The sequence below is a fragment of the Malus domestica genome, chromosome 07, assembly GCF_042453785.1.
Source record: "Malus domestica chromosome 07, GDT2T_hap1".
NCBI lineage: Eukaryota > Viridiplantae > Streptophyta > Magnoliopsida > Rosales > Rosaceae > Malus > Malus domestica.
The window spans coordinates 28,686,121-28,747,300 of record NC_091667.1 but is presented as its reverse complement, the minus strand read 5'-3'; the positions used below and the strand labels follow the sequence as shown (position 1 = coordinate 28,747,300).

Here is a 61,180-nt window from a genome sequence, read left to right as displayed (position 1 = left end):
TACATCCTTATAACTAGGGTTTTGATCCCTTTTCTCGGACATATATGGATCTCTTAATGCTAATGTTGGATCTATCGAAAACAAGGAGTTCCAATCCGTTTCCAAGAGAAAGGAAGATCTCAGCCACGTCTCTATCACCATGGCTACATCCTCAAGTAAGTTTAATGCATTCATTGTCTATCGACAGAATGCATTATGCAGAAACTAGGGTTAATAACACTGCATACATACATTGCAGTACGTGGTTCAATTGCATTGTTGGATGTTCAATCTTTTTAAACATATAGATATATATATACACACACACACACACACACACACACACACACACACACACTCACAAGGACTACAAAACAGACACATATTTCATATTTGTCACTAGTATTATTCGTCTCTACTTATAAGTGAAGTGTTTTATGTTCGACTCTCATGAATGAGACGATTCAAATTCTCATCCTTAAATATCGTCATGTTAAAACACTACTACAAAATATAACTTTCATGACACTTGGTAAAAATTTTAATGACATTCTTTTACTAAAAATGTCATTAAAATGATATTATGATGCAACTTAAAAAAAAAAGGAAAAATGGGAAGAAAAAAAAAAACAAGTTATTGAAGAAGCTACGAAAGAAAAAGAAAAAAAAAAGGAGAAGTGAGTGAAACATAAACGTGGTGTTTATCGTTGTCACTCAGTATGAATTCCCCACTTTCTCACTAACCTCCCACAACTACACTGACTGCCAAATTCAGTTCTCCCTCTCCAGCATCCAAACGCATTCTCTCTCTCTCCCCTCTTGCCGCCAAGGTCCGTCCCCTCACTTATCTTTATCTTTCAGGTTTTCTTGTTCAATTGTTCGCACTTTCTTTTCATGAAACCCTAAATTAGTGTAGTGGATTTGATCTGTTCAAACATGGAGTAGAAAATGCACTCAAATTTACAAATTTAAATTGTGGAGTACGAAGGCACCTGTCAATTGTCAGAAATCAGTAGAAAATATGCGCTTATGTTTATCCCTCCCCCTCCTCCAAAGAAAGGTCCACCGATCTTTCAATCTCGGATTAATTTTATTTACTATCATAAGGTCTGTGCTTGCTTGCCATTCTCTTTTGCTACGTCTCTCTCTCTCTCTCTCTCTCTCTCTCTCTCTCTATATATATATATATATATATGTATACTTCAAATGGTAATGCATCATTCCATCAAGCAATAAGTCATTCAGGTTCGTGTTGTACTTCTCATTCGTTTCTCTTAATTTAGGGCCTCAGATGAATATGAGCAGATATTATAGATGACAAAAGTAAACTAACCAAATAAAAATTAGAGTGAACGAACATAAAAGTTATATTCTACATTAATCAGAATATCATGCTTGATTATATATATGTTTTTTGGATGGTGACTGAAATATGACCACAAATGAGTGTGTGGAATCAGTAACTAGCTTCAATTAGTCTGCTTTTTTGGGATTATTTTTCTTTTCGATTGTGGATTTTTTATCGTTATTGTTCAATTTATTGGAAGTCAGAAAAACTCATGTCTTGCTTTTGCAAGATATAATGAGTTTGATTAGTAGTGATTAACTTTGATTTTGATGCTATCAGTATGTTGGTTCTTTTATGATTGCATGTATTTCCCCTTATGGTCTTTCATTCATGTTTTATGGTTCTCCATCATGTGTTTTTGTATCAACTTTAGAGTGTAGACTCTAAACACGATAGCACCTCAATCCAGTAAGATTGGGTATTAAATATAATTGTGAGAAGACATTTATTGGATGAGTTCTTTGAAGTTATAAATCTATAGCCTTCAATTCTGAAATAAGTGGAAAATGAATTTAAGGATAGCAGTAGATTATTTAGTACATTTGATACATATTAATTATATGCATTCAGAATCCAAGATAACTGAAGAAGTGGAACCATACTATGGTCGCATCTTTCTAACTTACGTCATTTTTATGTAGCTTCTTCCTTGATTGGTTTAGTAGTTTTGTTTGTTTATTTGGGAGTTCGTGTTTGGTTGCTGAAGATTTGATGGATTTTTGCGTTCGTTTTTGGTTTGGTGGCAATCATTGTTGAATGGATATGGGGAACACATAGATGGTGACTATGATTCCCTCACAGCACTGATATTGTGGAAGCTGGTGTAAGTTAGTATGGAATGTTGTTTTGTTGTGTCGAATTTGTTCGTATGGGTATGAAGTTTCCTGTTTGATTATATTTTAGATTAGCCGAATGACAACTGAGACCGGGCAAATTGGCTCGTCGAAAAGCGGGGGAACGGTTTTTGTGAATGAGAACAATAGCCAAATTGGTATCTCACCTTTCTCTCTATGTTTCTAATAAATTCTTCAGTTGTTGCTTTGTGTTTTCTTCCTATTGTGTATAAAAACATAATTATGCATCCATGCCCTTTATTTTGGGTTCAAGTTGCTATATTGGTATCTCACTACTATTTGTTTATGCGTTATGCAGTTCATAATACGAAAGAAACAATTTTGAAGTGGTTCTCTTTTTTCTTTTCATTGAAATTCTTGGTTTCCTTTTCAGGTAATATGACATCACTAATAATGCCAGCAGCTACCTTGGGAGCAGTGGGTTATGGTTACATGAGGTGGAAGGTGTGCAGATTATGTTCTTTGTAAGTAATTTATAGTTCAGGTAAATTAATTTATAGCTAACGGTGATTTTTTTTCGAGTTATTATCGCCTTCTTATTACTTAATGACTAAAATTAGTTTTTGTCACATGATTCATTTGGTTGTGATTTGTTGCAGTTCAAAGAAAAAGCTACTTACACTCAATAGGAAATTGATGCATTAAGAATAGAGTGGGCTGAGTATGTTGATGACTTCATCCTAATAGATAAAACACTAGACTAGCTAGCTTGTGAAATTTTAAATTAAGTGGTTTTATTTTAGTAGGAAATCTCTACACATTTTATTAAATGTGTTGATTGTGAGATTGTTTTTTTGTAATACTTGGATTTACAAATTTATGAAGCAATACTAGTTTATTTAAGGTAAATATCTTGCTTTCTGGATGAATTATTTCAAATTAAAAATACATTATATATGTCATCAAACATATTTACGGACATGTATTAAACGGCTTATGACACACTTTTTGTGTCGTTGCTAATATTCAATGACACTGCAAATGGTTTCAGTGCTATAGTCCATCATGCTTTACATATGTCATAATTAGTATACCATGACGCTCATTCCTATATTTATGACATATATTCCGCGTCTTAAATTGAAATAGATGACACACTTTTTTAATTCAATGACGCTTGTTAGGCGTCTCTAGCAGCTATACATGACATTGTGAGTATGTCATGTTTAGTATACCATGTCGCTCATTCATTTATTTATGACACTTATTCCGCGTCTTACATGGTAATAGATGACACAAATTCTTAATTCAATGATGCTTTTTAGGCGTCCTTAAAAGTAATACATGACACTTTTTCAACGTCATAAAAATATCTTTAATGACACCTACAAAGATGACGCTAAAAGCTTGCATCATTAAACTTTTAACATGACGCATAAACTACGTCATGTATGTAAAAATTTGTAGTAGTGAAAAAAACACGTTCTGTTGGGCTAGGCCCGAAAGTCGAATTCCTCATTACTGGCCGTAGGCCCATCCCATATAGCAAGTCTGATGATTGAACCTTACAAATATATAGAGTTTAAGTTCTGCTCAAGTACTGATTAGTTAGGAAGTTAACATCGCGCAAACCAGTGTTTTGAACTCATTTCACATTGTATCTAGTGAATCCGAACCTTTAATTTTTTAAGCATCATTGGAAGAACCAAACTAATATACCATTGCTAGTTATATATGCATTCAATGTCCTTAATTTGTAGGGATTCCTACTTTTAGAAAATTTAGGGAAGGAGCCAAGCAAATTGACATCTAGAATATCACACAAAAAGTAGCTAAGGCTTCATTATATATTGATTTGATCAGTAAAACTAATTAGATAAGGATTGAAATTCAGAAAAGCACAAGGTGCTAGTTAATTAGTACATGGAAAGTTCTTACAAAACAAAGTACATCAAAGCTGAGATTAATAAGCTCATATCCATATATAATTTAACTTGGCCAACTTGACTAAGTGGGATAAAAATAACCCACCAAGTTAAGTTTCTGAATCAGTTATGGCTGCTCTGCTAGCTCTATCTGCCATGCTATATATGTACTATATATAACACCACCATCTTTATTTGATTTTCCATACATATATAGCTTCAAGGTAGAGATCATACATATATATTTGTGTTTGACCCTGCAACATAACAAGCATATTTCTGCGTCAGATGAATATCTAAGAAAAATTCTTCAAATAGTTATTGCTTTTATCACTTTGAAGCATCATATATTTGTGGTTATAAAAGGATGTGAAAAATAGAAATTTTTTCATGTGATGTGACACCTTCACATGGTGCTGATATTTGAGATTTTATTTAACTTATTATATAATAATATAGACACACCTGTTCTAATATGAGCAGACCAATAATACCATTCGACGCATATTAAAAGAAAGGACAATTCGTGTTACCTGCTATTAGGTGGCGAGTTCACATAATGCGTAGAGCAAATAATTAGTAATAAAGTGAACCTACAGAAATGAGACGTCAAACGTACATATTAATCATGGAGAATAAAAACTAATAATATTCATTATTAAGGGAAAATGATTTTCGCCGAATCCTTTTTCTGGAGATCTTAGGAATTTCGTAATCGTAACAGTTCATCGTATATCGTACTGTTAGAAAGCATTTCAAAATTTAAAATTAAATATAAATAATACTTAAAGAAAACTGATCACACGTTGTATGATAAACGATCATTATCACGGAATTTTTAGGATTTCTAAATAAAGGATCCGGCGAAGATAAGTAAAAAGCCCACAGATACAGATCATACCCTGCCACCAGTTTCCTCTTGAAACACTGTTTGCATTATTCCCATTTGCATCGTCCTCGCCACCATCTTTCTTAGACTAAAAATTAAATTAAAACAATATCATTAGTGTTTACTTCATAAAAAGCGAATAAGAATAAACAACCAAAACAAAACCCTAATTTTCGCACTTACAGTATGGTGCTGGTGGGATTCAGTTGTCCCAGTTCTTGGACTATAATTCTCTCGGCTGCCATAGTAGATTGATGAACTGAAGTTGCATGGCTCCACAGCTTCGTTTTGATACATATTGGAAGCTTTGCTGGTTTTGCTTTCACCCTTATTATCCGAAAAACATGGACTCCCATACTTCCCAGCTTGATCTCCTAAGCCCTGCCTTCTCTCCCTCCCGGCTCCCTAAAATCAAAATTTAAACCCCACAGGTTAACAAAAAAAATAAAATAAAAAAGCTGTAATTTGATAATGAATGTATGTCTCGCACCGAAAACATGACAATACCAAGGATTTGTTGGATAATCATTGTAGTTTTAAAAAACTAGATTTTAATCCCTAAATAAAATGAAATTTAGAAAAATGTCTTATACAAGATTAAAAATTGATTTTAATCCCTAGATTCTATTAAATGTTAACATATGTATTCAATGTTTCTCTTTTTTATTTATAATTTTATGGTTTCATAAATTAAATTTTATGAAAATATTATAAATTTTAATTCTCATTATTGTGAGTATCTTATATAAGAAAATATATTTTCGTAGAGATTTTTCGATACACTTATGTTTTTGCATATTTTTTTATGTGCCACTAATTCATTACAATATATTTAGGTACGAACATTTCGGTACACTGGGTTAGTATAATATGTTTAGGTATGGATATTTAGGTACACTAGTTTAGTATAATATATTTAGGTATCGACATTTCGGTACACTAGTTTAGTATCATATGGTTAGGTACGGAATTTTCGGTACACTTATATTTTTGCATATTTTCTTATGTGCCACTAATTTACTACAATATATTTAGGTACAGACATTTTCGGTACACTAAATTAGTAAAATATATTATGATACAGACGTTTAGATACACTAATTAGAGGAAGTTAAATAAAATTAATGAATTAAAATGTGTATAATAATAAATTTAAAATTTAATGTAATGATGTTAAATAAGATATCTATTAAATATTAAGACAAAAATATAATATAAATATAAATTTGAATTAAGTACACATTAAGGGACTAAAATCAATATCCAATCTCACACCAGGTTTTTATTAAATTTTAACATTCTTAAAGGATTAAAGTTCAAAAACCCTGGTAGTTTTTACAAAAGCAAATGAAAACCAAAATCTAAGTCAAATTTTGAAAACTCAAGAAATAGCTTTCAGTTTTGAAACAATTGCTAAACAAGTTTTGAGCTTTTAGAAAAGTGAAAGTGAAAATGAAACGATTATCAAATGATAATCTTAAATAAATAATAAGCATGTACCGTTGATGGGACTGGTGGGAAAAGAGAGCCAAATAATCCCGAGGAGGATGATGAAGAAGAAGATGAAGAGGAGTCCTTGGGACCAAAGAGATGGTCCAGATTCCTTGCTGATGGAGAAGAAGAGCCATGGCTTGCACCACTTCCCACTTTCTTGTTGTTCTCCATAGTAGTGATGAATTAGAAAACTGAAGCTAAAGTTGGTATGTTGCAAAAGCTGCTTTCAGCTTTGTAAACCAACGAACAGATTAAAACTCTCGCCTTTTGATAGTTGTTGATAGTTATCTCTTAACGGTCAAAGACTCGGAAGCAGAAATTGGATGAGGTTCCTAGAATACCGATCAGAATTCAGAAACCAACAACTTCAGAGATAAAATTGGAGGGAGGGCAGATAGGAAGCAGGAAAGGGCACGTGAAGATTTGCAGATGTGGAGAGACTGAAGGTGTCACTCGCTATTTATAAACCCAGAAGGAGAGAAAAAATAAATAGAAAACTAGATTTTAATCCTTAAATTAGATGAACATTATACAAGATTAAAAATTGATTTTAGTTCCTAGACTCTATTTAATGCCAACATATTAAATGTCTTACTTTTTTATTTATAATTTTATGGTGTTCATAAATTAAATTTTATGAAAATATTATAAATTTTAATTCTCATTATAGTAAGTATCTTATATAAGAAAAATTTTTCGTAAAGATTTTTTGATACACATGTTTTTGCATATTTTCTTATGTGCCAAATTTATTACAATATATTTAGGTATGACCATTTCGATACTCTAGGTTAGTATAATATGTTTAGGTACGGACATTTCAGTACACTAGTTTATTATAATATATTTAGGTACTGACATTTCGGTAGACTAGTTTAATATCATATATTTAGGTACGGAATTTTTTGGTACACTTATGTTTTTGCATATTTTCTTATGTGCCATTGATTCACTACAATATATTTAGATACAGACATTTTGGTACACTAATTTAGTAAAATATATTATGATATGGACGTTTAGGTACACTCATTAGAGAAAGTAAAATAAATATAATGAATTAAAATGTGTATAATAATAATAATAAATAATTTTAATTTTAATTTTAATTTTAATTTTAAAATATAAATATAATATAAATTTGAATTAAGTACACATTAGAGGACTAAAATCAATATCCAATCTAACACTAGGTTTTTATTGAATTTTAATCTTCCTCAAGGATTAAAGTTCAAAAACCCCAAAAATAAACTAGAGTTAGCTCTAAGGTTGGACTGTATTCAGTTTTTTATATTCAAAACACAATAATAATATAATACCTGTATCTAGCCATTTTAATTTACATTATAAGTGCATGAAATATTAAGTATGTAATATATATTGTATAATATGTAAATTAATAATGCTATATATTGGTGTAACACTTTTCAGTTTGCATGCATTATTATGCTATTCTTACCATCTACTTACACAATCTCTCTAAAAGAGATGATATCCGTATGCGTTGACGAATCCTATCTTTATTAGTAAAATGACACAAATAAATAGTAAGTATAACATTATTTATCAATGTTTCAATGCTAAACCCATCACTTGTCTCTGGTCCCCAAGTGCCCTTTATTGTATACACATCTCCCCTATTTTTTGACACATGGGTGCATCATTTCGACTGTAGAACTTCAACCCCAAGTGCACATCTTGCCAAATCTAAGCCCGTGTACATCTTTCTTTTGGTTCAACTGGGGCTTTCATAGGAGGATATGCCCGTTTACCTAAAATAGTTGACTCCTTAAAAAGTTTAGAACAAGACTAGATTATACCATATTGTGTGTGCCTGTCTTCTCTGATAACTTTTAAGGGAATCGGTACCAAATGCAATAAGATATGAGAACTTTTGAACCATTGTTTTTCTCGGTTGTAAGATTAGTTATAATTGAAATGTGTTAATAAAAAACACTACTAAACTTTTTATGTGTAAAAGTTCAATGTTGTGCTCAAGTTAGAAAAAAATGAAGTATTGGTGAGCCTAGTAGGATAATAAACACGGATCAAGAATAAGATGCATATCCTTTCTTATAAACAAAATGTCCCTTATACCGTCAAGATTCCTTAAGAAAACAAGTAAATACAAATAACTTATACATTTAAGGAAACTTGATCACTTTCTTTAAGGCTACAGTTCTCATTAATTCCAAGTTATTCTTAGGTGTGCTAAAGATGATTAAATTTTATTTTTAAATATACTTAGGATCAAAAGAATAACTCGTGATCAACATGGCAACTAGCAAAAGATATTCCACATGGTCAATCGGTGTAACGTTGTTATGAAAAATATCAACCTAAGGATTCCTCAGGCTTCTCATTTGTTCTTGCAAACATATGCTAATTACTTCGTTTAGTTAATTAATTGGATAAAGATGGCATCAAGTTACGTACTGAATAATCCCTTCCTTTCAGCTCTGCCGACCAGATACTTTTTTTATTTTTTTTGTCAAAACTGCCGACCAGATACTTTAATTGGATGATTATAATTAACCAATGAAGGGCTTACACGTATGATGTTTAGGACGTTGAAGAGAGATATAGAAAATTTGAGCAATCGTCCCAAAATTTTGGTTCAATTGGAGTTTTAGTTCGAATTAAAAATTTGTGAGTATTGATCTATGAATTTATTATAATATAGAATAATTGTTCTTTTAGCTAATTCTGTTAGGATTTTCATCCATTTTTTGTCTTTTAAACTCTTTATTTTGGTTGAAAGTTCTAACGGAGTTGGGTAAAAAAGGATATTGCTCCATTTTATGACAAGTTATGGGACTAGTACTCACGAATTTTTAGTTTAAGAACCAAAACTCCAATTGAGCTAATATTCATAAATCACTGCTCCAATTACCCTTTAAAGGAATTTTAATCTTTGAAGTTTGATATCATCATGCCTCTAGGTTCCTTTTGGATAGCTTGGGATAAGCACTACATCTTCCGTTACATGCACCAGTATTCTTTCCTGGAAAAGTTGATCACATGTTTCTAAATCCAGAGAAAAGCTTTTCCATATCCTGCCATATCTATTCACAGCATCCTTTTTCCTTCATTTTCTAGGGAAAGTTGATCTGAAGAAGAAAATACAGATTTTCCCTCTAGTAAGTGATCCTTTGCACAGTTGGCATATTGCTAATTTATAACATGTCGGTAGTAGTGGTTTGTCGATTGGATGGATCGTAGCTTTGATCCAGTGGGTTTTGGTTGGACTTGTGAAGTTTCAGTCCTATCCTTAGATGTCCAACCAATATTTCAGGGACAAAGAATAATGAGTTTCTCATTTGAGGTCGATTCTTACCAAAAGCAAATTTGAACCACATTACTGCTAACAAATTATGAGGCTAAGACCACCACTTTCCTCTTTAATATAGATAATATTGTTTGTTAAAAAAAAAAAAACTTAAGAGTTCAATCAGTTGGCATTTTGTGTGTTTGGCATTCCAAAATGGTTTAAGGTGAGTTTGATTCTTATAAAATAGTGACTCACAACTATTAATTATGGGTACAATGTTATAATGTTATAAGAATCAAACTCACCTTAAACAAATTTGGAACGCCAAACACAAAAAACAAAAAGAAACTTAGAGTTCAATCAGACTCACCTTAATTTGTAGTATTTTTTAAAATTTGTGTATCATTTTATGGGTACAATGTTACAATGTTATCTATGTACCATTTTTTAAAATTTGTAGTATTTTCTTTTTAGTTTTATTTTGTACCCATGTATTAATTTCTTTTAGCGCCTATATTTTTTAAAAATTCATTTGTACTCATAATTTCTTAATCTTTGATCTGTGCCCTAATTTATTTATAATGTACCCATTCTTCTTTATTAATGTACCACTTTGTTATATGTGAAATGTACCAATTTTTTTGTAAAGTGTACCAATTTTTTTTTAACAATATGGATACATTCTTTTGCCATTTATTATTTCGTATTTTTACATAGTTTTTATCCATTTATTCAATCAAAATGTTTGAATTTTTTTATTGTAACCGTTTCTAATAGTATTATAATGAGGGATTTTAAATTTATAGGATTATAAATCTCATAAAATATCAAACAATTAATGTCAAAACTATAAAAATATAAATATTAATTGTAATATAATGAGGTGTACAAAGTCAAGGGACTTTGATCAAACTTTGAATACTATTAAAGTTTTAGTCAGAGAATGTTAAGGATTAAGGACCGCATCAAAATTTTTTTTTTTAAATACAAGTGTCTACACTAATTCTACTAAACTGCGGGAAGGAGGAATCCAACTCGAGTGTAGATTGGTGGCATGCGTAAATCACCTTATTCACACACTTGCATTAAGGTATTGCATTGTTTAAATTTCATAAGTGAAACCCTTAATGTTTTTAATCATCATTTGATATTATCTCTACTAAAAAAAAAAACAATCAACTTAAAAATTGTTTAGCCATTCATATGTATCAAATCGATAATTTGGGCAACAACTAATATCCTCATAACAAACTCTCCATTCAGATATGATACATATACATGTACTGACTGATCTCCAAGTGCATTGATCTTGCACATATAATCTTAAATGATGATTAAAAAATAGGGAATTTTAATGAAAAGCTCTCTGTATTGTTCATTTTAACAAAAAACCACATTTTTTACACTAAAAAGTCAATCATGATACTATTCATTTTATCCTTTATTTTGTCTTTATCATTAAAACTCAAAGTTTTAAAGTCATTTTCATTATTTTTCCTTAAAAAATAAACGGTTCTAGTTATAAAATTTGTACTATAAGACGGCCGGTAACTCTACAAGCAAATAACCGCTTGCAACCTTTTCTTAGTGCATAACATGTGCAATAGTCTTCATCGATGGTTATCCCGGCCCGATGGTTATTGTCCTTGATCATATCTGCTCAAAGAAGAAAATGATCCGACCCAGTTTACATACTTCGACCATGATGACAATTGAAAAACAAGAGAGCCAGTAGCCAGTTGAAGAAATATTGCGAAATAAGGTAGTTTTTACTTCATTCAATTTTTGGTTATAGGGAAAGACGGTACAGAAGCATATTAAATGTGGTATCAATTCCATGTCTAACTTTTCCAACAGAAACTGCTTTTGAAAAGAAGAAAAACCTCCTGACCTACGTCACATGCCATGCATCCATATTGACCCACTACTAGAATTATGGTTATACGACACCGATGTTTGCATACCATTGCAATTGGTGACCATAGATATAAAGCAAACATTCTTAGTATTTTTTTGGTGTCTTTACAGTTGGATGCCGTTGATATCGGTGGCCTTCAAAATTGAGACATCAACTATCAGTGTCTGTTAAATAACTTTATTTCTTAAAAATACTTTTCTTTTGCATTTTAATTTTATTATTGATTTTTTAGGCACATAAGTGGTGCTAGTTTTTTTTTTTGAAAGTTGCGATATAAATTGCAAGGGGAGAAGAAATCTCCTGAGAAGAAAACCTACAGATGCAAGTGAAAAGCAAAAGGGAGAAAGGCCAAAACCCATAGAAGGACAGAGCCTTCGACCCTAATAGCATCTCTCGGCCAATATTACATCAGTGATGAAGTCAGCCGTTTCCTTGAACCAGGAGCAATTGTAGGATGTGGATAGGTCGTAGTGGGTAAGATGGTGAGTGGCCTCGTTTAGTTGGCAACGAGCGTGGGCAGCGAAAACTCCACTCGTAAGATGCTGGTTATCTGCTTCTCAAACCTCGTCCTCTCAATTTCTCAACAGATAAAGCTCCTCAGTTCATTATTATTTTTTTCAATTGGGTTTCATACTATCAAATTGGGGGTTCAAGACATAGAAGTGATTTTGGGGATTTCCAGAAGGTAACTTTTAGTTTCTTATATTTAATATTAAAAAATTTTCATGTCAAACTATTCAATTTGTTTATCATGCTTCTTAATCTGTTTGATTCTCCAATTACTCATGTTTTAGGGTTCAACTAAAGAATTTATTTATCGGCTTCCTAGTTTCTTGCCCCTTTTGTTCCTCATTTTTAAGCTTCGTTATATTAATGACTGCCCGACCGACAGTATTGAGTATATGAAATATTTTCTTCCTTCTTCTAGTGAATTATATGAACTTCTTATTATCCCCTGCACCCTAAAATCCATTGCAAGTCTCATACATACAATGTCACTCATAAAATCGATTGATTTTTTGTTTTCCTGTTACAAATGATTCTTTCGTACAATATATATTCTCCCTTGTAGTTGCGTTTGTAAATTTTTGTCTCTTATTCGCATACTATATTTACTTAATTTGTTTCAGTTACGTATTTTACTTGACATCTTAATCATTAGGCACCTTATTGTTCCAATTATGGAAACTATTGATTATATTCAAGTAAGATGGACAAAAGTTGGGCCACTTTGAATTCGGTTACAAAGGATTACAGAATAGGGCTAGCAAAATTTATCTCAAACTCATTGGAAGTATCTTATCATGATGGCAACATCAAATGTCCATGTGCTAAATGCTTGAATAGGTTCTGGTTGAGTAACAATGAAGTCAAAGTGCATCAAATTGTTGAAGGTATGGACCGTTCATACTTGGAAGTCCTATGGGTATGGCATGGAGAGACATTTGGTGACCCTCTTCCAAGTAGCCAAGTTGTACAACAAATTGCTAGTGTTAATACTCTTCATTGTGAACTAGGCCCCTTGCTTGAAGGTATTTTCTCAGGTGCCACTGCCTATTAATAATCACACCGGTCAAGAAGCTCTAATACCTGCATATGCACGTAAGTTTCAAGCCATGGTGTAAGACACCAACACGGAATTATATCCGAGTTGTGGTATGAAGAAAATGGATTTCCTCATGCAAGTATTTCAAAACAAGTGCTTATATGGGTGCAGCGAAAGTGCAGTGCAAGCTAATCTTCAACTACGCCCAAATATTCATTCATTATCAAAGAAGCTTATGAATACAAAGGCATTGTTGAAAAATTTCATGTTGCCTCACCAAAGGATCCATGCATGTGAAAATGATTGCATGTTGTATCGAAAACATGACAGTGGTTTAGATGTTTGTCATACATGTGGTGTGTCCAGATATACAACTGAGGTAGATGACACAACACCAAGCAGTAAAAAGAGAATACCTCAAAAGGTGCTAACATATTTTCCTATTACACCTCGCTTGCAAAGGTTTTACATGTCTCGACACACTAGTGAAGACATGTGTTGACATGGTTTTTCTCTCCTCGAGGATGGCTTCTTAATCAATTGCAACAATCGGGTGATCTAAGGGCAATCGATGACTTGGTGGTGCTTGTTAATGGACCTAGTAAGTGGTGTCAGAGATATAATATTTTTGTATGTAATAGGTTCAGGTTTAAAGTAAGAGGCACACAATCCAATTGGAAATACCAAAACTATGGTGTTTTCCTACAGTCTAATGTTCCAAGTTATGCTAGCCCATGTGACTGGAACCCTGTTACTGGTTTGGTAGACTACTATAGGGTTTTGACTGATGTATTTGAAATCAAGTACCATATGGAATGCAAAGTGGTATTATTCAAGTGCAACTGGTTTGATGGCACTTCCAGAAATACTGGTCAGGGAGTAAAAATAGACAAATATGGCTTTATATTGGTTAACTTCAATAATATTTCGTCTGCGAGTGGCCCCTTTATATTCGCATCACAAGCACTACAAGTGTTCTATGTACAAGATCCAACATATATTGAATGGCACGTTGCAATAAAAAAAAAGACCACGTGGTTTATTTGATATGTATGATCCGTGCGATAGATAGGATATGGAACATGCAACTGGTGATAATGATGAGGTTCGAGTTAGAAGTGGTGTAGACGCCCAAGACTTCGAAGAACGCTTGTAATAGTATCTCACTTTTGATTAAGGTAATAGTTATAGGAAGTATTGATTCGATGAAAGTGTTGTAGGATATGGAAATATTTGTATATTTTGACATTCAATCTTGAACCAAGCATTGCCCTGACTATTAGTTTTTTGATTTGGTATTATATGCAATGTATTAAATTGGTGTCTTTATGCGGCAACTTCAGGTAGGAAGGATGATTGGAGGTGCAGTGGAGCATGGTGAATGTCACTGGAATCAGTAAGTGAAAAGTTACTATGGTTCTTTTTGTGAATTTTACTTGATGTGTATACTAGAAATGCCATAGGGAAGGCATAGAACCAATTGGGTGGATTTTGTTAGTTATCAGATTGACGTGCATTGGACGTGCATTGGATGTGCATAGCTACATAGGTGGGATAAAATGCACCGTCATCACCCTTAGGGTATTTGGCTGTGTTGGACAATATCGTTGAATGTAATATGCTTTCTTATGTAGCACAAACCTTGTTATTGATAAATCTATTGTATATAAAGTGTGGTTGGTTGGAAATGTGAATCATTTTGCAAATTTAAATTTCATGTGAATTTTATATTAAGAACATGTGTTTTTGTTGTACTTTTATGCACAAACGGAAGCGAATTCTAACAAAGTACCAATATCAACGTCGTAGGTGAAAGCTAAAACAAACAATCTCAAACTAACAAAAGAGATTTATGTGGTTCGGTGTAAAGCTTACGTCCACGAGTGAAGCACGGCGAGGAATTTCACTAAACAAACGGAGATTACAAAAAAGTATTTAAACTCTCACAACCCAAATCCCACAAATTACAAACCTTAAACCAAACGAGTAGAGAACTCAAACAAATGGAGAAGATTCTTCCAAATTGCTCTCTTAACTCACAAACTCATAAATTGACTCTCACCAAATTTCCACACAAAAGAGCCACACAAAATACACTAACCCTAAGGTCCTATTTATAGTGCATAGGACTTAGGTTACAATAAGAATCATAATAGGAAGTAAATACAAATCCTAATCAAATAGGTAATTAACAAAATCTCTCCACCAAGGAAACCAACTAAGAAGTCAAAATCCAAGCCCAATAAGGACATCAAAACCAAATAGGTAACATAAACCTAATTTTTTGCATCATCTTAATTTTGAGCCGTAAAACCCAACAATCTCCACCTCGGAGAGAAATTAGCAAACTTCCAAATCAAATACAAACTTCAAATTTGGGATACCAAAATACAAACGTAAACATGCACCAAATTCTTTTGAAACTAACCTCTACTTAGACTAAAAAAATCCAAAAGTCTTCAAACTTGAAATTTCCTCAAACTCCTTTTTTAACAAATTCCATTACGGAAACTAACAAATATGAAACAAAATTCAATCAAAAGCTTGAACATACGAACAAAAAGTGTGAATTGCTCTCCACCCAAAGAACTTAAGTACCAAGCTCCACCTCCTTGCATAACCTTTAGAGGAGTTTAGAACAACAATCTTCTGCAATGTTTGCATCAACACTAGCAAAAGACTTATCAAACGGCTTCTTTTTGCCCTTGAGTTTATGGCAATCTACTTTCCAATGACCTTCCTTATAACAATAGCTACAAGTGTTGTTTCCAAGTTTACCCATTTCCTTATTCATTCCTTGAACTACCAAAGCTCCATCTTGTGTGTCAGACACTTTATTCTTTACTCTTTAGAATTCAAAGCGACTTTAACATCTTCCAAACTAAGACTTTCTCTACCAAATAGCATGGTATCGACAAAGTGTTGATACGAAGGAGATAAAGAACACAACAAAGTTATCGCATATTCCTCATCACTAATTTGGTCTTCCACACTTTTCAAATCCATAATAAGTTTATTGAATTCATTAACATGCTTATGAATTGACGTACCTTCATCCATACGAAGAGTATGCAAACTTTTCTTCAAATACAACCATTTAGCAAGGGATTTGGTCATATACAAGCTCTCTAATTTGAGCCACAACTCTAGTGTAGATTTGACATTACCAACTTCACACAAGACTTCATTAGATAAAGTCAGCAGGATTGCTTCAAGTGCCCAGAGAACCAGAGACTATGGTTTTTTCAATCAACCCTTTCATCATGACTTGAAATGATAGCTCCTGCCAGAGAGATGTGAACTTTAGAACGCTTGGATTAACTTTGATTTCAAGTCCTGGTGGTGCATTCACTTTAGCTTTATATGTGGACTTTGGTGATCCAACATTTGTGACGGTCCTATTGAAAATGCCATTCACGGATTTAGGGTTCGAGGTGGAAAGTGCAACAGAAGGATAGTTTAGATGACCACTGAGTGTTCCATGACTAGATTGTGATAATGAGCAACTATCCCCGGTAAGAGCTTTCAATAATTTGGTACTATAGCCATGTGCACACAAAAAATTTATGTAATCGATTTCAGTAGCATCATATACCAAACCAGGATACGGAGCCCTACTAGGATTTATTAGGCCAGCACCATATGCGAATTCGGCTTCAGGTTTAAGATTGCACTCATAGGCAAAATCGTTACAAATTAATCAAACATATAAATCTTAGGTAATACAATGTACATCATGGACAAAGTCTAATTATATGTAGAGCCTCTTTCACAAGACTTGGTAACATGATATCTGACAATAATTGGTCACACGACTCATCAAATATGTGAGAGAACGGCTGTATTGTAATGGGTACATTTATGAAAATGCATCTATACCAATAGTCGAAAAAGCTGACAGGATAGCAGCAGGTGACCAATTGGGGTGAAATGATTTGACATATGCAGCCATGCCCGCAGCATGTGGGCATGCCATTGATGTTCCCAAGATTATATTGTATGAAGCTACTCTGTCATCATCTTCAACACCTGAAACTGGGGGAATTGGAGGCCATGCTGCTAGAATGGAAACTCCAGGAGAAGCGATATTTGGCTGCAACATATAGGAGAAAACAAGGAGGAAAATTAAGACCCCTCAATATTCATGATTCGGTTTGTTCATTTTTTAAGTCGGCATTCACACACCTACGGGGCCTTGAAGTTACCTTGAGAATGTTAGGAGTGTTTGGATTTGGACCCCTTAATGAGAATGAAGGTAAATATGGGGCCAGTGCATCCCTACCCTCAGTACTTTTCCAAATTGTTGTTGTTGGGTTCCTACGAATCATTACATGGATTCAGGATTTATTAGTAATAACATAATAAGGGGTCATTTGATTTATGTTAGTTTCGCACATTAGCAATATTTTAAATCAATCATGCATTGTCATTCTCAAATATTGATACCTGGTTGAGTTTACGTAATGATGAAGTTTGTTTGTTTAGGTGTTTTGATGGATTGTTTTGGATGGGTTTCATAGAATTAGAATAACAGAGAATAGAGAGAACTTGGAGTTGGTACTGACGGCTTCAAGGCTGTTTAAAATGCAGCAGCCATAATTTCATTAACAAGATGAGTGATTGAAGGGTATGGTGCATTGCCATAACCTATACTCTTTTAGAGAGTGATTGACAAGAGACTTAAACAAATATTTTTACCTTACTTATCCAGATTTAATCCTACCCCTTCATTTGGGTTTAAGTGATTTAATATGGAGTGTACACTTGTCACTCACACACTCACACATATATTCAAATTGAAACTAGCCATTGCAGACTAAAACCCTTCATTTCTTCATTATTCTTCGATGCAGACTGAATCCAAGCTCGGGAGTTCCTTGCTGGCTTCGATCCATCGACTTCATAAGCAATTTAGCTTCCAACACTTCCTTCTAAACTGCTTATGGGAGTCAATCCAAGCAATCTCCTCATGTAATTGAATCTCTCATTCGGTAATGCTTTTGTGAAAATGTCTGCGATCTGATCTTCTGTGTTGCAATATCTTAGCTTGATTGTGTTGTCTTGCAATGTCTATTTGATGAAATGATATCTTCTCTTAATGTGCTTTGTTCTTTGATGAAAAATTGGGTTTTTGGTCATGGCAATTGCAGAGGTGTTGTCACACAGAAGTGGTGTGGCTTCAACTTGCAATTTGCCAAAGTCTTTGAGTATAAACCTTAGCCAAATAGCTTGAGCCGTTGCTTTTGATGCACTCATGTACTCTGCCTTGGCTGTGGATAGTGCAACACTTTGTTGCTTCACAGAGGCCCATGAAAAATCCCCTGATCCAAAGGTGAAAGCATAGCCCGATGTGCTTCTGCTATCATCTTCACTACCACCCCAGTCACTGTCACAAAATCCAATTAGGATAGTTGACTTCCCCATTTCATACTTGATGCCATAATAAAGCGTTCCTTGCACATATCTTAGAACTCTTTTTGTTGTCCCCATATGTATCTTACTAGGATTCTGCATAAACTTAGAAAGTAGGCTTGCTGAGAACATTAGATCTGGCCTTATTGCAGTTAGGTACAATAGACTACCAACAATGCTTTTGTAGTGACTAGCATCTGCAGGTTCACCTCCATCATCCTTCTTAAGCTTCTCATTTGCAATTAGAGGTGTAGAGACTGGTTTGCAACCTTTCAAACCATACCTTTCAAGTAAGGTTTCAACATACTTCCTTTGATAAATGAAGATGCTGTTTGCCTCTTGAATTACCCCAATGCCAATACAATGATGCAAGAGGCCTAGGTCAGTCATTTCATACCTCTTCATCATTTCTTCTTTGAACTCTTCAATCATTGCAACATCATTTCTAGTGTAGACAACATCATCCATATAGATTGAGACAATAAGTATCTTGTTGTTGGTTTTTATCTTAGTATAGAATGTAGCTTCACTAGGACTTTTCTAAAATCATTTCTCAGTGAAATAAGAATCAATCTCATTGTACCAAGCCCTTTAAGCTTGTTTTAGGCCATAGAGTGCCTTCCTTAGCTTGTACACCTTCTCTAGAAATGCTTCACTTGTGAACCCTTAACGTTGTTTCACAAACACCTCCTCTTCCTCTAACACGCCATTTAGAAATGCAGATTTAACATCCAATTGATGTAGCTTCCAACCTTTCTTGGCTGTTAGGGCTATCTAGGTCCTTATGGTGTTTAACCTTATTGCTGGAGCAAAGGTTTCATTGAAGTCTACACCAGGCTTCTGTGAGTAGCCTTTAGCTACCAACCTTGCCTTGTTCTTTTGCACAGAACCATCTAAGTTTAGCTTCACTTTGTACATCCATTTCACTTTAATCACCGACTTGTCACTTGGTCGATTTACAATTTCCCAAGTGTCATTATTCTCAATCATTTCAAGCTCTTCCTTCATTGCTTTCTTCCAAGCCTTGCCTTTCACAGCTTCTTCATATGTTTCTGATTCCACTACACAATAGTTACATGTAACATAGATCTCATCCAAGCTTCTCAACCTTATTGGAGTTGAACTTGGAATTGTTATCTGTGATTAACTCGGTTGTGGACTCATGCTTGCTTGATGTGAAGTCCCTTGTGTGTCACCATTCTATATGGTTTCTTCTTGAATTGAAGTTTCCATAGGCTCTATTGTTTGCCTTTTGTTGAGGTTAAGTTGTACAGAGACATTGTCCTTCTCTTCTACCCTTGTTTCCTAGTTCCATGTTGAGGCTTCATCAAAGATAACATCCCTTGATAAAATTATCTTCTAAGTTGACAGGTTGTAAACTTTGTACCCTTTCTCACTGGTACCATAACCCACAAAAACACCTTTGTTGCTTGATTTCTCCAACTTTTGCCTTAGTTGTTGAGGAATGTGAGTATAGCACACTAAGACAAACATTCTCAGATGCTTTACAGAAGGCTTTTTTTTCACTGACCTTCAAATGGGGTCTTCTTGTTCAATGCTTTAGTAGTGCACCTATTCAATAGGTACACTGTAGTATTTACCGCTTCACCCTAAAATGTATAGGGCATGTTCTTCTCATGCATCATAGACTTAGCCATTTTAACTATAGTCCCATTTTTCCTTTCTGTAATGCCATTCCGTTGTGGTGAATATGCCATAGCGAGTTACTTCTTTAATCCCACACCCTCACAGAATGCATTGAACTCATGTGAGGTGTACTCACCTCCTCTATCATTTCTCAGTCTTTTGATTTGATATCCACTTTGCAATTCCACCATTGCCTTGAACTTCTTGAATATTCTGAATACCTCAGACTTGAACCTCATGAAATACACCCAACACATCCGTGAGTAGTCATCAATGAAGGTTAGGAAATACTTGTTTCCACTGATTATTGTTGTTTGCATTGGTCCACACACATTCGTGTGAACCAATTCGAGTGGCTTTGTTGCCCTCCAAGCCTTTCCAACTTCAAATGGATCTCTGTGATGCTTTCCAAACACACACCCTTCATAGGTTTCACTGCATTGATCCAACTTTGGTATACCTTGTACCATTTCATGTTTTTGCAGATTTTCTAGACTTGTCATGTTTAAGTGACCAAACCTCTTGTGCCATAGCTTCATGGAACCTGTCACACTTGCTTTCTTTGCCACCTTTTCTAGGTACTTCAACATAAGTGGAAAGCTTATGTTTTTCACTTCCACTCTAGTCACTAGGTTTAATAGGGATCTATCATCATAAATCTCGACCACAGTTCCCCCAAAGAGTAGGAAATAACCATGCTCCATCATTTGACCCACACTAAGTAAATTCTCATCCAATCCAGGCACTAGCATCACTTCCCTTATACATCTTCTTCATTTCTTGGTGTTAATGACTAGAGTTCCTCTTCTAGTGGCTTTGACAATGTTTCCATCTCCTATTTTCACTTTTCCAGTGAAGTTTGTGTTAAGGTCAATGAGTAATGACTCATGTGCAATCATATGGTTCCTGCAGCCACTGTCAATGTACCCTACTTCATTGTTTTTTCTCCACTTTTGCATTGAAAACACAAAACACATTTGCTTTTTCTTCAATTTGGTTTGCATAGTTCACTTGCTGCACATTCTTTGATCTGCAATCCCTCATGATGTGCCCGAACTTGTTACATTTATGACATCTAGGCTTGTCCTTGAACCAACACTCCCCAAGATGAAATTTGTCACAGCGCTTGCATTGTTTCTTAGTTTTTGGATTTTCATTTGAGTTGCTGCCTTGGTTAGGTCTAGGGTTTTGATACCCATTTCCTTCCCATTTCTTGTTCTTGCCCTTCCATTGTGGTTTTTGTCTGCTTGCACTAGCTTGACTACTAGATCCAACAGAGAGTAATTGAAATGCTTTCTCAGTGGCAGAATCTGCATGCCTCTCAAGCCTTTGATCAAAAGCTCTTAAGGATGCCATCAGATCTTGCACATTAAGAGTTTCAATGTCTTTGGTTTCTTCAATGACACTCATTATTAAATCATAGGGTTTAGTCAAACTGATCAACAGTTTCTGGACAACTCTCTCATTAAGCAGTTCCTCACCATATGTTTTCATCTTATTTACAACATCACATAGCCTAGTAAAGTAGTCTTTTAATAGCTCATTTTCCCTCATTTTTGTATACTCGAAATCTCATCTAAGGGACTGAAGTTTTACCTTTCTGACTTTGGTGTCTCCTCTGTACTCTTGTTGTAAAACTTCCCAGCTCCCTTTGCAGACTCTTCATTTGTTATCCTCGGGAAAATGGTGTCTAAAACAGCACCCTGGATGATCCTAAGTGCTATAGCATCCTCCATCCGATTCCACTTTAATGTTTTGAGTTGTGTTTCTGTGAGGTCATCCTCTAGAGCATCGACCTCCATCTCAGGTAGTTCATACTCATGTTGAACCATATCCAATAAATCATAGGACTTGAAAATGGTGTCATTCTTATTCTCCAAAAATCATAGTTCTCCCCATCAAAGATTGGAGCTTTTAGCTCACTGCTACTGCTTGATCCCTTCATTTGTAGGGTTGTTTTTTGTTGTTGTTGTTGTTGTTGAAGACACTACGTAGGTGCTCCTAAAGATCTTAACTTGCCCAGATTACACCCAGAAAGTTGTAAGATCAGAAACTAGGCTCTAAGGCCATGATGAAATTTGTTTATTTAGGTGTTTTGATGGATTGTTTTGGATAGGTTTCTTAGAATTAGAATAGCAGAGAATAGAGAGAACTTGGAGTTGGTACTGATGACTTCAAGGCTATGCAAAATGCAATAGCCATAATTTCATTAAGTAGATGAGTGATTGAAGGGTATGGTGTATTGCAATAACCCATACTCTTTTAGAGAGTGATTGGCAGTTTAAGTATTTCTACCTTATGTCTCCAGATTTAATCCTACCCCTTCATTTGGGTTTAAGTGATTTAATTTGGAGTGTACACTTGTCACTCACACACTCACACATACATTCAAATTGAAACTAGCCATTGGAGACTAAAACCCTTCATTCTTCATTCTTCTTCGATGCAGACCGAATCCAAGCTCGAGAGTTCCTTGCTGCATTCGATCCCTCAACTTCAGAAGCTATTTAGCTTCTAACATGTAATGGGTAATTTGGTTACCAACATGGAACCAAACGGAAGTTGCTGGTATTGGAACAGGATCTATTACATCTGCTGCATTTCAGCTTGTCAAAACATAACCAAATGTGCCTGCATATATAGCCCCATCCCCAGTAGTCTCATCGCAAAGAATAATTTTACCCTCCACCAATTTTTAGTCTAACATGCCTATTTGGCATAACCTGTTCCATATATATATATATATATATATATATATATATATATATATATATATATATATATCCATGATATTAGCACCTGGTTAGACTTATGCTAGACTACCGTGGTTCTTCAATATAAATGGTATATATATTCTCAAAATGCGTACACATACCTGGAAGTTTCCCCATCGTAACCTACTGCCCTATCTGGAATGTCTGCAGCATATACTATGGGGTAGAATTTACCCTTCAGTTCATTCCCTATCAATTAAGGAAAACCAATTTATGGTGCCAACACGAGCTTCATCAATGGAGGGCAACCATAATTCTCAAAAGCTTCACACACTCTTGATCAAGACAGTGTGAAGCAAAACCAATTTATGGTGCCAACAAGAGCTTCATCAATGGAGAGCAACCACAATTCTCAAAAGCTTTACACACTCTTGATCAAGACAGTGTGAAGCAAAACCAATTTATGGTGCCAACAAGAGCTTCATCAATGGAGGGCAACCACAATTCTCAAAAGCTTTACACACTCTTGATCAAGACAGTGTGAAGCAAAACCAATTTATGGTGCCAACAAGAGCTTCATCAATGGAGGGCAACCACAATTCTGAAAAGCTTTACACACTCTTGATCAAGACAGTGTGAAGCAAAACAAATTTATGGTGCCAACAAGAGCTTCATCAATGGAGGGCAACCACAATTCTCAAAAACTTCACACATTCTTGATCAAGAAAGTGTGAAGCAAAACCAATTTATAGTGCCAACAAGAACTTCATCAATGGAGGGCAACCACAATTCTGAAAAGCTTCACGCACTCTTGATCAAGACAGTGTGAAGCAAAACCAATTTATGGTGCCAACAAGAGCTTCATCAATGGAGGGCAACTACAACTCGTAGAAAACTTCACACACTCTTGATTAAGACTGTTCGAAGCAAATTCAATTTATATGGTTCATCCAAACCTTCGACTACTACAAGGTGTGGCTTGCATCACAATCTCTTGCTCAATAGTGTGGAAGCAAAATTTGTATATGTTGTCTCTCCCATATTTTCAAATTTCTAGTTTCCCAAAAAAAAAAAAAAATTGGGAAATTCAACAAAGCTTCATAAATGGAGGACAACTACAAATTCTCAAAAGCTTTACATTATCTTGATCAAGATAGTGTAAAGCAAAATCAATTCATGGTACCCAACAAAGCTTTACCTACAAAACTTCACCACAAAAGCTTCACAAACAAAAGCTTCAACAAATGGAAGGCAATTACAAATTCTCAAAAGCTTCACCTACAAAGCTTCACCACAAAAGCTTCACTAACAAAAGTTTCAAGATAGTGTGAAGCAAAATTAAGTCATGGTACCCAACAAAATCTTCACCTACAAAGCTTCAACATAAAAGTTTCACCTAGAAAAGCTTCACCCACAAAACTTGACCCACAAAAGCTTCACCAACAAAAGCTTGACCCATAAAAGCTTAACCCACAAAAGCTTCACCTACAAAAGCTTCACACACTTTTGATCAAGATAGTGTGAAGCAAAATCAATTCATGGTACCCAACAAAGCTTCAACCTCAAAGCTTCACCTACAAAGCTTCAACACCAAAACTTCACCTACAAATCTTAAAAATATATATATCTATTTTTTTTCGAAAATTCGGAAATTAAAAAATTCGAAAATTCGAAAAAAAAAAAATTGCCCAGGCCTCATCTTCTTTAGGCCTAACAACTTTCATAACAAATATATATGAAGGAGGAGTTTTGGGCTACCACTTAGAAAAGAAAATGGTGAAGTTTTGTTACTTTAGAAACTTGGCTACTAGCAAGACACCTTCTTCATCAACTCCCTCGACCAGAGACTTGGTGGACTCTCACTATATGCTACTGCACCTTGATACTTGGAAGTCTCACGACCACTTAGTGATTTGAATTTTTCAAGTCTCCAACCGAGAAGTTTTCCTCACTCGGGAAATTAAGGGAACACTACCTCAACCTACATGCTTCACTCACAAAGCTTCAACATATAAGCTTCAACAAAAGAAAAAATTCAAAGAACTTAGTGAAGAAGGCTTTGGTGTATTTAACACAATACGTTGAAATGAAACAAAACTTATTTATTGATATCTCTGATAAGTTACAAATATGTACATATACATGAGTCAAAATAAACAAACAAAAGTTAGACTTCACAAGGGTTGCTTAGGAAAAAGCACCGGAGGGTGATCATTCGGACCCTCAGTACTGGACAAAACCCCAGAAAAATGAGTCATCGGAGGTTGATCATTTAGAGTTTCATTACGTGGTACAGCCCTAGAAGACGAATGCAATAAATGCGTTTGGAACAAACCCACAAACCTCTGATGATCAAGTAAAATCTGACCATCAGATTCCTACATCTGGTCAAGCTTCCTCTTCATATTTGTAGCATAGTCATGTGCGAGCCTGTGCAACTATTTATTCTCATGCTTGAGCCCTCTAATCTTCTGTTTGAGACTTATCACTTCAGTCACCAATGAGTAAATAGGTGTTGGGCCATATTAGACACAGAACTTGCACACTGAACACTGAGAGCCAGAGCATCCTTAACAGCCAACTCATCAGACCGTTTGGAAAGTAGTCTGTTCTCTTTGGGAGTGAGAAGGTTCCTGGCCACCACCATAACGGTCATATCATTCTTCGTCACAGAGTCTCCAACGGTAAGAAGACCTATAAGGGATAAGAAGGATGGGCGCCATATGTTGTCTTGAGGAGGCATGGCGGCCTCTTCACCAAAGTTCAAGTCAAAACGATGGTCGGATGGGCCAGACATTTTCAGAAATGATGAAGGAGAAATGAGGTCCCATAAATCTCTGAAGTACAAAAATAAAGGGAAAATTCCTATAAGCAATAACTCTCTGAACGTACTTCTTGCACACAATTGGTGCCCTTATAAAAGAAATGGCAGCAAGGCCGTTTGTTTAAAAATCGAAGAGACATCACTTTCCGGATTCCAAGAAGCAGATTTTCCTAAGTAAAATATGTCGACAATCCTCACACGCAACATCAGTTCCTCGGGTACCACAGATAACTTTGTCAAAGATCTCTAACAAAGTTTAGACATATAAATTTTGAAGGTCCAGCTACCCTACCATTACCCACAAGGGTAAAGGAACAGCACCACTACTTAATAACTGGAAAGTCCCTATGCGTGTCAACCTCCGTGCTTCGTGGCAGGGCAGATTGGCAAAAATACCCAACCTTTACTCACATCGAGAAAACATTCCCAATATGATTACTTGCTCAAAAATCGAAGAGGCACTATTTTTCGAAAGCCAGACTCACAACAGGATTGCTTTCTCAAAAATCGAAGAGGCACCGCTCCTTGAATCTCGAGAGCCAAACTCTCACCAGGATTGCTTTCTCAAAAATCGAAGAGGCACCGCTATCTAACTCTCGAGAGCTAGACTCACAACAGGATTGCTTTCTCAAAAATCGAAGAGGCACCACTATCCGAATCTCGAGAGCCAGACTCACAACAGGATTGCTTTCTCCAAAATCGAAGAGGCACTGCTCTCCGAATCTCGAGAGTCAGACTCCCAACATGATTGCTTTCTCAAAAATTGAAGAGGCATCGCTATCCGACTCTCGAGAGCTAGACCCCAATAGGGTTGTTTTTTCAAAAATCGAAGAGGCACGGCTCTCCAAATCTTAAGAGCCAGACTTCCAACATGATTGTTTTCTCAAAAATCGAAAAGGCACCACTCTCTGAATCTCAAAAGCCAGACTCCCAACAGGATTGCTTTCTTAAAAATCGAAGAGGCATCGTTCTTCGAATCTCGAAAGCTAGATCCCCGACATGATTGCTTGTTCGAAAATTGAAGAGACACCACTCTCCAAACTTTGAGAGCCAGATTTCCTTGGATAAAGCTTATCTGCAATCTTCACACGCAACATCAGCTTTCCAGATACCACATACCACTTTTTCAAAGTGCTCTGGCAAAGTTAAAACACGTGAATCTTGCAGCTCCCACTACATTGCTATAACCGAGAAGGGTAAAGGAACAACGTTACTACTCGCTGTTGGGATAATTCCTATATATGTCAACCTTCATCCTCCACAGCCAAGTAAACCTGCAAATAAAAAAAAAATGCTCAACTTTTCTTCACATCTGAGAGGACACTCTCAATAGAGTCTCTCAAAATACTCAGCTTATTTCTCCCTGATAATACCTCTGCAAACAAGCCACACCAGAGCAAGAGTATCTCATATCATCAGGGTTACAAGCAAGAGTATCCCATATTATGTTTTTTCCATGTCTTTTCCTTTGACCTTGTTCTTACCTGCAAGACAATGAGAAAGAGAGCATAGAGTCAGCAATTGGAATCAAGCTTCCAGTCAGGAACTGACTACCTGGAACTCTTTACCTGATTACTTACCTGGCATTGCTCTCGAGTACTCATCTTCAACATCTTATGCTTCCAGAAAAGATACCACATCTTCTTGAGGAACAGATAGGGCAAGTGAGAAGGATACAAGGAAGCATGTGGAGACAAACGCAATAGAACATGTGCCGATTCATCTATTACTTTGTCAATAGAAAAAGTATCACATATCATCAAGGTCGAACACACTCTTGATTTGATAGACTTGTTTTGACCCTCAAATTCTTGAGTCGGCCTTGTACTCTGGAGGAAGCTAGAAAACCCTTTAGCCCAATTCAAGAATAAGCATGTGGAAAGTTACTTCTTCAAAAGCAAAGGTATCTTATATCATATCTTCTCCTTTTTCTTCTCTTTATCCTTCATGCTGCCTACAAGATAAGGAGAATGAGAACAATCAGCCGGAACTCGAAATCAAACTTCTGATCTGGGACTGATTGCTTACCTTGTATGTCACCTCTTTCAGCAGATCTTCTAGCTCGGCAACTTGGGGGACTCCTACTACATGGTTTGTATCGCGCTTGACCAAGCCTGAAACTACAAGTAAGCTTCAAGTGAAATTGATACAGTACCTTGTGCATCTCCACCGATTAAAGAAACCACCCATAGATGGAGGAAGAGTACTTCCAGAGAAGCTGCCACATCTACCTATGAGACAAATAAGGCAAGTGAAGACGATACCACACTTCAGTACTTAGAAGTTTCGTGATTACTCAGCGACTTGGATTTTGCAAGTCCCCAACCGAGGAGTTTCCCTCACTCGGGAACTTAAGGGAGCATTATTTGTACCATACTTGACCAATCCCGAAACTACTGAGCACCGGTCAACGTTATGCCGTCAATGACCCAGAAGAGTTTCCATCAAACCATGAAGCCAATCACAATGTGACACGTGTCAACATCAGAAGCCAATCACAGCGCGACACGTGTCAACATCAGAAGCCAATCACAACACGACACGTGTCAATATCAGACAAAGCTAGAAACTCTTCTATAAAAAGAGATCATTCTCCCACAATATTTCCTAATGTCATTTGTACTAAATCATTCACTTGTACTCACTAAAGGAGAGCTTGAACCTATGTACTTGTGTAAACCCTTCACAATTAATGAGAACTCCTCTACTTCATGGATGTAGCCAATCTGGGTGAACCACGTACATCTTGTGTTTTCTCCTCTGTCTCTATCCATTTACATACTTATCCACACTAGTGACCGGAGCAATCTAGCGAAGGTCACAAACTTAACATTTTCTGTTGTACCAAAGTTCTCATTAATGTTGTGCATCAACACAAATCATAATCAACTCTCAGGTTAATCACTTCTCTAGTGTTTTGGTGCATCTTCAGAGTGTGTGTGTGTGTGTATATATATTGTTGATTCTCCAAAAGTGATTATATATTGCCCAACCAGAATCACTACCAAACAAAGCCCTAAATGAGCAAAGGTTAGATTCTGTATCAATTACCTCATAAATTTTGTGGTTTCCCAATTGAACCTTGGTATCAAAGTGACGATCTATGGTGCTAGCAGCCACAGCAAGAGACCATGGTGCAAAGTTTGTAATAGTTTTCAGGTTTGAACCTTCATTACCAGCAGATGCGGAAGTAAATATTCCTTTTCTTAAAGCGTGAAAAGCTCCAATGTCAATGGAATTTCTGAAGTAGTCTAACGGTTTAAGCCCCCCAAGGGAGACAGAGAGTATGTCAACACCGTCAGCTATGGCATCATCGAATGCCGCTAGTATATCAGCATCCAGGCACCCTTCTGACCAACAAACCTTGTACACCGCAATGCGTGCTGATGGCACCCCTCCTCTTGCTGTCCCCAACCCTAAACCATACAGACTTGCCTTGCTAACTAAGTTCCCTGCTGCTGTTGATGCACAGTGGGTTCCATGGCCTTCCGTGTCTCTCGGAGACAGGATATCACTGCTATTTTTGGGGTAGGGTAGACTGCGGTAATACCGTGCTCCGATAATTTTACTGTCCAAGTGTAACAACAATTTGTCATATTATTTAAGTCAGAGTTACAATTTGACAACATATCATACAAATTATAATCAAGTTCGCACTTTTTTTTTTCTGTCCAAGTGTAATTAACAACAACACGTGATATATTTATATATATATTTTTTTGAAATGTGCAGTGGATGGTTGAAATAAACTGGTTTGCTTTACTTGTTGCAAGTAAAATTGTCTTCGCCCTTGCATGCGCCTTTCCACCTTGTGGGGGGTGGACCAAACCCGGCGTCACTGAAGCTGGCAGATTCGGGCCAAATTCCATAGTCAATCACCCCGACAATGATATCAGTTTCCAGGCCCGGTCCAGAGATTTTTGAGGCTCGGGGCGACCTAAAAAAAAATGCCTTAACTTCATGTAAGAAAATTATTTATTTTCACACATAAGACATCGAAAAAATTATGCTTAGAAAAACACTTCAAACTCAATAATTTAGAAACACAGAAAGACTAATTTATTTTGTATTGAGAGAGGGAAACAAAAAAACTTCGGGCTTACAAGTAGATAGATGATGAGTTTGGTTTTCTATCTGAACTTTGAATGTTTTTTGAATAAATCATGAGTTTTTTTTTTCTTATTTACTAACCTTGTCAAAATGGGACTAAAAAATAATGATGTTTTCGAGTATTTAATTGATATGTATTATTAATGAATGGGCGCTAAATTAAAAATTTTGATGACACGTCATATAATTTGCAAATTTGGTCTATGTATTATTCTTTTTGAAGATTAGACTTGAATTAAAACGAATATTTAAAAATAACAACCCATATAGTTACTAGATAGTAACTAAAAATAAATTAACAACCAAACAAAAATTTGTAAAAATTGAAAAGAATAAACATGCACATAGCATTTCGAACTTAGGATCTTTTGTTAATTTTAAACAACAAAAATTATTGTTTCTAATTAAACTTCTTGATCCTTTAACCAAATTTTATAAATTTATACTCTTATAAAAAGAAATTTGTAAAAAATGGAAAGTAAATAAGCACACATGGTGTTTTGAACCCAAGACCTCCTCATCATTTTCAAATTACAAACCACCACTTCTAGTTAAATTTCTGTGTCTTTGAACCAAATTTTATAAATTTATACTCTTATAAAAACATATATAAATATACCGCCCTAATAATTTTGGTGCCCCTAATTTTTTTGGGCCCTAAACGGTCACCCTGCCTGCACTGGACCTGGGCCGGCCCTGTCAGTTTCAATGGCGCTTCTCTTCACCATTTCAGAAAACCAAATGAAGTCCCATGACCTTGTTGTTTGGAGCTTCTTAGTTTCACTAGGGAAAACAGACACCACACCATCCATTCCTGCATATATTTTTCTCGTCATACAATGGTCACTATTAATGTTTATGCAAGTTGAAAAATAAATTAAAGTTGGGTTCATAAGACAACCAGCCAACTTCTGTGCTTCTTCCTCTGTTAGCCTGGCAGCAATGCCATTGAAGCTTCTCTTGTAGCTGTGCAGAAGCAGAGATTCGTGCGCAATATTGCTGGACAAATAAACGTCAAAAATCAAAATCGTCAAGATTTGACACTTTCAAACTCTGCCATAATTAAGCTCGAAAAACAAAGAGATGTAAAAGATGGACAATCTCATCCAAGAACACCATCAAGTATTTATACTAAAAATGAAAAGCCATGCATTTCACGTGTTGCCTCTTTATTCTTAGGGGTATGGTTTGTGTTCCCATGATTATTTTACATATTTTAGGAGCGTATTGATATAAACGCTTAGTTTTTCAATTTCATTGCTTAAACATCTATTATTTTTAAGAATTTGATTAAACATTTTTTCTACAGTTTTGGTGATTAATTTCATTTTATTAAAAGTTCAATTTTAGAAGTTCCTTTTTTTTTTTTTTTTTTTGAACCTTTTGGGTAATTTTCATGAAATTGTTTGCTAGCCACCCTAAAAAATTTCACATTACATCTCTACTTTCGTTTTCCTTTTTTCCCTATCATTCCTTACCTATGAATTTGTTGTAGTTATATGCATCTCTCATTCTGGAGATTTTAGATTTTTTTTATTGTTTATTATACTATTTAGTTTAGTGAATTAAATAGAATGTTCAAAACTCATTATCACATACATAATCATAGTAAAGGTACGTTTGATTGTATGATCGTTTGATTGTATTAGTTCATTTGATTACCTATAATATGAGCAATTTTGGTTTTATGGTACATTTATTTATTAGTACATTTAAAATCTAAACGTACTAAAAGTCGGTACGTTTATTTTCAAATGTACCATAAGTTTTAAATACATTTATATAACTATATGTAAAATTTTACCAAATTAATGAAGCTTTCTTATGAAAGTATTAATAACTTCTTTTTTTTAATGTAGCAAGAGACTAATTAAATATAATAATAGAAATAAAAAATTCTCTCTTTTTTTAATGACAATAAAGATTTTTTTTTTGGTCAAACAATAGATTATTAAATTTTAATAAATTATATGTTAGACTAGTCACCGACAAAGTTTGAACCCACGCCGCCATGCAAGGACTCAACACATTTCTACTACTGTAGTAAAATGCCACTTGCAATGACAATAAGGAATTAGTTAAATTAATATTTTTAATTAATAAAGTCACAAATTTAAAATCCTTAGACTGTAGGAAATAGTTATTAGAGCATCTCCAAAGTAGATGTCAAAATGTCCACATAAGTTATAACAGTAAAAAAAGACAGCCACTAATTGTTTCCAACCAAAGTGTCAAATTCTATGTGGCATGACATGGAATGGCAGCGAAGGGGGCTTCTATCAAATTTGACAGCAGCTTCAAATATTTTTTAATTAATTATTAAATATTTTTTAATTAGTTTAATCATTTATTATAATAAATGTTGATTGTTGAACGTGTAGTCAGTTCATATCCTGCCTCTTTCTTTCTGTTTTTAATCAATGATAGAGTTACGATAAAGATTAGAGAATGAAGGCCTCTTGGGATTAGCTCCCGAAGCTCTGGGGAGGCAAAACAGAGGATATGAAAAAAGATTAATTAATTGGTAAAGAAAATTGGTGAATGTTTATGGGATATGTGTGTACATAATGGATGAGAAACATGTTGAAGATCAACACCAGCCCAATTGGTGTTTATGTTGAAGTGTAATCTTGCCTTGGCCTAAGATGGATCCAGCCTACGGACAAAGAAAGATTCATACACATGCTAGAGAATTCTAGCAAAGTTCAAGTTGGTGGAAGAGTTTAGAAGAATGGTGAGGATTCCACCAACATACAAGATTAGTGTAGATAATTCTAGCTTAGGAAGGTAGTGGAATCATCTAGATATCTTTAGCATGATGTTTCCATGTTTCTCCAAGGTTCCATCCATGCCTACAAAAGAAGAAGGCATCCACACCATTTGTATCAATCAATCAAAGAAGAAAGTAGCTAAGAAGAGAGCTAAGTAAGAGAGTGAGAAGTAAGAGTAGTCTTGTAGGAGTGTGAGTGGTCTAGAGTTTGTCTCTAGAAAGTGAGTGTCATAGCTTCTCAAGTTTATCCTTGATAGTTTGTGTGTTGTAATCTTTTGTGAGTGTAATACAAATAATTTGTTTACTTGTGTTGTCTCTCCAATACTTGTGTTAGAGTTGTGTACTTTAAGTTTTTCCCCAACAATTAGTATCAGAACGGTACGATCGGAGATCGTCTCTAGTGAAGTTTTTTAGAATCGTGAGAAGTTTAGTACTTCGCAAGATTATTCGTTAATCTTGTTCAGCTTATTGAAGTTCTACTGACACGATGGGAGATCTTCAAGTTGTTGGAGGAATTAAGAAGTTGAACAACAAAAATTATAACACATGGGCGAGTGCATAGAGTCTTACCTATAAGGCCAAGACCTTTAGGATGTCGTCGGCGGTAATGAAGTTATGCAGCCGGAAGAAAACATCAGCGGCATTTTAAGGAAGTCGAAGATCAAGGCAGGTAAGGCCATGTTTGCCTTAAAACCCACAATTGAAGATGACATGTTGGAGCACATACGGAAGGCCAAGACACCAAAAGAAGTGTGGGACACCTTCGCCACAATATTTTCAAAGAGGAACGATACAAGACTCCAGCTTCTCGAGAACGAGTTGCTATGGGTGGCCCAACGAGACATGATGATTGCAAAATATTTCCACAAGGTAAAGTCTATTTGCTGTGAAATTTCTAAATTAGATCCTAATGCTACCATTGTAGAATCCAGGATAAAAAGAATAATTATCCATGGATTGAGACCCGAATATCAAGGCTTCGTTGCCGCTGTACAACAATGGCCGACCCAACCATCACTTGTTGAGTTTACGAATTTGCTTGTCGATCATAAAGCTTTGGCAAACCAAATGGGAGGGGTCTCGTTAAGAGGTGAGGAGGAAGGACTCTACACCAAAAGTAAAGGTAGCTTTAAGCAGCATACTGATGGTGGATCTAAAAGAAATGGTGACAAGGAAAATGGTCATCAAGAATGAGGGAATTCTCAGCCAGGGGGAGCTCTGAAGTATCAAGGCAACCGTGGTCAGTCCTAGAACAATAAAAGGTTTGAGGGTAAGTGTTACAATTGTGGAAAGAAAGGTCATATGGCAAAAGATTGATGGTTCAAAAAGTCTGCAGAAAGTAACATCGCTAATTCAGAGAAGAAAAGTGAAGATGTCTGGGATGCCGTAGCATCTCTAACCTTGGAGGAAGAATGAGATGTTGAAGCATCCGCTGCTATGGAGAAGCAAGAGTCAGCTCTCACAACAGTAAGTCTAGAGTCGATTAACTACTAAAATGATTAGATCGTGGTTTCAGGCTACTCAAACCATATGACAAGTGATGAGAAAACGTTACAAAGTCTAACTGAGTGCAAAGGAGGCCGCTTGGTGGTGACGGCCAACAACTCGAGGCTACCGATTGCTCACATCGGTAAGACAGTAATTGAGCCCCGATATAAAATTAACCATGTGCCGTTTCAAGATGTTTACCATGTTCCAGGTATGAAGAAAAATATGTTTTTAGTGCCGCAACTAACGTCATTAGGAAATTATGTCTTGTTTGGTCCACGAGATGTGAAGGTGTATCAACACCTCAAGTTCTTAGGGACGCCAACAATGGAGAGACAGCGATTGCAATCAGTCTATGTAATGTGAACAGAAACTGCATACGTAGACAAGACAAGGAAGAACGAGATAGCAGATTTATGGCACATGAGATTGGGTCACGTTAGCTATCATAAGCTAAATGTGATGATGAAGAAGTCAATGCTTAATGGACTACCTCAGCTTGACGTGAGAACAGACACGGTTTGTGTAGGATGCCAATATGGTAAAGGACATCAGCTACTACACTAAAAGTCAAAGTTTAAAGCGAAAAAACCTTTGGAGTTGGTTCATTCCGATGTGTTCGGGCTTGTCAAACAACCATTGATAAGTGGGATGCGGTACATGGTGACGTTCATTGATGATTTCTCCAGGTATGTGTGGGTTTTCTTTATGAAAGAAAAATCTAAAACATTTTCAAAATTTAAAGAGTTTAAGGAGACAATTGAAGTTAAGTGGGAAAGAAGATCTGTTGCATACGCACGGATAATGGAGGAGAATATACCTCAAATGAGTTTTCCCAGTATTTAAGAGATTATAGAATACGTCACCAATTCACATGTGTCAACATGCCATAACAGAATGACATAGCGAAAAGAAAGAACCGGCATCTTGCATAAATATGTCGAAGTATGCTCCATGCCAAGAATGTACCAGGAAAGTTTTGGGCAGAAACTATGAGAACTGCAGCTCATGTGATCAACAGGCTTTCTCAACCAAGGTTAGAATTTGTCTCACCCTTTGAAAAACTATGGGATATGAAACCTACAGTTGGTTACTTTCGAGTATTTGGCTATGTATGTTACGCATTTGTTCCAAGCCATCTATGTAGCAAGTTTGACAGGAAGGCAGTCCGATGTATCTTTGTGGGATACTGCAGCCAAAGAAAAGGGTGGAAATGTTGTGATACTACGACTGTAAGGTGTTACACATCACAAGATATGGTGTTTGATGAACCATCTTCTTGGTGGTCTTCAGAAAAAAAGAGGCATTGCCTGATTCGAGAGATGTTGATGATAAGCTGCAACAGAAGATGAGGGAGCAAACTGTTCGAATCCAATCAAGACTAGATGAGTATGAGGATTCACTTGATGGTAATGGTGTTGAGCTAGTTGTGCCCTAAAACCCTTGGCAAGCTGGCGTATATCAACAACCAGAAGAAGATAGACCTAGTGAAGTGGAAGTACCAACTCCACAATCACAACTAAGGAGGTCAACAAGAATCCGAAAACAAAATCCTAAATACACCAATGCAGCCATTAAAGAAGAAGCAGATGAACATGAGTGGCTCAAAATTGGGAAAAGAGGTTACTGCAGTGGAGCTAAATCAAGCTTGGAATCTAGTGCCAAAACAAAGAGATGTGAAACCCATATCATGCAAATGGGTGTGCAAGAAAAAGCTTCATTGTCAACTCGGCATGGAGGAAAGAATGAGTTGGTGTTGAGGGGGAGTATTAAATATCAACACCAGCCCAATTAGAGTTTGTGTTGAAGTGTAATCTTGCCTTGGCCCAAGATGGATCCAGCCTATAGACAAAGAAAGATCTATACACATGTTGGAGAATTCTAGCAAAGTTCAAGTTGGTGGAAGAGTTTAGAAGAATGGTGAGGATTCCACCAACATACAAGATTAGTGTAGATAATTCTAGCTTAGGAAGGTAGTGGAATTATCTAGATATCTCTAGCATGATGTTTCCATGCTTCTCCAAGGTTCCATCCATGCCTATAAAAGGAGAAGTCATCCACACCATTTGTATCAATCAATCAAAGAAGAAAGTAGCCAAGAAGAGAGCTAAGTAAGAGAGTGAGAAGCAAGAGTGGTCTAGAGTTTGTCTTTCTAGAAAGTGAGTGTCATAGCTTATCAAGTGTGTCCTTGATAGTTTGTGTGTTGTCTGGAAGCAAGAAAAAAGTTATTCGTGGTGCTGGGTTCAACAAAGAACTTCATACAGTGAACATGCCTCGAATTTTTTTCGCCTCATCCTTTAATTCAGCGTTTGGAAGCAAGAAAAAAGTTATTCGTTCAACAAAGATGAGGATCATGTCCTTATTAGTGTTCAACCAAAAAAAAGTTATTTGTTGGGTTTCACTTATCATGAATGATTTATATGTGTAAAATTTAAAATATAGAACAAAAATTAAGAATACAAAATAATGTAATAAAATAATAATTTAATTTGACATATCGAGTGGAGAGTGAAACGTTAATATGTCAAAGTGCCATGTAGGCTGTCAAATTTAAATTTTATGTTCAAAATTTGACATCTCCTTTGGAGATGGTCGTAGCTTGCTTATGTGGATGTATATTAAATAAATACAAAAATGCTGAATTGACAATTGATTAAACCATCTTAATTTTTAAAAAAAAATTGAAATTACGACTCTTTAAAACAAGATGAAAAAAATGGTTAGGAATTCAATAAAACTCCTCTTCGTACGCTTGAGGTTTTTATGTTTTATTTTTTTATTTCAAATGTATTTCACATGTTGCAATTTATGTGTTCCAAATTTTTTTTGTTTCCACATACTAAAAATGAAAAATCCACCACTCTTCTGCTCAAGCACTTTTGAATTGTGATGTGCAGTGATAATTAACAAACAACAAATACAATAAAACCGAGTAGAGGATCCGAATCCGCATGATTAGTAAACTATTAGTCATAGCAATACTCTATTCACTTTACACTATGCCCCTACAATTATCACACTTTTTTAAAGTTGGATGCCCATTTGAAAGACCATACTTTATTCCGATTAACGCCTTTCGCAAGAAGTGTTGTTATACTTTATCCTTTATTTTTGGAGTATTTGAACATATTTTGGGGTATTTGACTATTTCTGATAGTGCTTTCACCGAAAAAATGATTTCCACACCTTTATGTTTGTCGTGCATTTATGTTTTTCTTGAATTTTAATCATTGGATAAAAAAATTAAAATAAGTGTGTGAAAATTATTTTCAAATTTTTAATAATGCTAGGGCCATATCACGTGTTTTTATAAGAAATCGTTAAATAATTTTACAATACATTTTCTTAATAATATCTTGTTGTTATAAAATGAATTCTCAAGTCAATTAGTACTACGGTCTAGTGATATTTTTCTTTACTTGTAAGTGAGATATCTTATGTTTGATTATCGCAAAGGCGAATTTGAACCACATTATTGTTAGCCTATTATGAGATTAAACCTACTTTATTTTCTTTAATATAAACAATATCGTTTGTTTGAAAAAAAAAAAAAAAAACTCCTCAGCCTCTTGCTTAAGGGAGTATTGAGGGAAGCAAGGGAGTGGAAACATCTCAAATCATGCAGCAACAATAATTGACATTTGAAATCATGCAGCAACAATAATTGACATCTCCTCAAATGTGAAAGGACTACATTTCTACGGAATTGGTTCTCCATTTGTGTCCCATCGATCGCTAAATAATTACTTGATTAATCATGTTTTCAAGAAATAAATGAAGAAAGTTGAGATTTTATCATAAAATTAATTTGTAATATGAGATGCAAATCAACCTCTTATAAGTCCTTACAAAATTTCTCCTTCCACTGATGTGTAACTTTTTTACCTTCACATTCTCACATCCTCCCTCGTGTATGACGAATTTTCAAGCCAACCACTTAGAAAACACTAATTGAGTGACATGAAGCATATGTAGCTGTTGGATTTCACACATGAGTCAACTTGCTGATACCATGAAAAAATTTAAATTATACCTTAAAACTAATTGATAATATAAAAAGTAATTCAATATCTTAAAAGCACTCGTTACTCGCTAGTGCTCTCATTTCAATAATGAAAGAGAAAAACACTTTTAGACACAAGCTCTCCTATATGCTCCTTTCCATATAGAGGTGGGAGCATCTTTGGTCCACACCACTTTCCCATAGTAGAGATAAAGGTAAAATTTACATGTGATTTAATATTTTAGTGGATATGTGATTTAATATTTTAGTGTTAGAATTTTATTTCAGTTCAAAACTCTCGTCTTCCTTTAATTATTTAATTAGTTTCCAATTTTACCCCATCCATTTAATAATAATAAAATTTAAAAAAGAAAAGAGAAAAAGACAACGGTAAAATTCGAGTTTCCCATATTACTCTTAAGTGGGAAAAAGAGTAGGTTGCATTAGCATCGCAGTCTAGGTTCTCGTGTATAGCAACCCTTTGCCTAATTCTCTATGATATGAGTTGACTTTTTAACCCTCCTAGGTGCAAGAGTAAATTGTAGCAATTGTTTTTCAATTTTAACTTAATTAGAGCAATGGTCACTTAACTAAAAATTCATTATCATTAGTCCCTTAATTCATCAAAACATGCAGCTATGGTCATTTTCATCAACTCCATTAGAACATTTTTGTTAAAATGAGTAACGTGTCATTCATGTGAGGCTAAATCAAGGGGCAAATATGAAAGATCAAGAAAGAAAAATTGTATCAATGGTCCCTCAATTTTAATTCAACTAAAGAAATGGTTCCTCAACTTTAACCCAATTTTAGCAATGATCATTCCAACATAACTCATTGTGACAGAATTCTAACGGAGTATACGAAAAGGACTATAACTATACGTTTTGATGAGTTAAGGAACCAATGGTAATGAATTTTTAGTTGAGGGACCATTACTCTAATTTAATTAAAATTGAGAGACTATTGTTACAATTTACTCTTGTTATAATCTTTTACTTTATCAATATAATTTATCAAAATAGAAACAGTAAAATAATTGGGTAAATTACATAAAACTACCTTTACTATAGGTCAAATCACAATCTCATACCTCATGTTTTAAATATTGCAATATCATACCTCAATGTATTAATTCGTTGCAATTTCAGACCTCCGTTACATTTTATGTCAATTTAGCTATTAAATAATGATGTAGTAGGAGCGGGGCCCACCCCTTTGTCAATTAGAATAAAAAATTAATTAATTAATAATAAATTAATAATTTTTTATTTAATAATTATAATTAATTGAATAAATAATTAATTATTAATACATTATTAAGTTTTTATTAATAATTAAAAAATATCTCATTGTTGAAGTCCTATTGGATTAGAAATGTGATTGTGTAAATTTTAGTATATCTAGAAGTATCTTGTAGTTACCTATTAGGAATTGATTACCTATTAGGAATTGATTACCTATTAATAGATGTAATCCTAATAGGGTAAGGATTCTACCCTTCATACTGCTATAAATAAAGGCATAAGGGGGTGATACAACACACACCTGATAATTCAATCTCTCTCTCTTTCTCTCTTGTTGTCGTTGGCCCCCCTCTCTCTCTATTCCTTAGATCGCTCAGTTAATTAGGCCTACAACATGTTATCATCACGCTCTTGCCAGAGCTAAGGAACCGAAGGATCGTAGAAGGAGGCTATCTTCTACAAATTCAAAGGCTCTCAATCGTTTTCTGCCAATCAGGTTCTTTTAAAATAAATTAAGATATTTGAAAAAACCTTGAAGTATGAAAACATTCCCCATGATGCATGAACCCTCTATATTTATATTTTCCTTCCAATTATATATATCGTACATATGTTCATATATTTTGTCAATATATATAATTGTTCATGCATTATGCATATATGCTATGTGGAATAATGAGTCAAAGAATTGAAATTAATTTAGAAGCAATTAGGGTTTTTAACCCTAGAATTCGAAAAATTAAAAAAAATTAAAAAAAATGAAAAAAAGGAAAAGTTGCGGCACCACTTTTGTAATACCCCGTATTTAAAAAAAATGGTTATATATATATGGGTGTATGTTGGGTAATTATTTTTATGTAATGATTTTATTAGATTTATTTTATGCAAGAACCTATTTTCGGTATGTAAAACCCTTTTTCCTACAAATTATTTTAAAAAAACTAGCTATTTCATGTTCATATGTAATTAGAGATATTTTTAGTTTGAATTGGGGAAGGGAGATTAAATTAGTTTGGTTTGATTTTCCTCACAAATGGCCAAGAGTTTGAGGTTGGACTAAATGAGTAGTTATGTTTTGTTATTTTCCCTCAAATATGAGGTGGAGAGTTTGTAACATTAGGAGTTAATAATTAGAGTGGAAGTCTATATAGCATACGTGCATGTGTCTAAGTGCATGAGTTTGACTTTATTTTCTCACAAAGGCTAAGTAGAGTTTTCCCAATCATTAGAGAATAAAGAGGAGGGGTTAGTCACCACTCTAGATGGGTTAAGGTGGAAGTTGGTAATTAATAGAAGCTTATAATTAGGGTGTGGAGGTGGGAAGCCTTTGGCTTATACGTGTGGCTAAGTGTTGAGTTTGGTTTGATATTTTTACCAATTAGGAGTGAGTTGGCAAGTTGAGTTAATATAGAGAGATTACTCACCTCTAAACATTGGAGAGGTGTGAGTCTATTTAGAGCCATAGACTAGGTATGTGTATGTATTGGCATGCATGTGGCAATATGTTGTTGTTTTACAGTGCTTACTCACTAGCCTAGGGGAATTTCAATTAATTTTCTATATTTTCTCTTCAATGCTTCAATCTATCATTCCAAATTTTCCAATGAGGTGAGAACGGGTGGGATGCATATTCCTTGGAGATGAATGTGGCCTTGGATGCTTGCATCCACCTTCCATAATATTGATTAACTTCACACATGTCTCTTTGCCATTTGAACACATATTAGAGCTAAGGTTTTGCTTAACATTTGTTGTTTGTCTATTGGACCACATTTCATAGTTAATGATGAGAACAACACTTGGTGACTTGGTATTGGAACACATATCATTGCTATAGATTAGGACAACAATTGTTGCTTTGTGATTGGAACACATTTCATGGTAATGATTAGCACAACACTTGCTTTCTTTCTATTGGCATACTTGTGGAGATTCTTTGGAGAGGAAGATGCAATACAATCTCTATAAAGGAAGGAGCACTCACCAAACGAAAGAGATAGAGAGAAGAGAGAGGGAGAAGAAGAAGAAAAGGAACAACTCCAATAAAAAGCCATCCTCCCTTTCATATTACCCAATTACCTTTTTTTACATATTGTTAGGGCTTTAAGCCATCTTTCTTTGTATTTGTAAGTCCCTTATATATATCTAGTGAAATACAATGAAAGCAAACCCCAGTGGATGTAGTCGATTTGGCGAACCACTTAAATCTTGTGTGTTTATCCGTTTACATTTTGAGTTCATTGACATGAGAAGCACTTCCACCAAACCATCAAAAATCTTCATTTATTTCCCTTTAGAATGATGTACAAGAAGTGTGAGACAAATCCCAGAAAAATACATGAGACCTTACCCAACAAATCTCTCCATCAAACTACTATCATTTTCATCTATCAAAAGAAAGATATCCAAAACTAGAAATTCGTACAGCCTATTTAACAGATCAAAACACCATCATCCATTTAATATATTATAATACTTCCTTCATGAGAGTTGTTCGTCTATTTCTCTACCATGATATATCAAAATTTCATAAACATCCAACGGTGTGATCGTCCAATATTTTTAAAATACCAACTCAGTCTCTACTCCCGCAGAAAACTGGACAGCCATGTTATGAGTACCAAAACCCCATTTTTTGTAACTCCAATCGAAACACTTCTTTCACAAAAGTTGTTCCTTATCATCTACTCTATAACATATCCAAAAATCACGATAATCCAATCTATGTGTTGACTTATATCTCGGTTCGAACAGCTGATAGTTTCAATTATATTAAAGAAGAAGAAGTAAAAGTGGTGGGCTAAAATAAAAATAAAAGATGATGTTTGGAAAGGGAAAAGCTAGAGACATAATTTCATGCCTTGTGGCTTTTGAGACATATATTTCACTCTAACAATTATTTTCTCTAACATGGATGTCTTTTCCTTTCTAATAAAAACAGGTTGCCCGACCAAGATGGACGAGACGATGAACAAATATATATGGAGTGGTCAACGAGCAACATTTTATATGATGGATTATAGATTATTATTTTCTTAATATTATGATTATATTACCCTTGTTACTAATCAATTTGATTTATGTTGAAGTTGCAGGCTTGTTAGATAAAATGTGAGTATTGATAATATCTATGTGAACAGGACATATACATATGCATTGCAAAGCTAGAAAAAAGAGTTATGTTGTGTCAAGTGCTCACTTGTGTAAAGTGTTTTAGTTGTGAGGATATTCAAGAGCTGAAGTTTGCCTTGAATAATAATGAACCATGTATATGTCAAGCGTAGGGTGCAAGGCTTGAGTATACAAATTGGTTGATTATAAAATAATGAAATCGTGTATATGTTAGGCGTAGGGTGCAGGGCTTGAATATACATTTGGGCGTCAGGGGAAGTGTCTGTTTAATAAAGTGGAAACTGAGAGTTTAATTACAAAAATTGGCTTAAGGGATGAACGGGAGTTAACTCATAATCTAACGTACTCGGAGCCAAGTGGTATAAGCATGGTATGAGACGTGCAGGCTTGGGTACCTTAGGTATGTGTTGACGGGATTAGAAGAAAGTGAGTACATTCATGCATCTCATTGCATACATTTTATGTATTTGCAAGAGCTATTCATTTCAATTATTATTTTAGTTGGTACTTTTGTTATGAATTAATTTTGTATACTAATAAATTTATTTCCGCTGCATATTCAATAAATTATATGTGGTAAACTCAAGCTTTAATTATTTTTTATATGATGTATTGTGTAATCGTTATAATTTTATTTTATTTTCCACTATATCTTGGTTGTAGAATTTATTTCTATAGCTAAGATGTGGCTCACACCCTAACTCGTGAATAGTCTTTATTTGCGAGTCGGAGCATGACAATTGTGGATCATCATGGGATGGCGTGGCCTCGACGCCTTGGACCACCTACGCAACCCTCTGGGCTTGTTGCACCTTTCGAACCCAACCAAGCTTCAGCTTGGGTCGTCTGTCACACGGGCCTGCAAGCCTCGATCCATTCGAGCCCAAACCTGTATGCCAGAAGCATGATGGGCTTGTCCCAAACATGGGCCTAAAGCCCCAGCCCATCTGCAGCACCCTCCTTGGCTTGCTGGGTTTATATATGCCACGGCCCGCAATCAAATAGCCAGCCCAGATGGCTGGGCTTACTTCCCCAAGCCCAAGTCCCAAAACCCAACCCCGGCTAGGGTTTTCACGTGCCTACTTGCAAGCCTTTAGGCTTGCCCCTCATGTCTGACCCGACCCAACACGCCAGTCTTCATGGCTAGGCTTTTCCTTCTCAACCCGTGGCCTGTTGTCACCTTTGGGCTGCCTATTACAGTCAACCCGATCCTAAATTTTTTTGGGGCTATTCTTTTTCGAACCCAATGCTGATTTTTGGCATTCTAAATAATTTTAACCCACATGTTATAATTATTTTTGCTTCTACGATCGACCTCGAATGGTTTCAATCTATTGAATTAATTAAAGTGACCAGCAGTCCACTAATTTGATAATTAATCCAAAATTATTGGCATAAAGCTCACTTTTTGGTATTAACGATTCAATAAATTATTTCATCTTTTTGAACCGTTGACTATCTTTCATAGTCCTGAATCACTCACGCTTGGGTTCTTGAAGCAATCCACAAATCCACTACAGTTTATTGTATATTGTATTATGTGTTCTTGCAGATACCCTCATATATGAACAAAAACGTTCATAAACTAAATCAACATTCAAAACTTACCACATGAAACCTGTAGCTTTTATACATAAATTAAACCAATATATGTCTATAGAACCCAAATGTTGTACGATATATGTCTATACGACTAACCACGTTTTGGTGTACCCTTTGTTTAGGGACATGTCGAACTTGAACAAGCTTGATTTCACCGCTTTGGAAGCCTATGGAAGAAACTACCTGAAGTGGGTTCAAGACATGAACTCCATCATACTGCAAAGAGTCTTAGAGTTACCATTGAGGAACCAACCGAGGATGCACCCGTCGACGAAGCTTAAAAAGTTATTGCTATGATCTTCATCCGAAGACACATCCATGATGCATTATAGACAGAGTACCTCGTAGAGGAGGATCCCCGAACCCTCTGGCTCACTATGGCGGATTGCTTTGATCACCAGAAATACATCTTCTTGCCCGAAACAAGACACAATTGATAGAATTTACGCTTCCAAGACTTTAAGTCTGTGAATGAATACAACTCTGAAGTTTGTAAAATCCGATCATTACTTAAGTTCTGTAACGAGGACTTAACTGAACATGATCTCCTGAAGAAAACCTATTCAACCTTCAATGTGGCCAATATTGTCATGCAACAACAATATAGGGTATAAAAGTTCACCAAATTTTTGGATTTGATATCTGTTATACTTCTTGTTGAAAAATAGAACCAGCTTTTGATGAAGAATCATCAAGCTCGAACATTGCGCCTGAAGCGCACGCGACAACTTCAAACTGCCAAAACTAATGGAGATTCCGTCGTGGCCGTGGCAATGGGTGGCAAGGTCCACCACATGCCTAAGGTCCACCGAATAGAGGTTCATCCAAGGAAGGAAACTTGACCCAGAAGCGCCAACCCCTTGCCCCGAAGGCCCCAAACTTCAAGAACAAGGGAAAAGCTACAATTCAATCAAATTCCACTAAATTTCACATGTGTTACTGCCGTGGATCAAGGGATCATTGATCATGCATATGACGAGCTACCCCTGAGGCCATTGCCAAGTATCATTCACGTCGTGAGTCCAACTTTCCGCATGTAGAAATCCCCGAAGGCGCTACTACAACTCTGAAGGTTTCAGATTTTCAGGAGGCATATACTCCTATGGAAGAATAAATTTAGACATGTCTTTAGGGTGTTTAACAGCTAGTGGCTGAACCCCATCCCGATTCAATTAATTTATTTCTAGGTATGACTAGTGGGGAAGTTAGTTGTCTGGCAGATAATGCAACTACACACACCATATTGCGTGAGAAACACTATTTTACTAACTTTATACCTAAGAATGGACTTCTGACAACCCTCTCAGGCCCATCCAACCTGATAGAAGGATACGAAAAAGCCCGTATAATGTTGTCAAATGGTACTAAATTAACTATTAAAGAGGCACTTTATTCTCCACATTCTGGAAGAACGTTGATGAGTTTTAGAGATATTTGAGATAATCAATATCATGTTGAAACCACTGAAGAAAATGGTTCTGAATTTCTTTGTATCACTTCCTATGAATATGGCTGAAAACATATTCACAAAAAGCTAGAATGTCTCCCAAGTGGGTTATACATAACAACCATTCAAGCCGTAAAGACACACCATGTGGCCGGCCCTAGTGCTGGGTTCCAAGACACTCTCCTGCTTTGGCATGATCGAATGGGACACCCCGGACGAGATATGATGCGTCATATCCTCAAAGCATTTCATGGGCATCACTTGAAATCTTATCCCGGCCATCCGCTTTGCAAAGCATGTTCCTTAGGGAAGTTAAACATTCAACCCTCAATTATAAAGATTATTCACGACCCCTCCCTAAATTTCTTCAAAGAATTCAAGGGGATATTTATGAACCTATCTAACCAACATGCGGACCATTTAGATCATTTATGGTGTTGGTTGATGCATCAACACGATGGTCACATGTCTACTTATTATCCATACGCAATACTGCATTTGCGAAACTCCTAGCACTAATTATTAAGTTAAGGGCTCACCATCATGATTATCTGATAAAGTCGATTCGACTGGATAATGCTGGAGAGTTTACGTCACAAACCTTTAATGATTATTGGATTTCCATTGGGATTGAAATTGAACATCATGTACCCCATGTTCACACCCAAAATGGCCTAGTAGAAGCTTTCATAAAGCACATTCAAACGATAGCTCATACTTTGGTTATGAGAACCAATTTGCCGGTATCTGCCTAGGGCCACGTAATATTGCACACAACTATGTTGGTCCGCCTGAGGCTCACCGTTACCCAACCTCATTCACCATTACAGTTGGTTACTGGATACAAGCTTGACATCTCTCATTTACATGTGTTTGGGTGCGCAGTTTATGTGCCAATTGTGTTGCCACTACATACCAAAATGAGTCCTCAGAGAAAAATGGGAATCTATGTCGGTTATGATTCGCCATCCATTATACACTACTTAGAACCCTTGACAGGAGATATCTTTACCGCACGTTTTACGGATTATCACTTCAATAAGACAATCTTCTCGTCGTTAGAGGGAGATAAGATCACTAACGTTCATGTAGAACGTCGTAAATTATCATGGATTACTCCCACTATGTCTCATTTAGATCACCGCACGTCTCAATTTAAAACTGAAGTGCGACGCATTCTAGATCTTCAGAGCATTGCTCAAAGCATGCTGGATGCTTTTACCGATCTAGCGAAGGTGACGAGATCACATATACCTGCTATAAACACACCTGCAAGGATGAACGTATCAATCGTACACTGTAACAACGTCGTGGAAGGTCAAACCATCCCCGAAGGTGGAGCGGCCGTACCTCACATACGGTAAGGTACAATGACGGCTAGCCTATCACCTGGTCTTACCCTGAAGCATGGTAGGCCTCCTGGTTCAAGCGATTCACAACCCCGAAAAAGGAAAATGACACAAACTAGTGAACCTAGTCTGAATTTGACCATTGCTTACTCATCCATTCCAACACATGAGGTTATTTTAGATTAGGATGATGTTTCAGACGAAACATGCCAGCCTCCCGAGAATCGTGAGATTTCAGTCCATTACACTGTATTGAATGAGGTTTGGAATTAGAATGAGATGACAGTCGATGATGCATTCACGTATACCATTGCTTCCGATATCATGCTTAGCAATGACATTGAACCACGCTCCATTGATGAATGTCGACGTAGAACAAATTGGTCAAACTAGAAACAAGCAATCCAAGTTAAACTCGATTCGCTCGCGAAATGAAAGGTGTTTGGGCCCATAGCTCTTACTCCATCACATGTGAAGCATGTAGGCAACAAGTGGGTTTTCATGAGGAAGCGTAATGAGAATAATGAAATAGTGCGATACAAAGCACGCCTTGTAGCGCAAGGCTTCTCTCAACGTCCTGGGATTGATTACGAGGAGACATATTCCTCCGTAATGGACATCATAACGTTCCATTACCTTATCAGTTTGGTAGTTTCCGAAAAACTGAATATGCAACTTATGGACGTGGTAACTGCGTATCATTATGGAAATCTAGATACATAAATGTACATGAAAGTTCCAAAAAGACTTCCATTGACTGGTTCAAATAGTTCTAACATTCTCTTGATTAGATTGAGAAAGTCACTCTAGGAATTGAAACAATCTGGGCAAATGTGGTATAACTGTCTGAGTGAATATTTAACAAGTCAAGGTTGTGTGAACAATGAACTATGCCCATGCGTGCTCATTAAGAAGTCACATTCCAGATTTACAATCGTTGCAGTTTATGTCGACAACATGAACCTCATCGAAACTTCCACAGAGCTTGAGGAAATTGCTATGCACTTCAAATCTGAATTTAAGATAAAAGATCTTGGGAAAACTCGATATTGTCTCAGCCTGGAGATCGAACATTGTTCGGATGGAATCGTAGTACATAAATCGAACTATACCCAGAAGGTGTTGCGTCGCTTAATGAGGATAAAGCGAAGCCTTCGAGTACTCCTGCTAAATGAGATCCCTTCCATCCGAATAAGGATGAGGAATAGATTTTGGAGCCTGAAGTTTCATACCTAAATGTAACTGGTGCTTTATTGTACTTGGCTCAATGCACTAGACATGACATCTCATTTGCTATTAATTTTTGGGCCATATACAGCAACGTGCCTACACGCAAATACTGGAATAATATTAACGACATTTTTCGCTACCTTAAGGGTACTAAGGATTTGGGCTTGTTCTATACCCATGAATCCTCGAGATGAACCGCTGCCCCTCGGTCCTCGAGTTAATTATCGCCTCGTTGGTTACGCAGATGTTGGTTATCTGTCTAACCCACATAGGGCACGTTCTCAAATGGGTTATGTCTTTACCGTTGGAGACACCGCTATATCTTGAAGGTCTACCAAGCAAACGTTAGTTGCGACTTTTCAAACCATGATGAGATTCTCAACTTGTATGAAGCCTCGCGAGAGTGCTTTTGGTTGAAAGCAGTTATAGATCATATTCAAAGCACTAATGGTCTTTCTTCCATTGTTGATCTTCCTACGACGATCTTTAAAGACAATGCAGCATGTATAGAGCAGTTAAAGAAGGGATACATCAAGGGAAACAACACCAAACACATAACACCGAAGTTCTTTTACTCACACCAGCAACATTAGCATCAGAACATTGAAGTCAAGTAAATCCGTTCCCAAGACAACCTGGCTAACTCTTCATGAAGTCACTACCCAAGTCTATTTTTCAGAAGCTTGTCCAAGGAATTGGTATACGTAAATGATCTGAATTGAATCACTTGTAGTCTTATTCGTAAGTTATGTCTAACTCAAGGGAAGTATCCTGAAGCATACTCACTTGATCTTAATGTACTCTTTTTCCTACAATTAGGAGCATTTTTCCCACTGAGTTTTCGCTACCTAACGAGGTTTTAACAAGGCACCCATCTTAGAATGATCATACTCCGTTGAGTTCACTACTTTCATCATGTTTGACGTTTGTTTTAGACATTACGCATACTTCTCACTTTTCTCCTTAGTCTATAGGTTTTCCCCAAGCCTTGGGTTTTACCATAGCGAGGTTTTGTGAGTTTTACTACCAATGCATACTTACGTTACTTGTGTTTGAGACTCGCATTCACCTTTTATGTTGACGACTTCATCAATTGTTCTACCTCATCTACTAAAGACCTAATGCTATGTTTTGTTTGAGTATTTACACACTGAAAGGGGAGTGTTGCAGTCCTATCGGATTAGGAATGTGATTGTGTAAATTCTAGTATATCTAGGAGTATCTTGTAGTTACCTATTAGGAGTTGATTACCTATTAAGAGATGTAATCCTAATAAGGTAAGGATTCTACCTACCCTACTACTATAAATAAAGGCATAAGGAGGTGATAGAACACACACCTGAGAATTAAATCTCTCTCTTTCTCTCTTGTTGATGTCGGCCCCCCTCTCTCTCTATTCCTTAGATCGCTCAGTTAATTAGGCCTACAACACTCTCATTTTTCCCAGAACCTATCTTCCTTCTTTAGTGATTGCCGAGAACCTATACACCAGTACCCTACCCTCCCAAACCTTTAATAACTCGATCTTTTCAATTATTCCTTTTCAATTACTTCCATATCCGGCCAAAGTCAGCTTCTTGTTTCAATTTATTTCAAGCAAGATTATATGTAAACCTTATAACTGCTAGCAACTGAATCCCTATCCCCAGTTCCCCAGAACCTAATTCTCGGAAAACCATAAGATTTCCACCGAATCTCCACCTCCAATGCTTCATTGGAAACTAGAACGAAGTTGAATCCAGATCGATTCTCTGACAATGCATCGCCTCGAAACCAGAACCAATCTTGGGTCGAATCACTTTGCTGAGCCGATCACTTCGTCGAGCCATGAAGGTTCAACACCACTTTTAATGGCAGGATCTCCCTGTCGGCTTCAGGTGTTGCGTATTCAATGAGCTCAAGCTTCTTATCACCGATGTCAGTGTTCTTCCACCACTACCAGGACTGTAGATCAACCACTCACCATTACAAATTTACAATATGTTTCCTCAATGTGTGTTAACCTCTCCATCTCATATTCTCTAACTCGTTGTGTAGTTCTCCATCAACCACCATTCGATCTCTCCCAACCACCTCATCCTCTCCGTTTATAGACGAGATGCAGATGCGGTGAAGATCAAAAAGAACCGAGATCAAAATGTAACAAAAACAACGATCTGTAAAAGAGAAATTCTGATCAATTAGAGCTCAACCTATTCTTTGCCAGAAGCGCCGCCGAAATTGTCACGCCCCGACTCACGAATAAAGACCATCCACGAGCTAGGGTGTGAGTCATATCTTAGCTATAGAAATAAATTCTACAACCAAGATATGGTGGAAAATAAAATAAAATAAAATTATAACAATTACACCTTTCATCGACAAAATCTTGCATAAAAATTATTTGAATACGCAGCGAAATAACTATAGTACACAAATTAATTCACAACAAAAACTACTAACAAAATAATAATTAAATTGTAACAAATATTAGTATACAAAATTAATTCATAACAAAAATACCAACTAAAATAATAATTGAAATAAGTAGCTCTTGAAAATACATAAAATATATGCAATGAGATGTATGAAAGTACTCGCTCCCTTCTAATCCCGTCAACACATACCAAAGGCACCCAAGCCTGCACGTCCCATACCATGCTTATACCACTTGGCTCCGAGTATGTTCGAATATGAGTTAACTCCCGTTCATCCCTTAACCCAATTTTTATAATTAAACTCTCAATTTCCACTTTATTAAACAGACACTTCCCCCGACGCCCAAATGTATACTCAAACTTTGCACCCTACGCCTGACATATACACAGTTCATTATTTTATATTCAAGGAAAACTTTAGCCCTTGCATATCCTCACAACTTAAACACTTTGCACAATTGAGCACTTGACACAACACAACTCTTTTTCTTGCTTTGCAATGCATATGTATATGTCATGTTCACATAGATATCAATACTCACACTTTATCTAACAAGCCTGCAACTTCAACATAAATCAAATTGATTAGTAACAAGGGTAATATAATCATAATATTAACAAAATAATAATCTCTAATTCATCGTATAAAATGTTGCTCGTGGACCACTCCATATATATTTGTTCATCGTCTCGTCCATCTTGGTCGGGCGACCTGTTTTTATTAGAAAAGAATCCATGTTAGAGAAAATAATTGTTAGAGTGAAATATATGTCTCAAATGACACAAGGCATGAAATTATGTCTCTAGCTTTTCCCTTTCCAAACATAATCTTTTATTTTTATTTTAGCCCACCACTTCTACTTCTTCTTTAATATAGCTGAAACAATCAGCTATTCGAACTGGGAAAGAAGTCAGCACATAGATTCGATTGTTGTGCTTTTTGGATATGTTATAGAGGAGATGATAAGGAACAACTTTTGTGAATGAAGTATTTCGATTCGAGTTACGAAAAATGAGGTTTTGGTGCTCATAACATGGATGTCCAGTTTTCTGTGGGATTAGAGACATGAGTTGGTATTTCAGACATATTGGGCGATCACACCATTGGATGTTTCTGACATTTTTATATATCATGGTAGAGAGACAGACGAAGAACTCTCATGAAGGAAGTATTATAATATAATATATGGATGATGGTGTTTTGATCTTTTAAATAGGCTGGATGAATTTCTAGTTTTGGATATCTTTCTTTTGATAGATGAAAATGATAGTAGTTTGATGGAGAGATTTGTTGGATAAGGTCTCATGTATTTTCAGAGATTTGTCTCACACTTTTGTACATCATTCTCAAGGGAAAATAAATGGATATTTTTTATGGTTTGGTGGGAGTGTTCTTATGGCAATGACCTCCAAAATATAAATGCATAAACAACACAAGATTTAAGTGGTTCACCAATTTGGCTATGTCCAATAGGGTTGTGTTTGTATTTGTATTTCACTAGGTAATGAGAATTTATGAATACATGACAATGGCTAAGAAGCCTTGAAAAAATAAAACAATGATATGAGAAAGACAATTGTTGCTCCCCTTTTCTCCCCCTTTTCCATGCTCTCTCCTCCTCCTTTATATAATGAGTGTTTGTGTTCCTTCCCTTGAATTTCTTCTCTTTGAAGCTCTATACGTATAGATTGACCTTGTTTTGCTTCTTTTCTTCATGATTCATGGCACATGTGTTTGAATAGCAAGTCACCAAATGTAGTTCCATTATACGTGTTCCAATACCAAGTCTCCAAGTGTTGTTCTCATCATTAACAATGAAATGTGGTCCAATAGACAAACAACAAATGTTAAGCAAAGCCTTAGCTCTAATATGTGTTCAAATGGCAAAGAGACATGTGTGAAGTTAATCAATATTATGCAAGGTGGATACAAGCATCCAAGGCCAAGTTCATCTCTAAGGAATATGAATCCCACCTCTTCAAACTTTGGAGGAGAATCATCACCAAACAGTTAACTCTTAGATTCCTAATGAACACAAACTTGCCAACTCACCCTTGATTAGACTTCCACCTTCACATTTAGAGTGGTGAGTAATCACCAAATCATTAACTCCTAATGTTACAAACTCTCCACCTCATCTTTGAGAGAAAATATCAAGACAAAATTACTCACTTAGTCCAACCTCAAACTCTCGGCCCCTTGTGAGGAAAATCAAACCAAACTCATTTAATCTCCCTTCTCCAATTCAAACTAAAAATATCTCTAATTACATTTGAACATGAAATAGCTAGTTTTTTTTAAAAAATAATTTGTAGGAAAAATGATTTTACATTAAAACTATTTTACATACCGAAAATAGGTTCTCGCATAAAAATAAATAAAAAAAATCATTACGTAAAAATAATTACCCAACATACACCCATATATATATATATATAACCATTTTTTTTTAAATACGGGGTATTACAGAAACTCTAGCAATGATGGGCTGAGAAATTGGGGAATTTGGAGATTTTGGCCCCGAGGTACGAAGGAGTTCTGGGGAGAAAGGAAGGGAGGACGAAGGGAGAGATAACTTTTTTGTTTTTTTAATTAATTTTAATTGTTAAATAATTAATAATTAATTAATTTTTTATTTTAAGAACGGGCCCACTCCTACCACATCATCATTTAACAGCTAAATTGACAGAAAATTTAACGGATGTCTGACATTGTAACGAATTCATAAGTAGATGTATGAGATTGTAATGTTTAAAACATGAGATATGAGATCGTGGTTTGACTTATAGTTTAGGTAGTTTTGTGTAATTTACCCAAAATAATTATAAAAATAGAGGTTCTTTGTGAAATTAAATATAAATAGTAATTAACGAAAAATGACTGCACAATATACGATGAACGGTCATAATCACAGAATCTCTAGGATCTCTAAGAAAAGAATCCGGTGAGGATCCTTTTCCTATAAAAATATATGTATAGTGTTGTGGGATTTTTCTTCAGTGCCTTTATATAAGGAGTAAATGTTTGTTTCAAGTATTAATTTCAGTGTCCTATTCTGAAGTTTTTAGTTTTCAACATTTGGTATGTTAAATTATTCTTTTTTTCATTTCAGAGTGGTAGCTGAAGTAATTTTATGACACTTTTATACATTTGTTAAGATTATTGTTAAATCACCTGTTAACTACTAACGTGACTCTCATATGAACATAACTGAACGGCCACGTGTCACCTCTCCCACCATTTTCGACTCAACCCTCCTTTATCCCCTGATCCCTCCATACCCTCACCACCTCTCCCTCACCCGACCCATTTCTAGATTTTACTGCGGTCATCCTTGGTGACGACTTGAGGAACGAGAATTTGAAGGCGTTGGGGTCCACTGGACTGTGGAGGAAAATATCGGAACTGGGACGATTCTAGAGCGAGGACGGACGGCATCGTGAGCTCAAACCTCCGGGCCCTACCTACCAGATTTGACGGCGGTGGAGAGCCAAACTCAGTGGCCGGAGAAGCTAGAGCAGACGGTGGTGGAGAGCCACACCTACCAAATTTCACGGCGGTGAATAGCCAAACCCAGCGGACAGAGACGACGGTGGTTGAACCCAAAACCATATTTTTTTAATAATGATATATCCCCGCTTAGCAAAGACTACAATTTTGAGATGGCTTTGGCTGCAAGGTTATAAGATGTCGGTGCTCCCGCAGCAGTCACTGGAACATTAGATGGACTTACTGATTCCAAATCCATTACTAAGCCAACATCAACTCGATGCAGAATTGCATAAAAGGGCTTACTAGAGGTCTGCAATGCACCAAATCCTTAAGTCCCCAAAACCCCCACCATCTTCCACCGCCACCCCACCCCCTCTAAGAATCAATTCCTTTTGGACCTCTATTTCTACCTTTTCTTTCCAGGCCTCTGCTTATTCCTTTTTCTTTCTTCTTTCGCACCTGTTCAAATCACCAATTCCATCAGTTACTGGTTCGTTGTTTTCGAAGTAATAATTAATTTTTTATTTTTTTAATATTTATGTGGATCTTATATTAACACGTGGCCTTCTGTCATTATTCACGTAGACCTCGTATCACTCGTTAACGACTCATTTAAAAATAACTTTAACAAATGTATGAAAGTGTTCCAGAATTATGACTTCAAGTACCACTCTAGAATAAAAAAAACTTAATACACCAAATGTTGAAAATAAAAAACCTTTCAAGTAATAAACTGAAATTAACTCTTGTTTCAATTATCAACTAATAGTATTATCAAATCAAAGTAATTGACATGAGAATTGAGGCCCAAATCAAAATAGAAATGCATTTGGCTCTTCAGTGGATGAGAAGGAATTCCTTCTCAATTTATTATGTGGCTAATTCACGGAATTTTTTTTTATGATTAAAATTGTTCATGTTATAAATTACCTTGTAAAGATCATATTTGTAAAAAAGTCACTTAAATATGAGATCATTTAACGACCAGAATGTATAAAAATAAATGGATGGATTCAGTAAATGAACCGTTTATTTATTTGTTATAATTGATTGATTAAACAACCTTAATCCTGATTGATTTTTTTTTTACGGATAATCTTTACGTAATGATTTATATGTAATATAATCAATTTCTATCATAAGCACGAAAAATTATGAATCAGCTACTTAAAATTTGAGGAAAAACTCAATCTAAATTGGGCCATGTCTTTCTCATTAAAATATATAATTATTAATTTAACAACGAGTTTGATTACATGGATAAAAAATTAATATAAACTCAAAGGGTAGCTTTTGCATGCTGGTAATGCATGTACCTCTCCTATGGGTTTTTACATCGAGGTGTTAGTATGTTAAAAAAAAAAATATTTAGACATCTTTATTTGTATCCGTCAACATTCTCTATTTTGCGCTCCTCCAAAATTTAGTAAGATTTGGAGCTCTCGATGTCGAGGCATGGTAGCATAATCTTCTCTCATCCGTGTAGTGATTAGTCTTAGTATTTTTATAGTTATTATCTTCAGACGTGTTACGTTGTACACTTTCTTTGTAGATATTGAGATGCTATGATTTTTATTTAATTAGTTTATTTAAAGTTCATCACTTTTACTGCACACATTTATTCTTGTTTTATTTTCAATCTTTTATTCGTACTTTTTACACATCACTTTTATACTATGATTTCGTCATTTTTAGGTGTTGCACAGCAATGCCGCGATCGTGATGTTCACATGAATATCCAAGTCAGGGTGTGTTAGTGTTGTATGTACCATGTATTATAGGAGACAATTGACTCTTGCGATCATATATGTTCATACTAATTCCCTACAATATGAAGCAAATAGAGAAACAACCTCAAACATTTGTGTACTTAATTCTCTATTATAGAACGATTAAAATAAAATTACGTGAGCGCATATGATCGATGGGAAACTTACCTCATAAGTTTTATTGTTACTGAACGATATCTAGGTCAGGGTGTATTAGTGTTGTCTGTACCATGTATTATAGGAGACAATTGACTCTTGCGATCATATATGTTCATAATAATTCCCTACAATATGAAGCAAATAGAGAAACAACCTCAAACATTTATGTACTTAATTCTCTATTATAGAACGATTAAAATAAAATTACGTGAGCGCATATGATCGATGGGGAACTTAATCTGTGTAAAGACAAAGTCCAAAATTTTTGAATGCTTATTGTTGTAAATTAATCTGAAAATATGAGTACACTAATTGGAATTCATTTTTCTTTAACTAAAATCCATCATGGTAAATTTCTTTAACAAAAACTCAATGACTAGGCTCCAACTAAGCAATATCCATAATTAAGTTTGACTTGGCATATTTTGGATGTCTAAATTACCCCTAATAGCACTTACTTTGGGTCTCTCACTTATTATCTACATTTATTTTACATTATTTCATTCAATTAAATGTCTTCAGATACCTTATGGGGATTTGGAAAAAAATTAAATGTCAAGATTCATATGCATTTAATAACAAAAATTTACATGAGGAACCGGATCCCGTTCTGAGCTTAGAAAGTTGAGCCTCTTGAGCAAATCACATAGGCCATTGAAATTTGATCTAACGGCTGCAATTATTATAACTTTTAGAGTGACCACCTGTTTGTAGTCATTGAATCAAATTTCAACGGCCCAGATCCTTTACTCAGGAGGGGATCCGGTTCCTTTACATGATAACAATGTTCCTTACATAGTTGATATACCCCGACCCGGACTGTCCACCTGGACGCCCGAATTGCAATGTATTGGCCGACACATGGAAGGTGACGAAGCCATAAAGTGTAGTGATGTGAAAAATGTGAATAAATTAAAACATAAAAGTGACTATTTTAGAGTGCGCAAGTGAGCGGGATTGAACCCGTATCACACAAGTGATGTCAGAGCATAGATAAATTGCAATAAAATAAGAGTAAGGACATTTATACCGAAAAGAGAAGTCTCCTACGTAACAGCTTTTACTAACAATCCTTGTCGTCACGAAACCTCTACCACTAAAATCCTGGAAGGGTGAAAAACAAGGGTGAGTGGGCCTGAAAATAAAATTTTGTAAAACCTTTTCGAAAAGTGTAACCCCTCGCTATAAAACAAGTATATGGTTTCCCAAAAATATTATAATAATAGTATGTAATAGGTATCCTTCATCACAAATCTAAACATCAACAAGGTATCTCAACATCAAATCTCAAATCATTATTATAAGAAATCAATGCTCATTAATTTATGTAGGCACACAAGTCCATTGCAGAGTATTCAAACAATGAAACAGAATGGGTGTAGGTTTTACATTCTAGTACTATATCATATGAGTTGCGCTAGTCGCATCACATAAGAGTCCAAAACATCACACAAAATGACAGGCTGACACCTAACTCTAGATCCAAAGCGAATGTAAACGATGCATGTGAACTACACGTGAAGCTAGTCCTTGGCCCACGATAGTACAAATAACTAAGTGACTGTGAAATCCCGTGTAGTTCACATGCATCAGGGGATGCCCATAATTTTGCCCATAATTTATGTATTTGGATAGCATTCGTCGATACGAGCGCATGAGCGTAAACGGAACGTAATTTAGAGTTATAACGAATGAGTTATTAACGAACAAAATTATGGGCAAAATGGTCATTTGACCATAATCTGGAACGTTTAGATAATCTGGAAGTGCCACGTGGATGGGTGTGATGGAGAAAAGAAAGAGATGAATGGCTAGGATTGAAAGAAAAGAATAAAAAAAAAGGAAGGAAGGAAGCCAATGGGAAGGGAAAGTAGGGAGAGAAATGAGAGAGGGTGAGAAACACCCAACGTGATTTCCCCCTTCTGTGATCCATGTACCCGTGACCCGATTCGCCCTTTATGACTATTCCGATGGCTTTTCCGTCCAATTTTCTGGCTTTCTTCAACCTCTCGTGACCACCAAAATTCATCACCACTTCACAACATCCAATTCTAGCTAAAATCGATGGAAATTGATTGTGATTTCATGAAGGTTTACACTGTGGGTGCCGCGAGGAACCAGGCCGAAATCCACCAAATGTGAAACGTTTTCCTTCAATTACCACCACCAAAACACTCTTCTTGAGGCTTGGAACAAAGCCCAAACAACTGTAAGGGCGGCGGAGCACCGAAGGTGACGGATCGAAACCACCAAATTCAAGGGTTTCTGGCGGGTTCGAGAGAAATTGAAGCTTTTCTAGGCCAAATTAGCCTTAGTCACATGTATGAAACTTGCTCCACTCACTAAGATCTATATTTTTGTGAAATTTGATAATTTTTTGAAATAGTTGAATTTTCCGGCGAGTCGAGGAGGCTGGCGGCGGCGCGTGGGCTGAGACCCCACCTGACCTTCCTAGGCTAATTTTGATACCCCAATTCCATATTCGACATCTGTTTATTGAAATTTCGATGTTTTAATATAGTTTCGAAATTGACTGCCTAGTTGGTCGTCACTTAGTTATTATAGGCATTGACGATTCGACCGTTGGATCGTTACCAAACTTTAATATGGTATTATTCATAATATTTGAGGACAATAGGAACTTACGAATCTTCCCGAATTGGATTTCTAAGTTTGTTAAGTCAAACATTGACCGACACTTAATCTTAGAAATTGATGGAGATCCAACCGATGGATCGTAATAAAATCTTAGTATGTTGTTCTAGAAGAGTAGTGAGACTCGTAGGAAGTTACAGATTAGAAATCTGATAAGCAGATCTTCCAGTTTAGATTTCTAGGATTGTGGACCCTACTCTCGACCTTGATCGACGGTTAAGCTTTTAGTCAACTAGTTTGAGTTATTCTAGCATGTCATTATCTTAGAGTGTTGTTGAGAACTCATGGAGCTTAGTGAGCTCATCGGGTTGACTTGTCTTCCTTGGTTGACGTGCGTCTCGATTTACGTACTAGTGACTATAATATATGTGATTTTCATTGAATTGTTATTTTTATACTTAGCCATCATTTAATGATCCTTAATTGTGATTTGGCTATAGATTGGAAACATTTATGAAAAGTGATTTGACTTGCATGTTTGAAATGTGATTGCGTTGTATGATTGGCGTGATGTGATAAAATGTGAGGGCTAGTAGTGGACTATTAACCCATTATCCTGGGGTTTGTTGCTTCGACACTTGTTTCACATATTGCTTCCTTATTTCACTTCTTGTTTCGTTCAGCCCTTTCTAATTAAGTACTTGGTTCTTGTATTGTTTCTTCGATTCCGTTAAGTGATTCGGAACTGGGTTTTTGTTGAGGTTTCGTTGAGTGATGGTCCGGAATCGTATCCACTTGGATTCCATTGAAAGGTCCGAAATCCCTTCTGCTTTACGATTCCATTGGGTGATGGTCCGGAATCGTATCCAGCTTGAGTTTCATTGAGTGCTTCGTTATGCATTCTACTCCGCAATTCCGTTGAGTGATGGTCCGGAATCTATCCAATCTAATTCCATTGAGAGGTCTGGAATCTCTTCTGCTCTGCGATTCCATTGGGTGATGGTCCGGAATCGTATCCAGCTTGAGTTTCATTGAGTGCTTCGTTATGCATTCTACTCAGCAATTCTGTTGAGTAATGGTCTGGAATCGTATCCAATCGAATTCCATTAAGAGGTTCGGAATCCCTTATACTCCACAAGCTCGTTGAGTGGTCCGAAACCTAATGTTGATGGATTTCGTTAAGTGGTCCGAAATCGCATCATTTGACTTGTTGGTTACTTGGATTCGATTTCAGCTTCAGAGATATAGGCTTCGGCCGAACAGTGTCACTTGAGCCCTACATTTCAATGTATTGTATGTGTTATTGATTGTTGTGATTATTGAATGGTGTTTGAAAGCATATGTGTGTGTGAATGGCAAGATGACTGGAGAATATTATTGTGCTTCGTCGAATGTTCCTTGAGATGTTGCATACCTAAATCGTGGTATTATGTTGAGACATAATGATTTATGTGATGATTGTTCAAGTGCAGTGAAAGACGAACTACAAATGGCTTGATCCCTGTTTAGGGTACATAAGCAATCTAACAAGGAGGTTAGATGCAGCCATGAAGTGTACGAAAAATTACTACGCAGTTGGATCGTGAGTTGTGCTTTGTACATATCCCGGAGGCGGGGTATGTTAAATATACATCTAATTGGTGATGTCACGTGTCAATCGTGGACGAATGTCGGGATTGGGGAGTGAGCAGATAAAACACAAGGATGTCATGCCACCAGTTTATGCTCACAAATAATATTACAAGCATAAAATGTACAAAAAGTCTATTTGTAAAGTTAAACATGACATGTCACATCATAATATATAAAAGCAGTTGTAAGAAAAATCACATATACATACATATATATATATATATAGACACACACATATACATATACGTAAAAACTTTATAGTTGAGGTATAAGTAGAACCGCTTATAAGTAGTAAGAGCTTGTAACTCAATTGTCATCTAACCCCACACGTTAACCAAAAAAAAAAAATTGTAATTTGTTAACGAATGTATGTCTCGCATCGAAAACCTGACAATACCAAGGATTTGTTGGATAATCATTGTAGTTTAAAAAAAAAAAAAAAAAAAAGTGAAAACCAAAACCTAAGTCAAATTTTAAAAACTCAAGAAATAGCTTTCAGCTTTGAAAACAATTGCTGAACAAGTTTTCAGTTTTTTGAAAAATGAAACTGAAAATGAAATGATTATCAAATGATAATCTTAAATAAATAATAAGCATATACCGTTGATGGTCTAAAGGTGTAAAGACTCAAGATCAAGAGGAAGCTTCAAATGATGACACTTGTCAAAGGATTAAGAATTGTAATAGTTAGTCTGTTAGATTACTTATTGTGTAAGCAAATAAAATTGTATGAACACCAACTTGTACTGTTAAATTGAGTTAGTTAATAAAAGTCAATACAAAAGCATTTCTCAGTTTCTCTCTCTAGAAGTTCAACTTGTCTCCTTTTTCTTCTTCTGATTCTCTGCAAGGAATTCATCAGGTTCTTGCAATCTTACAGATGGGACTGGTGGGAAAAGAGAGCCAAATAATCCGGAGGAGGATGATGAAGAAGAAGATGAAGAGGAGTCTTTGGGACCAAAGAGATGGTCCAGAT

The 61,180-nt window shown here is 35.9% G+C and overlaps 3 protein-coding genes and 3 long non-coding RNA genes across 7 annotated transcripts in view; 2 read left to right on the top strand and 4 right to left on the bottom strand.

Moving 5' to 3' along the window:
• Window positions 1-823: 823 nt before the first annotated feature.
• On the top strand, window positions 824-3,030 carry LOC103453275 (uncharacterized). Of its 2 annotated transcripts, none has more exons than XR_531838.4 (4): window positions 824-2,150; window positions 2,231-2,318; window positions 2,555-2,645; window positions 2,781-3,030. It is a non-coding gene; the product is annotated as an uncharacterized lncRNA (long non-coding RNA). The 2 variants fall into 2 exon arrangements; XR_011583252.1 differs by having other exon boundaries at window positions 2,555-2,665.
• A 906-nt stretch (window positions 3,031-3,936) lies between these two features.
• LOC103453300 (uncharacterized) lies at window positions 3,937-6,862 on the bottom strand. The gene is made up of 5 exons (XM_029105914.2): window positions 6,436-6,862; window positions 5,119-5,340; window positions 4,948-5,023; window positions 4,580-4,639; window positions 3,937-4,303 (listed from the first exon to the last, which is right to left on the bottom strand). The coding sequence occupies exons 1-4, from the start codon at window positions 6,598-6,600 to the stop codon at window positions 4,623-4,625; spliced, it is 480 nt and encodes a 159-aa protein (XP_028961747.1). The 5' UTR covers window positions 6,601-6,862; the 3' UTR covers window positions 3,937-4,303; window positions 4,580-4,622.
• Window positions 6,863-21,156: 14,294 nt separating this feature from the next.
• LOC139197804 (uncharacterized) lies at window positions 21,157-22,055 on the bottom strand. Its single transcript, XM_070825780.1, has 2 exons — window positions 21,820-22,055; window positions 21,157-21,739 (listed from the first exon to the last, which is right to left on the bottom strand). Exons 1-2 carry the CDS (start codon window positions 22,053-22,055, stop codon window positions 21,157-21,159), a joined length of 819 nt encoding a protein of 272 aa, XP_070681881.1.
• Window positions 22,056-27,204: 5,149 nt separating this feature from the next.
• Window positions 27,205-30,137, bottom strand: LOC108175058 (cucumisin-like). The gene is made up of 5 exons (XM_070825779.1): window positions 30,134-30,137; window positions 29,525-29,717; window positions 28,750-29,329; window positions 27,917-27,992; window positions 27,205-27,245 (listed from the first exon to the last, which is right to left on the bottom strand). Exons 1-5 carry the CDS (start codon window positions 30,135-30,137, stop codon window positions 27,205-27,207), a joined length of 894 nt encoding a protein of 297 aa, XP_070681880.1.
• Window positions 30,138-30,275: 138 nt separating this feature from the next.
• Window positions 30,276-30,969, bottom strand: LOC139197580 (uncharacterized). Its single transcript, XR_011583073.1, has 2 exons — window positions 30,773-30,969; window positions 30,276-30,685 (listed from the first exon to the last, which is right to left on the bottom strand). It is a non-coding gene; the product is annotated as an uncharacterized lncRNA (long non-coding RNA).
• A 30,156-nt stretch (window positions 30,970-61,125) lies between these two features.
• The window catches only part of LOC139197877 (uncharacterized), a 621-nt gene continuing 566 nt past the window's right edge, over window positions 61,126-61,180 (top strand). The window contains exon 1 of the long non-coding RNA XR_011583251.1: window positions 61,126-61,180. This exon is cut by the window's right edge and continues 99 nt beyond it. This is a non-coding gene — a long non-coding RNA (uncharacterized lncRNA).

What these genes read in the sequence shown, in the direction of transcription:
- LOC108175058 (XM_070825779.1), bottom strand. An exon ending in GACAATTTTACTTGCAACAA is followed by an intron (nt 29,330 to 29,524) that starts GTAAAGCAAACC and finishes ACACTTGGACAG; the next exon opens with TAAAATTATCGGAGCACGGT. An exon ending in AATCGGTGGAGATGCACAAG is followed by an intron (nt 27,246 to 27,916) that starts GTACTGTATCAA and finishes ATTGTCTTGCAG; the next exon opens with GTAAGAACAAGGTCAAAGGA.
- LOC139197804 (XM_070825780.1), bottom strand. Translation starts at nt 22,055, where the DNA reads ATGGTTCAACATGAGTATGAACTACCTGAGATGGAGGTCGATGCTCTA. An exon ending in GAGACACCAAAGTCAGAAAG is followed by an intron (nt 21,740 to 21,819) that starts GTAAAACTTCAG and finishes CTACTTTACTAG; the next exon opens with GCTATGTGATGTTGTAAATA.
- LOC103453300 (XM_029105914.2), bottom strand. Translation starts at nt 6,600, where the DNA reads ATGGAGAACAACAAGAAAGTGGGAAGTGGTGCAAGCCATGGCTCTTCT. An exon ending in TCCCACCAGTCCCATCAACG is followed by an intron (nt 5,341 to 6,435) that starts GTACATGCTTAT and finishes TTTTGATTTTAG; the next exon opens with GGAGCCGGGAGGGAGAGAAG. An exon ending in AATCCCACCAGCACCATACT is followed by an intron (nt 5,024 to 5,118) that starts GTAAGTGCGAAA and finishes TTTAATTTTTAG; the next exon opens with TCTAAGAAAGATGGTGGCGA.